This window comes from Nelumbo nucifera, chromosome 6 (assembly GCF_055504915.1).
Source record: "Nelumbo nucifera cultivar China Antique chromosome 6, China Antique-T2T, whole genome shotgun sequence".
Taxonomy (NCBI): domain Eukaryota; kingdom Viridiplantae; phylum Streptophyta; class Magnoliopsida; order Proteales; family Nelumbonaceae; genus Nelumbo; species Nelumbo nucifera.
The window spans coordinates 60,845,147-60,913,526 of NC_142654.1; the positions used below are offsets into that span (position 1 = coordinate 60,845,147).

The 68,380-nt window shown below is 37.4% G+C and overlaps 2 protein-coding genes and 1 long non-coding RNA gene across 4 annotated transcripts; 2 read left to right on the forward strand and 1 right to left on the reverse strand.

The window, feature by feature from the left end:
* Positions 1 to 1,819: 1,819 nt before the first annotated feature.
* Positions 1,820 to 19,852, forward strand: LOC104604379 (GDSL esterase/lipase). The gene is made up of 8 exons (XM_088890392.1): positions 1,820 to 1,902; positions 2,007 to 2,392; positions 2,434 to 2,617; positions 5,774 to 5,807; positions 5,890 to 5,908; positions 9,419 to 9,510; positions 18,193 to 18,657; positions 18,998 to 19,852. Exons 1-8 carry the CDS (start codon positions 1,820 to 1,822, stop codon positions 19,685 to 19,687), a joined length of 1,953 nt encoding a protein of 650 aa, XP_088746518.1. The 3' UTR covers positions 19,688 to 19,852.
* Positions 19,853 to 22,457: 2,605 nt separating this feature from the next.
* LOC104604267 (RNA-binding CRS1 / YhbY (CRM) domain-containing protein) lies at positions 22,458 to 28,725 on the reverse strand. The gene is made up of 5 exons (XM_010268541.3): positions 28,013 to 28,725; positions 26,986 to 27,113; positions 25,968 to 26,193; positions 25,751 to 25,878; positions 22,458 to 22,955 (listed from the first exon to the last, which is right to left on the reverse strand). Exons 1-5 carry the CDS (start codon positions 28,602 to 28,604, stop codon positions 22,737 to 22,739), a joined length of 1,293 nt encoding a protein of 430 aa, XP_010266843.1. The 5' UTR covers positions 28,605 to 28,725; the 3' UTR covers positions 22,458 to 22,736.
* Positions 28,726 to 28,772: 47 nt separating this feature from the next.
* On the forward strand, positions 28,773 to 35,008 carry LOC104604266 (uncharacterized). Of its 2 annotated transcripts, none has more exons than XR_016077749.1 (4): positions 28,773 to 29,819; positions 31,061 to 31,180; positions 33,792 to 33,902; positions 34,536 to 35,008. It is a non-coding gene; the product is annotated as an uncharacterized LOC104604266 (long non-coding RNA). The 2 variants fall into 2 exon arrangements; XR_016077748.1 differs by having other exon boundaries at positions 34,570 to 35,008.
* Positions 35,009 to 68,380: the final 33,372 nt, after the last annotated feature.

Consider the following 68,380-nt stretch of genomic DNA (forward strand, 5'->3'; position numbering starts at 1 on the left):
AGAAGAATTCATGGATTGACTCTTTGTAGTAGAAGAAGTCCTTGAATTCAAGGAAGTTCTAGAAAATAAAATTGTGTCCTTAATAACCACTCAATTTAGAGGACGAGCGGTAACATGGTGGCATCAGTTGAAGGTCATGTGGTAGAGAAGAGGCAAGGAAAAGATTAAAACATGGTAGAAACTCATGGCAAAGATGAGGTCAACATTTCTACATCATAATTATATTTGTTTACTTTATCAAGAATTGCAAAATCTAAAGCAAGGAACTGATACAGTAGATGAATATATAAAGAAGTTTCATTTGTTAGTGGCCTGGAATGAATTTGCTGAAACAGAAGACCAATTGGTGGCTAAGTATATAGGTGGGCTGAGACCAAATATTCGACATATATTAGACTTATTTGACTGCTATGATGTTTCTATGGCACATCAACATGCTCTAACCATAGAAAAACAAAGCAACCGACCTAACCAATTGGGCCAAACCCAAACTAATGTGGCCAGACCACCCCCACATAATAATCCTAACCCACGTCTAAATCAGTCATAACCTCATTGACTGAACCAAACCCAAGGGCATGGACCTAATCAAAACCAGGTGGGTCCACTTGGACTTAAGTGTTTTAAGTGTGGTGAACCAGGCCATAAATTTGTTGAATGTGTAAGGGGTGATAAAAGAAATGGGGTCATGTTTGTAGAGGATGAGAGTGAAACCCAATTAGAAGCATTTGACTATTCAGCCCCACCCATGTTTGACTCTTATAATGAAGAAATGGGAGAGGCCTTAGTGTTGTAGCGATCATTCCTAACTCCTAGGGATGAATCATTGGATTGGCTAAGAAATAATATTTTCCACACCACGTGTACTATGGGTGGAAAAGTTGCAAGCATTGTAATTGATAGCGGGAATTGTGAGAATGTTATAGTGGAAGTAGCCGTCCACAAGTTGAACCTAAAAACTCAACAACACTCTCACCCCTACAAGCTTGCATGGCTAAAAAGAAAGAATGATGTTTCAGTCACACAACGGTGTCTAGTGAGATTTTCTATTGGCAATAATTATAATGATCGTGTGTGGTGTGATGTATGCATGGTTGCCTGTCATTTGCTACTTGGTGCCTATGGCAATTTGATCGCTACATAGTCCATTATAGACGAAAGAATACATACTCTTTTGAGTTTAAAGGGAAAAAGCTGATCTTATGTCCATCACAAGAGACTAAACCGAAACCTGAGGAGGGTTCTAACCTTTTTGCTATGATTGAATTCACAAGTGCCTTAAAAGAGACCGGTGTTGTGTATGCTTTAATTGACAAGGGGCTTGAACTGAAAGTGTGGAGGCTCCAGAGAAGGTGAGGCCTTTGCTTGATGAATTTAATGATGTATTTCCCGAGGACTTACCGATAGGATTACTATCATTAAGGGATATCCAACATTACATAGATTTAACGTCGGGTGTTAGTCTCCCCAACAAAGCCCATTACAGAATGAGTCCCATTGAACATGAGAAATTGCAAAAGCAATTAGATGAACTGATTGCTAAAGGGTTCATACGAGATAGTATGAGTCCATCCATGGTTCTCGCTTTATTAGCACCCAAAAAGGATGGTACTTAGAGGATGTGCGTTGACATCCAGATAATTAATAAGATAACTATCAAATACCGATTTCTAATTCCATGCTTGGATGACATGTTGGATCAGCTTTCTGGGACCAAGGTGTTCACTAAGTTGGAATTGAAATAAAGCTATCACCAAATCAGAATTCGTCCTAGTGATGAGTGGAATATAGCATTCAAGACGTGGGATGGTTTGTATAAATGGCTAGTAATTCCATTCGGTTTGTCCAATGCACCAAGCACATGCATGAGGGTCATGAACCAGGTTCTCAAGCCTTTTATTGGTCAGTGTGTTGTGATATACTTTGATGCATAATATTCTCATATATAGTGTTGATATGAACTCTCATTTGTTGCATCTTTGAGATATACTTATGGCTTTGCGCAGGGAGCAACTTTATGCAACCATGAAAAAATGTATTATTGCCATAGACCGGGTCTTATTCCTTGGGTATGCCATCTCAAGGGAAGGAGTTTCTGTAGATACAAAAAAGGTTCATGCCATTGTTGAGTGGCCCATCCCCATAACACTTACTAAAGCATGGAGTTTTCATGGTCTTGCAAGCTTCTACCGACGAGTCATTAGCAACTTCAGCACTGTTATGGCACCATATACAGATTGTATGAAGGCTACAACCAATTTTATGTTCACCACTGAAGCAGAGAGAGCCTTCATTGAGATTAAGGCACGGTTGACAACTACACCTGTGGTAGCCCTTCCCAACTTCGAGCAACCCTTTGAGGTTGTGCTGTGGTACAAGCAATCCGGTGTTGGTGACTTTATCTCATTTATAAAGAGTTCATTCTATATTCAGATCATGAGGCACTTAAGCATATTGAGGCCCAACATAAGTTGAATGCAAGGCATGCTAAATGGGCCGCATACCTCCAAGAATATTCGTTTGTGCTGAAACACAAGTTAGGTGTGCACAATCAAGTAGCGGATGCGCTCAACCGAATGAGAGCCATGTTATCCACGTTCCGAGCACAGGTACCAGGGTTTTGATACTTTTTGTGAATTATTTTTCATTGACCCTTATTGCTCATGGCGACTGAAAATCATCAAAGAGCTTCACAATGAAGGACGTTTTGGGTAAGACAAAACAATTCATCTCATCTCAGCAAGTTACTTTTGGCCCAAGATGATAAGAGACATCACAAGGTTTGTGGAGCATTGTCACATATGCCAAGTTTCTAAGGGAATGGTAACCAATGCTGGATTATACATGCCCCTCCCAGTTCTTAAAGGACCTTGGGTAGATATGTCTATGGACTTCATTCTTGGGTTGCCATGTACCCAGTGACATGTAGATTTTATAATGGTGGTCATAGACCAATTTTCAAAAATGACTCACTTCGAGGCATGTAGGAAGATAGAAACAAAGATGATGTCACCGATCCAACTTAGTAATATTTATTGATATAGCATTGTCACAAGATTTCTATCTTAGTTCGTTATTACCAAATTAGCATTATTTCGAATTTATATTCAATTATGACTTTTCCTTTGAAGGATTTTAGTAGGATTCTATTTTAGAGTGTTTTCTTATATTAGGATCTTCTTTTTTTAAGGAGTTTTAGTAGAATTCTATTATGGAGTGTTTTTAGATTAGGAATAGGAGCCATAAGGGTGTATGCCTATATAAAGAGTAGCTAGAGGGAGACTATGACAGTTCTCTTGTTATCAATTTTCTCTTAATTATTTAGTGAAGATTTCTTCTTCATAAAATTCGACTTCTGCTCTTTTCTTTAAAGCTTTTCTCATGTGTTTCATTTCTAGGCTACACAAAAAATTAAACTTCTTATTCTTCCTTCTGTTTCCATTGAGGACAAAATGATATAAAGACTCACTTCTAATGGTGAATTCATGGTGATGCCTGCATATAATGAGTGTTTGGAAAATTAGGATAATCATGTTCTTAATGGCTTGCCTAGAAGTGTTTGGAAAATTTTGTGTCCTCTAAGCTAAAAAAGTCTTCCTTTTTTGTGCTAAGTTATAAACTTCTATAAAAAAATGCTTATTAATAAAGGTTGTGAAAGTGATGGTGTTTGTGCTATTTGTGGTGAAAAGGAAGACATGGATCACATTTTTCTAAATTGCTTTTCCGCTAAAAAAGTTTGGTTGACCATTGGCTCTAACCTTGGTAGACCTAGTAATGAGGATATTTCAATTCAGAATTAGTGGAATAGAATTTCAAATACTATCAAAGTGAATAGTGATTCATTTCTTAAAGAAAAATTAGTGATTATTTTATGGTTCATATGGAAAATTAGAAATGGAGAATTATTTTATAATTGTTTGTTCCCCCATCCCTCTTGAAAATGGCTCCTAATTTTTTCATGGACATGAAAACATGTTTGAGTAGGGAGCTTTTATCAAATAATGATAAGAGGTGGTTGCCTATTTTGTGGAAATGTTCTAAGGAGGGTGTAATCAAAATTAATTTTGTGGAAACCTGTTTTTGTTCCATTACATGCATTTTATAGGGATCATTTTGGCAAGGTCCTAGATTTAAAAGCCTATTATATTCTATTGACATCAAGGTTCAAAGTATTAATACGCCTGATACGCCGGTAGAAGCGTATCAGGTAGTATTGGTTGTTTCTTTAGTTTTTCTTTTCAAAACCAATTCAAAGGGGCTGGTTTAAGGTTCATCCACTCCCAAACTAGTCAAAACCCCAATACACCCTCTCTAGGGGCATATCGGGAAGCTTCCGATATGATATGTATCAACCGATATGGACCGATATGTGTCAATTTTTTGACTATTAATCTTGTTGAAGTCTGAGCTGCTTGGGAAGTCCACGATATTGCACTCAACTTTAGAGATTTTTCGATCTTTAATCAGGTGATTCCAAGATTGGCATCATTTGTCTTGGACAATAACGATCCCCTTATTTCATTGCCTTAGCAAGCTAATGGTTCATAATGTTAGGTATTGTCATGTCGTTCGAAAACTACTCAGAGGTGGATTTGTTGACTCATGTACCTTAATATCAATGACCTCTTAATTTATGTTAATGATTTGTCATGGTAACTGAATTTTATTTGCTTTTGTGGTGGTTGGGGAAGTGCTCTTGTGTAGCCCAAAAAATTCTCATGTTGGGTGTTTGGCCCTAATTGGACCTGCAACGCCGTACTCGAGGATCCTAGTCCACACACCAAGCCCAATGCAAGTTGGGGAAAGGGTGGGCTTATTTTTCCAAGCAGTGGTCCAGCTAGAAGCCTAGAAGCTCATCAAAAAGTTGGTCTGGGCCTCTAGGGATCATTCCATCATTATGTAAAATACTACCAGTATGAGAAGTAGGGGTGGATTTGAGTCGAGCCAAACTGAATATCTAGCTATTTAAGTTTGGCTCGCCAGTAAATCATCAGGCTCGAGCTCGAGTTTGATTTGAGCTAAAGACTTGAGCTCGAATTCAACTGTAGTCAAAAGTTCATAAGTTCGAAATTGGTTCGGCTTGAGCTCAAATGTGAGTCAAACATTTTATAAAAATAAAAAATATATATACATGTATAATTTATTTTTTATTTGACATATAAAAATAAGAATTATAAAATTAGTTCTTATATATATAATAAAAATATTATATATATAATATTTTTTATTATGTATAACATTTTTATATTTATTATATATATGCATGTATGTATGTATGTATGTATGTATGTATGTATGTATGTATGTATGTATGTATGTATGTATATAAACGTAAAAGCTCGATTAGATTTACAAGCTAAGCTTTATTAAGCTCGAGCTTGACTTGAAGCTTAATTTAAACCGAATTGAATTGAGCTTTTCATGAACCTAGATCGAATAATTCATGAAAAACTCGGCTCATAACCACCCGAAAAGTAATGTTACTTAGAAGGAGGCCTGCAGTCATCCAATTTATGATTGGAAAGAAAAGTCTTCCAAATATCACAGATTCAGGCCCTGTTTGGTTCGCAGTAATAGGGTCCGGAATCGGAATCCGATTGCCCGGAATGGCCGTTCCCGATCCAAACCCCAGGAATCGGAGTCCCATTCCCGCTTCTTAACAAAATGACATAAAAGCCCTCAAACCCTTCAGAGTTCACACTACCCGATTCCAACTTTCTAACCCTCTCTCCCTCATCTCTCGTCCCTCTCTCCTTGCAACTGAAGTTTGAAGAACGGATTTTGACAGAAGCTCCGGCGACGTCAAGGTAAGTCACCGTTGGTTTTGCTCTCTCTCCTATCCTTCTCTCTCACACTCTTTTTCATTCTTCTGCTGTCTTCCTATTGCAGACCAGACCAGACCATGGAGGTAAGTTTTCCTCAGTTTTCTTTCTGGCAAAGGTATCTCTTATTTTATTGCTTCTATAGATTCTTTTATCCTAAGTTGATGAAAAATCCCGTTGGTTGAAATTGAACCAACGTATGTATTAGATATTTTTTTGTTGGTTGTTGGACTTGAAATCTTCTCCATTTGTACTTTCCATCCGAAAGAGGAGTGTTATTAGTTCGAAGTTGAAGAAGCTCCACCATTGATGAGCAGTTTTTAGAGTTTCATGTGAAACAAAAGTCAGAAATCAAAAGCTGGTACAACTGGAAGGAAATTGATAGTTTGTTAGTTATTGGTGGAAATTTTTTTTTGAAAATTATTACTGGTGGAGACTGAATGTAAAGAGTTGATTGCGGTACTAGGTCCATTCCAATTGACATCAAAAGCTTGTATAAGTGACGCATTTGCTTTATATAATAAAAGATGAAGGGGCATAAATCTATCCAACCTAATATTTCCATCAGGAGTGAGAAACATATCCATTACTGTAAAGAATAAGATATGAGCCAGATATGCCCAAAATCCATCAGGAGAAAACTACAATAACAATACTATACCTCAAAAATTATACCATCTAAGGCCATAGCCTTGCTGGCTTCCTCAACTGACCTCATCTCTACAAAGGCAAACTTCTTTTCATGGATGACGTATACATTAACAACAGCATCCCCTGTAAAAAAATAAATAAATAAAACACACACACACACACACAAAAGGTTAGCAATTTGTTTATTATGAATAACAGGGCTAGCATTCACATTTTCAAATTTAAGAAATATGATTCTTAATTTGTAGGGGAAAGTAAGAGTACACATCCACAAACCTGGCCCAGCAGTATTCCCTCCAATTGCAGCCATAACCTGGCTGAAGAAGGTTGCTACAGACTGCAAAAGCAATTGAGAGATTAGCCACCTAATTTCAACTTACAAGTCGTGGCAATAATGGGAACGGTTAAAAATTTTCCAGTATAAAAGATTGTTAGATCTCTAGCAAGTAACATTAAATGTGTTGACAGAGATCACATGTTTCAAAATAAAGTTAAATGCCTAACAAGAAAAACCCACTCAAGCATACCATCAGAATCAGCAGGCAACATTCGATCACAATCCAAAATAATACTTATAACAATAAGAATTCCCCATTGAACAGTTCAGACGTTTTAAATCTTAGTGCTGAGACTGGTAAACTCAGGCTCCCAAAAATTCCCAGTGTTTTCTAAATGATTAGAATAAAACTAGTCAGTTCTTAAAACAAACCAAATTTCCACTTGAATTTTTCATTTTCCTTCATCAAAAACTTCAAAGTCAATTGGCAGTTTTGTTTTGTCCTCATGGATCTTCCATCTCTTTCAATGAAATAAAATTAACATCTTGCAGAAGATAAAAAGAACAAAGAGCAGATTACGAAGGCAACTATAAACTCAAGAATGATGCACAAAGCATATGGAAATAACTTGAAAAAATACAGGTTCTAAATGATTAGAAAACAAGATCTGATGCACTTTCAAGTAGTAGAAGCTGCATATCTTTTTAAATAACTTTTTTTGGAGGGTAATTCTCCCTCTTTTTTAATACACACATCCATATATATATATATGTATAGATAGATAGCTAGATAGAGAGATAGAGATAGAGATAGATAGATAGATAGATAGATAGATAGATAGAGAGAGAGAGAGAGAGAGAGAGAGAGCTGATTTGTCACCTAAAAAGATTGCAGTTTCTTCTTGGTTTCAGCTGTTCTTCACCCTTCCTCATTATTCGACCTCATTGTAAGCCATTGATACTGATATGCATCTTGGGGTAAAAGCAGTGCTGGGTCCAAAATCATCATTCCCTTTGTATTCCTCCATATCCTCATGGCAGATGATCAACAAGAAACATTCTCAGGGAGGTGAAGGTTGTAGAAACTCAGTTTGTTGCATCAGATGAATGTAGTAGGAGATTTTCTTGATATCCACCATCATGCTATCTCCTACAAAGTCATTCAACAGACAAAAGTCTGTTTCACCAATCCCCAACAAATCTGTATTGCCAAGAGGTTGAGGATAAAGGCCATTACCCAATGTTGGTCCTATACGAGGTCTTGACATGTTTAGGATATATCTCCAAATTTTGTTGTAGATGCATGCAGATGAAAAGCATCACTGAAGGGTATTTCTGTTGTTATATTCAAGCTTATCCCCAAAGAAACCATTCAATGTTGCAATGCCAAATCACAGTGATTCCACTTTTCCAGTGAAGATGCTGTCAGAAAAACAACAAAGAAAGACAAAAACTGATTAGCCGAAGTGTTAATGCAGCTCTGTTTCAGGATAGGCTTGGGTAACATTATAAAGAGGCGATATTTGAAGGTTTCTTTTTTTTTTTATCAGAAACATCCATAGACAATTTATTGAAATTTTAAGGATGATTCCCTGTGTTGTAGGTTGCATGCTAAACTCTCAAAATAATGGAAGTAAGATAAGAGACCAAAAAGGACTAGGAATATGAAGCAAGGTTTGTGACAATGGTTAATGCATACCAATTGTGGCTATAGAAATGAATTGCCTGGATCAGTGCAATACGGTATTGTGGAGTGCAGCATCTCCAAAGCTTTGCATAAGAGAAATTCTTTATTTTCATTTCTCATTTATTACAATTTATTATTGTGCATAAAGATGCAACCAAGCCATATAGTTAGTAATGCAGAAATATCAAACATGAAGGTAGCCAGAAGTTTTACATTAGATGATTACCTTATGTCCATGTGGATATATTTTACTCTATGGACCGACAGAGCTTCATTTTAAGTCAAGTAGATATGAATTATCTAAACTTGTCAACCTCCATGGACCCTATTCATGTGTTTACTGTTAATTTTTGAACTTCCATCTCATAGGAATCCAAACAGAAACCTGAAAGGCTGTTGTTATGGACCTTAAGAATCACAACAACCTAAAATTATATAACATATTTCAATAGAATTTTACTTCCCCCTTTCAGGTCACCTCCACTAGTTCAACCATAAGATAACACAAAAACAAAATAGAGTTCCATAAGAAGGTAGGATGTGGAAGATCAGAAATCAAGATGGGGAAAAAGCTTACCTGAACCTTTTGAGGTATTATCCTCCACTCTTCAAAAGTGATTGTGGCTTTTGAGACTAGTATATACCTTCTGAATTATAAAGATATTTGGGACCTGCAAAATTTCTGCAATTTTGTAATTCTGCATTTTTCTGATTTTCCTGCAAAATTTCTGCAAAATTTCTGATATTTCCATGCATTTTTTTTTTTTATTTTTATTAGGGGAAAAATTGGAAATCATGGATGATTCCCATTCCAGACTCTTAATGAACCAAACAGCATAAATTGGAATCTGATTCTGATTCTTGTTTGAACCAAACAAGTAGGGGGAATAGGCCTTTCCGATTCCAACTCCAACAGACCCTCAGTGTCATTGTTTTAGGGTTTCATCACCCTTCTCTTTCTAATGGAACACATAACTTCAGCTGTGGAAAAATTAAAAGGGTTTGCAAAATCGAGCGAAAAGTTCGCGAAGGACGTTATTCAAAGGCGGGATAACTCTGCTCGCCGGAATCCGGTATTACCTCATTTCAGTTTTATACTTTTATTCATTTATTCATTTTATATAAATATTTATATTTTCACAAAAAAGAATGGCGTTAGTGGAGTCTACAACAATTTTGTGTTAATGCAAGTTTGCGAAGAAAGACCTTAATCTGAGTTAACTTGGTCATAGATATTTTATTTACTTTTTGGGTAAAGAAATTGTTCATTAGTTAACTTTGAAAAAGAGTTGCTTCATTTGTAAAAAAAGGTAGTTTTTCAACAGTTAAGACTGTTCTTTACACTTTACATGATGAGTTGATAAAACAAGCTGAATTACAACCAACAATCAGAATGAATTTCTGAGGCTGTATGTCAATGGTAGACCGTAGACACATTTTAATTAAATACCAAAAAAATGGTAGGCACATTTTAATTTATTATTATTCATGAATAATTCATTTTCTAAATCCAATGTGGAATAGGTATTTGATGCGTGTAGCGTTGTATAATTCCCATTCCACATTGGATTTAGATACATAGAGTAAGCACATCTGTTTGTGTTGTCCCCAGGTATAGCGTTAGTTGCATACCTGTGAAGCATGGAGCAAGAGTTGAGTGCAGAATTCAGATCAGAAGTTCCTAGAGTTTACTTCTTTTAATTGTCCATTTTAAGGTGGTGTTGATACTTAGATGCTTATTTAAAAAGAGAAAGAAAAAGAAAGGAATAAAAAGAACAAAACAGGTAAGGAGGTAGGTCTTAGATTTAGGAAAGGAGCAATAATCTCCTGTGCCCCGACTGGAGCACTAAGAGGCAAATTTGTGAAATTCTTCTGTTATTGATAAAAAGAAGAACCAAATTTGTGCCCAAAGGCATATCATCTTTGTATAAGCTGGTCTGTCAGCATTTGCTCTTCTCGACTCTAACCAGCCATTCAGAGCTTGCTGTCCATAAAGAGATTTTGGCAAGAAATGTGACACATATACCAGAAAGTTGTTATTCGAGATTGTGAAATAAGACTGAGGTTATATAACTCAATCCACAACAGATACTGGAGCCTTCGGAGGTAAAATATGAATGCATATGTAATGCTATTTGATTTCTCTAATGGTTATAGTATCTACAGAGGTAAAGCATAAATGTATCTTTCTCCATCTGCTAGTTTTTTGAATCTTCTAAAGCATGTTTCTTTCCATTTCGTCTTTGATAAGTGAATAGAATTTTATTAATAATCAAAGATATAGAGAAGACAAAACAAATACAACCAGTACAAGCTTCCTGAAGAGAGACACTAGGTGTAGCCTCTCTCACTCAGGAAAGAACAAAGAACATAAACAATTACAACTGCGCCCAATACAATTGTTCCCTAGTAACCCACTAACCCCTTGCTTACCTAGAGAGTCAGCAAAGGTATTGCTGTCCTCACCCACTGGATTCTTAGAATCATGTTCCTTGTCATCCATTTAAATTTCATCTCATTGTTGTAGCCCCAAATTACATCTTCCGGTTCCTTTAACCATCCCACCACCATTTTGTCCCCTTCAAGTACCAATTTCTCCAGATTTAACTCACTTGCAATTTGTAACTTGTTGAACTGCAAGCAATGCAGCTCTAATAGAATCTCCCATCCCTATTGGACCTAAGAATAAGGCTATGGCATGTCCTAACTTATTTCTCAAGACTCCTCCCACTCCAGAAGGACCCGGATTGCCCTGACTACTTCCATCAAAATTTCAGCCTGACAAATTCTTCTGGAGGGGGAAATCAATGCATGTTTTTAACTCCACTGTACTCAAAATTTCATCTCATTCTTTCAGTTTTTCCATCAAATTTTCATCTCATTCTCTCAGCTTTTCCGGCCAAGTCTAATGTGGCTTGGGAGCTGATGTAATATTTGTGTGGTGTTCTAATAAAGCTCTACCTTACCTTTCAAACAAAAAAGCTTGTAGTTCTATATTTGGTTTTTATATAGTTTATGATATTTGTCAGCCTTAGAGCAGTTTTATACTTGCCCCCCCTTATTCTAAAACCTTTGGAATATTAGGGTTTCTCCAGTTTTTGACAAATTAATACAGCCTTAGAGCTGTATTAAACCTTACTGTATAGGGGTCTTACCTTTTTTTTTTGAGAAATTAATACAAGTTTATCTTACCTACTCTCTCTCAAGAAAAAAGGGTTACTCCAGTTTAATGGAAATTACCTGATTATTGTTGCTGATAAAAGAAAGTTTGAAAATTTGAAGGCAGAGTAGATAAAATCATTGATCCTATTATTATTAGATGCCTTTTACTTGTTTAGTGGTTATGCATGGATTATATGAACAGAAAGCTGCCTACCTTTCTGATAGAGATAGACCTTGTAGGACTGCAAAAGTACCCAACAGAAGTATAGCATGAGTATTTTTCTAATGTAATTGGGTGTGTATTTTATGGTTTTCTTAACCCAACTTGTTGGTAGCTGAACCTCTTTGTCACTGAAGTTAGTCTATTGAGGGATTGGCTGATTCTATAAAATGGAGGGAAAAGTAAGATATGAATAATAGAAAATTAGATGTTTATTAAATCTGTATTGCTGGAAATAAGAATATTTTAGTTATTGCAAGCTAATCTGGTTGACATCAAGGGCATGTAATGTTTCTGGATTAGAAATGTTTGTCTTGTATCGCTTGACTGTAATTTTATGTTGAGATATTTCATCATCATCATCCAAGCCTTATCCCAACTGTATGGGGTTGGCTACATGAATCCTATTTCGCCACTCCTTTCTGCTTAATGCCCATATCCATTGCTAAATTATTGGCTCTTTAATCATTTCTTACTACTTCAACTATACCCATGTCCTTTTTGGTCTACCTCTAGCACTTCTAGCACTTTCTACGTTGACATATTTGCTGGCCCCATAGATAGCAACAAGTTGTGTCATGAACAACCATTGAACTCTATATATATTGTAGTCGTATGAGACTACTGACAGGCCAAAGCTGTGGTGTATAATCAATAGGGAATTAAGAGGATGAGAGGAGAGAATAAGAGGAGAAAGAGAAAAGAAGAGAAGAAGATTTCGAAGGAAGGATTTCAGAAAAGAAGAGGATGCTTAATCTGCCGCCCCCTCTTTCTATTTATATTAATTTTGAAGTAAGGATAAGGCTGCTTACATGGAAAAATTAAAATCCTAATAAAAGACAATAATAAAGTCCTAATAAAAGACTAAAAGACTAAAGTCCTAATAAAAGACTAACAACTAATTGTGGACCGACACTTAAATAACTAGTAGTTGTATACAAGTACAATAGAAGGAGGTGGGGACCACATTAGTAGTTGTATACGAGTACAATAGAAAGAGGTGGGGACCACATCAATGGTTTCTACACTCCCCCTCAAGTTGGGAATAGATGTTTGTCATTCCCAATTTGCATAGATCTGCTTCTAACTTCTTTGAAACTGCCTTGGTGAGAAGATTAGCAAGCTGCATGTTGGAGCTGATATATGGAAGACAGACTTCTTGAGATGCAACCCTTTCCCTAATAAAATGTCGATCGACTTCAATGTGCTTGGTTCTGTCATGTTGTACCGGGTTATGAGCTATATTAATAGCAGTCTGATTATCACAGTTCAACATTAGAGGTTTCTCATAGGTAATACCCAATTCATCAAACAGTGATTTCAACCATAGTATTTCAGCCACACCATTTGCCATGGATCGATATTCAGCTTCAGCACTGGAACGAGAAACAACATTTTGTTTCTTACTCCTCCAAGAAACAAGGTTACCTCCTACAAAGGCACAATATCCAGAGGTAGACCTTCTATCATCAACACAACCGGCCCAATCTGCATCTGTGTAAATTTATATCTTCATGTGATTATTATCCTTAAATAGTACACCTCTGCCTGGACACCTCTTTAAATATGCCAATATCCTCTCAACAGCAAGTAGGTGGGTAGTTCTGGGAGAGTGCATATACTGACTAACAACACTGATTGCATAGTTGATGTCTGGTCGTGTAAGACAAAGATATAGTAGTTTACCAACTAATCTTTGGAACATAGCTTTATCTTCAAGAGGCTCTCCACCTTCTGCACTAATCTTGTGGTTTTGTTCAATAGGTGTATCAGATGGCTTAACACTTAACTTTCTTGTTTCTTCTAACAAATCAATGACATACTTCCTTTGAAAAACAAAGATTCCATGCTTGGACCGATCTACCTCAATATCCAAAAAATATTGTAGCTCTCCTAGGTCCTTTACCGCAAATTCTTGATGGAGAAGTTTCTTAAGAGACTCAATTTTGCTATTATCATTCCCTGTTACTACAATGTCATCCACATATACAGCAAGTAGAGTCAAGGAAGTATCCACTTTCTTAATAAACAAAGTGTGATTTGATTGAGCCTGCACATAGCCAAACTTTTCAAGGGCTTGTCTGAATCTATCAAACAAAGCTCTGGGGGACTGTTTTAGTCCATAAAAGCTTTATTCAACCGACAAACCTTCTTACCTGTCTCTGTACTATAAAAACCAGGAGGTAACTGCATGTACACTTCTTCTTATAAGTCTCCATTGAGGAAGGCATTTTTAACATCCATTTGGAACAAGGGCCAAGAGTAACTGGTTGCAAGAGATAATAACACTCTAATAGTGGTCATTTTTGCTACTGGTGCAAAAGTCTCCAAGTAATCTATATCATAAGAATGAGTAAATCCCTTTGAAACTAACCGGGCCTTATACCTCTCAATGGAACCATCAACATTATGTTTCACAGTAAACACCCATCTACATCCAACTGGTTTCTTCCATTTGGGTTGATCAACTAGCTCCCAGGTATTGTTTCTCAGAAGGGCATTCATTTCTACCTTCATTGCATCTTTCCACTCAGGAATGGTCAAGGCTTCCTGCACTGTTCTGGGAATGGGAATATCAACAATTGATGTAAGAAAGGACTTATAAGAGGGAGACAAGTGATCATAGGACAAGAATTGTGAGATACAATGGGCTGTGGATGAGGTGCAATGGCGTTTGCCTTTACGGACTGGCCTGGACTGCTGATGACCGAAATCAACCTGCCTCCATCGTTTGTGATAAACTCTCAAATCCCGACATTTTTGACAACCCTCCCCATTACACCCCTTTTCACTCAATGGAACAGGTAAAGGGATTTCTGATGTGTTAACCCCAACCGTACTATTCTCCCCTTGAGAAGAAACCCTAGAGTAATAAGGTACATCCTCAAAGAAAGTAACATCCATGGATACAAATCTCTTTCCTGAAGCAGGTTCGTAGCAACAATATCCCTTTTGAGTTTGTGCATAACCAAGGAAAATACATTTTGAGGCTTTAGGGTCAAATTTGGAATAGCGAGGGCCAAGAGTTTGCACGAAGCAAGTACAACCAATGGTTTTAAGAGGGACAGAAAACAACTCTTTATCAAGATATAAAAGAGTGAATGGGGTTTCATGTCAAGAACCCGTGAAGGAATTCGATTGATGAGATACACAGCTGCGAGAATGGCATCTCCCCAGAAATGTATAGGCACATTGGAGTTGAATATGATACTTCTAGCTATTTCCAATATGTGCCTATTCTCTCTCAGCCACCCCATTCTACTGAGGGGTATGAGGGTAGGTACTCTGATGGATAATCCCATGGTCAAGAAAATAAGAGGCTAGAGATGTTTTAAAGTATTCTCTCGCATTATCGGATCTGAAAAATTTTGATTTTTACCCCAAATTAGGTTAAAATCATCTGATGAAAGGTTTGGATTAGGGTAGGGACCTCATCTCGAGAACACATCAAGTAGACCCAAGAAAACCGGGTGTAGTCATCAACAAACAACAAGAAATATCTGTACCCCCCTTAGCAGTGATGTGATATGGTCCCCAAACATCGGTATGCACAATGTCAAAAGGAACACTACTTCTCTTATTACTTAATGAATAGGTTGTTCTACAATGCTTTGCAAGCTCACAATTTTCACACTTTAAATTGGACATCTGGATAGATTCAATTAAACTAGGAAACAAGCTTTTCAAAGACCTAAAGGATAAATGACTCAATCGGTTATGCCAAAGCGTGACTTGACCAATAGACTGAGAAACAAAAGACCCCCTAACTTCACTACCGTCCCACTGTGAACTTCCTCCAAGCAGATAGATTCCATTTGTCTCACGGTCAGTCCCAATCACCTTCCTTGTCTCCAAGTCTTGAAAAACACATCGATCAAGAAAATATGTTACTGAGCAATTCTGGTTTTTAGTTTTTAGTAATGCTGCTAACTGAAAGTAAATTGGTGCTAAGTTTAGGAACATGCAGAACAGAAGATAGGGAAATGACACTAGACAACTTGATGTCTCCCTTGCCAGAAATGGGAACAAGTGATCCATCGGCAATAAACACCTTGTCTTTACCAGAGGATAAGTGATAGGTAGTAAATAGTGAAGGCAAACCAGTCATATGATCAGATGCACCTGAGTCTATTACCCAACAATGTTCAGTGTTACCTGGAGCTGAAGCATGATAAGCTGAGGCCCGCGTACTTGAATGAGCAAATGCTGAGGTGGGAGGAGCTGATGTTGTGATTGGCTGAGATGATGATGCTGAATTACCAACCTCCTTTTCCAACTGAGTCAAGGCAGCTCGGACGGCAATGAGAGTGTCTAGTGGTGCTGCTCTTGTGCTTGGTGAGGTTGCACAATCAGTAGTAACAACTGTATTAGCATTCCCCTTATTGTTCCTGAGTTTTGCGGGAACTAGATGAGGATGTAGCTTCCAACAGGTTTCTTTGATATGCTTAGGTTTCTTGCAATGTTCACATATTAGGTCATTCTTGTCTTCCTTCTTCATATCTCTCTCATCCCCTCCAAACTTGGGTTTAGTTGCTACCAAGGCTGATTCAAGTGGCGAATGCTGTAACATAACTTTCCTTCTACTTTCTTCACTGTGCACTAGAGAGTAAGCTTGTGATAGAGTCACACTGTCTCTTGTTAGAAGCTATTGTCTAAGAATGTCATACTCAGAATTCAGACCAGCTAGAAACTCAAATACTCTATTGGTTTCAACCTGCTTTCTGTAGGTCTGTGCATCCTTCTGGCTTTTCCACTCAATTGTTTTTAAGTGATCAATCTCATGCCACAAGGATTTCAAGGTGGAAAAATAAACCGAGACTGGATTCTCTCCTTGCTTAAGGTTATTCACCTTACATTTTAGTTCATAGGCCTTAGCAACATTGAGGGGTTGGGAGTAGGTTTCTTTCATGATATCCCAATTTTCTTTAGCTGTTTTTGCCCATAAATAATTTCGGCTGATATGTGGTTGCATGGAGTTACACAGCCATGTCATAACCAAATAGTTCTCCTGAACCCATTTGGTATATATTTGGTCCTTCTTGGCTATTTCTTTGACATCTCCCAGTAAATAACTTAGCTTTCCTCTACCCCTAATAGCCATCATGGCTGATTGGGCCCACTCTAGGTAGTTTGGCCCTTCAAATTTTACAGTGGTAATCTGAAAACTGTTCTCAAGTATGCTACCAGCACCACCAGCCCCTAAATAGTGTTCCCCTTGGCTCTTAAACTCCATTCTTTGTCAAGAAAAGATTAACAAATGCCTTTTGTATCACTGAGACTGAGTAATTACACCCAGATTTTGCTATCAGCCGAACCTACTTTATCCTTCTAGGTTGGCAATCCACCCAAAAAGATAACCTTCCAAGTACAACTTAGAGTGCAGGGCTGAGAGTGCAAGGCTGAAACTAACTGCAGCCCTAGAATTGGCGACAGTCAAGAAACTAGAATCTTGAACCTAGAACCAGTCAAAGGTCAAGAAACAAGCCAAGAACACAACCAGTTCAGCTGCACCTCTTAAAGTAACCAAAAAACTATTCTTTTAATGTATCAAGAACAGTTCAGGAGGAAAAAACTTTCAGTCAAACCTTTGAAATAACCAGAAAAGGTAATCCTTTTAATAGAAAAGATTGACTTACTTCAGCAAAACTCTGGCCGCAACCTTCAAAGACAAGTCTAAACCCTAATCTTGAGGATTCTTCCTTTTGACTCTTCTTGATTGGTGGTTATCCTCTGATGCTTCACCAACAATCTCCAAGACTTAGCCGATGATCCCTTTTGCTAGAAATTTTCCAACCCCAGGAAATTCTTATGCAATCGGCCATGTCAGACTATCACAAGAGTTCCTAGGTTGGCTCTGATACCATGTAGTCGTATGAGACTACTGACAGCCCAAGCTGTGGTGTATAATCAACAGGGAATTAAGAGGATGAGAGGAGAGAATCAGAGGAGAAAGAGAAAAGAAGAGAAGAAGATTTTGAAGAAAGGATTTCAGAAAAGAAGAGGATGCTTAATCTGCCGCCCCCCTCTTTCTATTTATATTAATTCTGAAGTAAGGATAAGACTGCTTACATGGCAAAATTAAAATCCTAATAAAAGACAACAATTAAAGTCCTAATAAAAGACTAAAAGACTAAAGTCCTAATAAAAGACTAACAAGTAATTGTGGACTGACACTTAAATAACTAGTAGTTGTATACGAGTACAATAGAAGGAGGTGGGGACCACATAATAGTTGTATATGAGTACAATAGAAAGAGGTGGGGACCACATCAGTGGTTTCTACATATATATATATATATATATATTTGGCTTGTTTTTCTCACAACTTGTTGTAACCTTTGTAACTCTTTCCATTATATGTATTTCTTTTCAGATTGAGATCTTGAAACGGTTGCAACGAGAAGCATTTTCTGATTTGATGAAATTAAGGGAAAGACAGGACAAGGTTGAGCGCTTGCTATCCTTCTACAAACCTTCCAGGGGACCATTCCAGGAAGCTAGTACCCGTGTAAAAGTAGAGGTGAATACTGTTGGGGCATTGTTGCTTGTGGATAATACTGATGATCAGAGCTGTGATATGCTAAGCAGAGCAGGTGTTAGGACAGGGGTTAGTTCAAGGTTCATTTTTGAAACAACTGTCCGGGAGAAAGATTCTCTTCTGGCAGAGTTTGTGACTTGTCAGAACTGTCAGGACTATGTTAGTGATGTCACTGGGAGCCCGCTTTCATTGGAAAAGGTGGCGTATTTAGCAAATGTAAATGACTGGTTTTCTACAGTTGCAATCCCAATAGGAGCCCAATGCAAAGATGTTGGATTTGCTTCAAATTCTTTTAATCAGGTGACATTCTTCGTTGTGTTTTTGAAGACCTACATTTGTTTGACCATGTAATGGGGGAATGATGGAATACTGTAGTAGTTTTACAAGTATGACATAATGAAGTCATATGGTACATGTGGAGCCATAGATAATCCAACCAATTGGACACACACTAGAAGATCTCAGCTAAGACTGAACTCAATTGTGTAGTCCTATTAATCCAATGGCTAGACATGTCTTGCTATTTTTGTCAGTATTCTGTTCCTCGTCCTTCTGTTTTGCCAAATAGGCTGTGTAGTATTGATGCTAGCCTTATATTATCTTTGGTGTTTCATCAGGAGTTGCATTTTCCTTCCAACAGGGGCAGAATCTTACCAGTTTCTCTGTTGGGCCACCCCTCTTGAACCTATATCATGATGCTGCTGCTGCATTGATGGTGAAAAGGTCAAACGTTGCTGCTGCTTTGGCTCAGTTTGTTTCTGGGTTGGGAAAATCAGGTTCTGTTGGACAGGGATATTCCTTTAGCACTTTTGGGCAAGTTATCTGTCAACTTTCAGAAAGAACAAAGCTAACTCTTTTGGGTCTTCATAAAATGCCTAAGTCATCAAGTCAGCAGGTCAATTTAGGATCCCTTGCCATGCCAGTAGGTTTCTGGAAACGCCATAAGAACCCTGACACACCGACAGAAGTTCCTATTCCTATCACAAGTAATATAGAAGACAATGTACCAGCTAGATCTGTTGCTCTGATTCTTGAGTCAGATCTTGATGAGAGTACCAGATTCAGAGGCTGGATTGAGATGCAGAAATCGAGTCCTGGGCATTTAAAATGGGCTGTTTCACTCTCTGACACCCCAGAAGATGAGGTAGGATGGGGGTTAAGCTTGGGTGGGATACTCCAAGGCCCCTCAGATTGGGATCATTTCCAGATGGAAGCCTTCTTAAAATTTAACTCAAGAAAAAGATTCAGTTTGCAACCTGGCCTCGTATACGTGATGGATGGAACAACGCGAATACCTGTTTTTATGTTTCGGGCAAGCTGTTCTTTGTGATCATATTTGACACAGTGGCTATTAGGGACTACTGAAAGTATTTTAACAAAAAAAAAAAAAAAAGAAACTACTGGAAGTATGAAGAATTCCAGTTGGATGCAAGAGTAGTCTCTCTCTCTCCTTTTACTATTATCTCTATTATATTTCTAGATGAGTTCTATTTTACTTGAGGTGTTTCTAGTCATATGGTTTTGCAAAGCCACGAGAATCACTATCACGAAGACACCAACCATATATATGGATGCTACAGGCTGTTGGTGATGGCATTACTTTCATGCCTGTAAGTCTATATGGCTACCTTGCACTTTTTCATAAATGGAAATTTTTCGTAATAAGGTAAATTTATGAAATTTCTCTTAACCATCTGATAATTACTAATCTGTTTTTTCAATGTTTTAATCTCCCTTATTAGGTGGCATTATCATAAGTTATAACACCTTTTGTTAACAATTGTACCCTTTTTTTATATTTTTTTATTTTTCTGTAGATGACTCAAAATTTTAAGATTTTGGAATTTCTTGACATATTGAGAATAGGGAATCGACCTACTTGTTTTATCTTCGTCATGGATTCAAATTCAATATCATCTCCTTTGGTAATAAGGCTCTCTTCTTTGTAAGGTATAGATGAGTGAACATGTAATGGAAGTTTTGTCACCTGAAGAGAAAATAATCCCCACCAAAGTTAGAAAGTTACTTGGTTACCTGTTACAATTAGAATAAGTTAGAGGAGTTTAGGGGTTGATCAAAGAAAGAAGATAGGTTGAGACTTTTGAAGAAGTGAAATGGTTTAAGAGACCATAGTTTAACAATAAATATGGCAGTCATCAGTACGAAATGACAGGATAGGATTCAATATTCATGCATCTGACCCCATGTGGTTGGGAGAAAAATACCATTAACCAATTTTCAACTTTTCGACTTATGAAGGGTTGTTATTATCTTTTTCAACCCTTTCATCACAAGCCTCATATAAGTAATGGCACACTCGTTTAATAGTGGAGGTTATGGTAAATATTCAAGAGGACAAAGTGAAGTTCAAAAATTTATGAGATGATTGAGGAGAAGGTTAAATAAGTTTCCATTTTCTAACAAGGTAAATAATAAAAGGAAAGCAAAGGTGACTCTGCTTTTTCAATATTGATTGAGAGAATATGTAAAACTGTCCAACGAGAAAACGAAAGAGAAAGGGGAACTGGGTAATATAGAAAACAAAGAATAGACTTTTTAGCCGGGACATGGGTCCCTACATTGTCTCTATTCTTTTATTTTATTTATTTCAGTTTCTTCATGTTCTCCCCCTTCTATCTATGATCGTGCATAACTTTTAGGGTTCGACTATGATATGGAAAAGATATGATATCTGAAAAATTTCTGACCAGTCAATTGGTCAAAACTCTTCCTATACCATATCTTTTCTGCATCATAGATTTTTCCCTTTATTTTTTATAGTATAATAAAGTTTAATTTTTTTTTTATTAAGGGAGGCAGAGTGCCATCAGACTAGGGTTATAAATGGGACCGATCCGATTATAATGATTCTGGTTTTATGATTTTGTCCGTTAATAATTGAGTTGGTTTTGGTTTTTGCCTGTTTCAAATTGATTCAAATCCAAAATCGATTATTTTATTATATATAATATTTTCTTAGATTTTTAATATATTTTATGTTTGAAATAATAAATAAAATAGTATTAGTTAAAAATGTTTTTAATTTACTAATATATAAATTGTTTAGTATTTTCTATCATTTTATTAAAATTATATTAGCAAAATTTAATTTTTAAGTTATTATTTAAATAGACAAATATAGTTTTTAATATAATTGGATCATTCAGATCTTAACCGGGATGGTCTTGGGTGATTATTTGAAAAATAAGTGCTTATTCTAATAAGCTCTTATGAGTGTTTGATGAAAACACCAAGGTTCAAAATATGGGCATATCAGGTGAATTGATACAGCTTTTTAGTATTTTTTCTTCTTTTTGCAATTGGTTCAGGGGAGCCGGTTTAGATCTCCACACCCTGAACTGGTCAGACCCCCAATACACCCAATGTAGAGGCATATCGGAGGGGTCCCAGAATGATACATATCGGCCGATACGTGTTGATACTTTAAACCTTGGAAAATACACTTATATTAAACAAGGTAGCATAGGTATTTTCAAAATGATGCAGCGGGTAGGCCAAAAAGGAAATAAGCACTAAAAAATAAATCTAAAATTTGGACTATCCTCGCAAAAGCAAATAAGTGTTTATTGACGTGGTCCTGGTCCCAAAATAAGCACTTATTCAAATAAATACTTATTTTTAAGCATTCCCAAACTTGGCCTAAGTACCTGCATTCTATTTTTTATGCATCAAAGAGTTACGCTTGCCCCCAATCTGGATCCCCAATTTCGATGCATGCATCCAATCGTCAAGTTGATGCACTCGTACACATATCATCATTTTAAAATGTTGAAAGCTAGTCAATTATGATCATAAAACATGTTTGGCTTCAAGCCTTAAACCTTCTTTATTTACGCATTCTACAATTCACAATTCAGTTAATTAATGTTTCATTGAATTGCTATTATCCATTTGCCTTTGGCATGCCATTCCGAAGACATCCCGGGGGGGCATGCAAGCAGAGAGAATATATGATGGATATCTTTATTAGAATGCCAGAAAATTACTGCAAATTTAAGCTATAATTGAAATCAGGCAGCATGTCCACAAAAGGTTGAGGGAATGGATGCAGCTGGTGAAGATGAACAAGATAGACAAAGTGAAAGAAAATCACTGCTTTTATTGATATAATTTCAATAAACCATTACAATACTTACCAAAGTTACATTGTGCTATTTTATCAAAATTGGAAAATTTTCCTTGCAATGCCTTGCTATCGTTGTCCCTTGCTGCTTGCACGAGTGGCTCTATCAAATCTATAGGATATTCAATAGTTGTCTTCTCCTTTCTAGACAGCAACCTGTATATTTTCCCAGTATAAAAACAATATAACTGCCACAGCAGGTAGTGTTCATCAAATTGGTACTGGTTGTAAACCTTTAAAAAGGAGGCAACTCATCGTCGGAGTGGTACTTCTGTTGGCTGAAACGATTGCCAGAACTGATAAGCTGCTCTGCACCATCAGATCCACTGACTTGATAATCAAATATTTCACTATCATTAAGGAACCTTCCAGCCTCTGGAGGGCTGTAATCCTTCCCCCTCCAGACCACAATTTGCTCCTTCTCAAATGTCACAAGGACACAGGGAACCAAATCCTGTACCATTGGATAAACAAACAACAGACACCATGCTCAAGTTCTGTAGTTTGGGATATCTAAGATATATAGATAAGAACAGCTAAAGATAACAAGAAGTTCATCAAAGCCATGCCTCACAGAGCTTATGTAACTGGATATTTACTAACAGACTTTAATGTCACAGTTCATGTACAATTTGCCTAGCATCCATCATACTGCACAAGCTTGGCTCAACAAAACTTTTAGTATTTTTGTTTTGGGTGCAACTCAGGTTATCCCAAGTTAACATTTTACACTGCTTCAGGTTTGGGCTATGGGCTGGGCCTATTCAAAATTTGACAAAAGCACAACCCGAGCCCACCCTAGTTGCACCCTAATTTTTGTAGGGCTTTGTTTGTTTCCATGCAAAAGGGACTGAAACCTAATTATTGGCTGTAAAAGGGCCAAAAATATAACTAAGAGTTCACAGAAAAATAGTTTCACTCCTTTATGCTGGAACAAATGGAGTCTATGAGGTAATTGTGTCAGGGAAAGTCTGACTGCAATTATTCATCAAAAGAAACAAAGTCTGACTGCAATTGGGAGATGGCAAAGGGTGGCGCCATCCACTGAACAACCATGCCTTAAGCAGCAGGACTTTCATTCCGGTTGAAGTTTATGTTCTTCCTTGTGCAATATTTTTTATCAGATATAGGTCTGAATTCCTCCTCTGGCAGTCATATTTCAACCCTAACAAACATAATATAGGCGGACATACAAATGGTTGAACATAATCAGCTCCCAATTTCCTCCATCTAGAAAACAGGGCCAATCAAGCTCAACAAAACACATGTACAAGCTGAAACAATAATGTATTTGAGAAACTAAAATGGAGATTTCCATTATTAGTTGATATTTTGAAAACTGGACTAAACATTGAACTGGGAGGGTATCTATCGCCTCTAGGTTTTCCCAACAAACCACTTGGTTATCATTGAAACAGAATTGTATTTATCAAAAAGAAAAGAAAAAAAGAAACAGAATTGCATGGTTTCATGGTTCAACTGGCCAGTCTGGTCTGGTTTTCAAAACATTGCTAGAAAAGAGATGGATGAAGTCTCAATATTATGGCAGAAAGGGACTGTCCAAGAGCACCAAATTAGAAAATGCTCCGGTTTGCAGGCAAGCAGGGGAAAATAAAACAAAGAATTAGAGGGCTATTTTTGAGTTGTGACAGGTTTACTAGAAAAGGAATACTAGTTAATCCCAATCATTCAGATTACACAATCTAAGGGGTCCGGGGGGGATGAAAACCCTATATGCATAGGACAAACCCTACAACTCCCAAAGAAAATATTATTTTTTCCTCTCCATCTCTGACTCAATCCTTTTGGCCCGAGTCATTTTGATTGTTCTAGGGAACAACCTCAAAAGGAATTACAGAATTGTCCCATTTTGAGAAACTAAAATGGAGATTTCCATTATTAGTTGATATTTTGAAAACTGGACTAAACATTGAACTGGGAGGGGATCACCTCTAGGTTTTCCCAACAAACCACTTGGTTATCATTGAAACAGAATTGTATTTATCAAAAAAAAAAAAAGAAAAAAAGAAACAGAATTGCATGGTTTCATGGTTCAACTGACCAGTCTGGTCTGGTTTTTAAAACATTGCTAGAACAGAGATGGATGAAGTTTCAATATTATGGCAGAAAGGGACTGTCCAAGAGCACCAAATTAGAAAAATGCTCCGGTTTGCAGGCAAGCAGGGGAAAATAAAACAAAGAATTAGAGGGCTATTTTTGAGTTGTGACAGGTTTACTAGAAAAGGAATAATAGTTAATCCCAATCATTCAGATTACACAATCTAAGGGGTCCGGGGGGGATGGAAACCCTATATGCATAGGGCAAACCCTACAATTCCCAAAGAAAATATTATTTTTTCCTCTCCATCTCTGACTCAGTCCATTTGGCCTGAGTCATTTTGATTGTTCTAGGGAACAACCTCAAAAGGAATTACAGAATTGTCCCATTTTGATTGAAAACTAGAGGTAAGCTAAATAAATACCTAGGGTTCATAGAACTTTGTGGGCTTCGGAGGGAGGGTGAGGATAATTTGGGTGATCCCTATTATGGTCACCCAAACTACTATGGCCCTCTAAAATGGTTTACCCTGTCACTAAGGGATTAACAAATTTAAAAATAACTCTTAAAAAAACTCAAGTTGATCAATAACAAAAATAAAAATAAAAAAACCCCACTGGTTTATGAATTTGAAAAAAAAAACTTGTTCTATTCTCCCATGGTTTTTTTTCCCTTTTTTCACATCTGCATCATGAGTCGATGGTTGAAATAACAGACTCAAACCCACCACAAATTAATAACTATAACCCTTCTACCCCCACCCTAATTGCTTAACGTGTGCCTTCTCTTTACAAGGAACAATGATAATATGTATAGTTTTCTCCTAATCTTTTATCCCCTTAATACTTCTCTGCCTTCCCTATAGTCTTTTTCTAGTTCAACTTCTGGCCTGGCCAATCCTAAATGAAGTTAAACTCAAAAATACAGGTTTCGAAACCAACAAGCTGATGCTGGGAAAATTAGTGTCTTCTTTGCAATTTCTCCTTTGGACCCCTGATCAAATGCCGATTTACAGACTCCCAAGAACACCTACTCCATGGAAATAATTGTTCTGGTATTGCAAATGATAAACAATATGAAGCTATGGAAATGAGTATGAAACAGGAAAAAAGTTTTTCTACAATAATTATCCAATATTCAACACAAATGGACATCAAGACAAAGTAAACCTCATTAGTTGCAATTATTACCCTTAGTTTGCAGCCTATTTTCTTGTAGTCACTTTTCTCAAGGCCTTTGCAATCTAGGCGGACCAGCTCCTCGGTGAGAAAAGCATCTCGGACCATTGGTACAAGACTCCCATAATAACCGTTTTTTGCTGCATAAATTGTTGAGAGTCAGAAGCAAAATAGAAGAACAGTAAAAAAAAATAAAGATTGAAACTACTGGATTCTAAGAAGGCAATACCAAGCTTTGTCAAAGCAGGAACCGCTAGACCTCTCTTCCTCATTTCCTTTGTTTCCTCAATGGTCAGGCCATCAATTACTTTTTTGATCAACCTTGGATAAATAGGTTCATGGGGTTTCCACAGCATCAATGGAATCACAGGCCTTTTCTTAGGATTGTAATGCCTACCTCTGTACAACACAAGCAGACCACCATGTCTATGGATAATCTTACCAAAGGTTTTATCCTGAAACACAAACATGTGCTTTCATAGAAACGTTCTGAAAAAGATACAACAGAGAATTTTTGAACTGCAATATTGCTAAGAATATGATTTAAAGAGAAGGTCAAGAAAAGTTTACTTTTAACATCTCAATCCAAAAATATCGCACTAAGACATGATGGAAATCACCCATGAGAGACAGCATGTTGGCAACAGCCCATATAATGAAAGGAAAGTAATTTCCTTCGGACAACATTGCTAGATCTTAGATGTTAGGAAAAATTACCAAAGCATAATAGAGAATATGGTAATGAAAACTTCTGCAGTTTTGCATATCCAAAATGATGGCTAACAAGTCGGCAGAAACTAACCAATTCTTTTGATGAATTGGGTAAGAAACATGCTAAGCTTGAATGAAGGGGTAAAAAATCCTAATGACTAATGTAAAAAATGTAGATCAGCTTTACACATGGCTGTCTATGATCAAGAAAAAAATAAAATGTCTTGAATGTGCTATCTATCCTACTTGCTCCACAAAGAGAACAGACATTGATATGGGCTGATCCCTCAAAATAAGAGGGTCTACAATAACTTTGATTTTCACCACTTTATACTCAGCTTCACAATGGATTCAAAAGGAACAAAAATTATGGTTAACCAAATTAGCATTTAGCACTGGGTTTTCCCAGATCATAATAGAACGCAATAGAATGTATTAAGAGACTGTGATGGGAAGAAAATGACAGCGCTCCACAACACTTTACAAGAAAGAAATAACAACAAGAGAAAACCACTTTATAATGGATAGGTGAATACCTCAAGCTGGGTGCACACATTCTTCATGTCAATAGTTGGTACACCTAGACACTTTATCCTGACAGCTTCAGCATGCTTCCAGTGGTTATGAATGTCATTCAGCATGTTGTGAGTTAGACCATCTCTCCCTATAAGAAATTTCATTAATGCTGCAGAGTGAATAAAAGCAAAAAGCAAGGAAATAACTCTAGTTTACAGATTTTATTTGATTGGTCTTGTGTTGTTTACTTGAACTTCTTTTCTCTTGTCTTTTTTTCCCTTTGTGTGTGTGTTCACGCGTGTGTGTGTGTGTTTGGGGGGAAGGAGGATCAAAAACAGTATGAAGCTACAAGTCCAACAGTGCATTCTTTTTGGGACTATTCTACAATTCTGCCAGAGGAACAAGTGAATGTCAGCATGGTGTTTAGAATTGTGGTGTTGCAAGCCTCAGTGTTTGCACTTGATTCGTTGCATTGGATTTTGGGAGATTGAGATGTTTTGGCACACAAGACAAAGCATAATATTTTATTGCAGTTTTAAACACATAGGCACCACATAGGATACCCAAAGTGGAAACAACCTCGTTGGAGGAAACAGATTTTTGAAGTTTCCTCCAACACATCCATGCATATAACTCTATGCAAATAGTACAAACATTTGTACTCGGTTGCCAAGTGGTACAAACATTTGTACTCGGTTGCCAAAACAGAGTTTTGGAAAGTAAAGGTCAAAAGGACTTCATGGCACCTAGCTGGAATTCAAACAGGAATGCAACACAGCCCATACAACGGTTCCAGACACTACTCAGATGGTAGAATAAAAATGGAGAGTCAAGTTCATGAAATATTGGACCAAATTTGACTAAAAGAAAAATCTTTAGTATGTTATTATTCAAATAAGAAAAAAACAAAAGAGAAAGAAAAATCTTTCATATGACCCAAGTCCATGTACCGAATCGAGCATTAACAAAACTTAAGAACCGATACACAGAAACAAAAAATAACAATACAATGGGGAAAAAGTATAAATAAATAAAGAGTAAGCATACCCAAATTAATTTGTCGCTTTGTTTTATTCCTCTGACATTTCTCCACCAGGATCTTCCTCTCAGCAGGTGTGAGTGGTTCTCCGAGAATCGCCTCTCTCCATCTGCGTCTCTTCTCCTCCAACTTGGGGTCCTCATTCCCGTCCAGCGACTTTACAGTCGGATCAACAGCCGGAGCACATACCCCAGTCCACGCACGATCAAGACGACCGGGACCAAATGGAGAGTACTTGGGCTCACGAAGTCCGATGGGCCTGGCCGCAGGATTGCTCTCGGTGTAACTGAACCTGAAATCGAAGGGAAGGTCCGAACGCAAGGGCTTCAAGCCCGTCCGGTCGAGCGAAGACGGAGGTCGATACAAGGGTTTCTGCTTCTTCTTTTTGTTGTTGTTGAGTTCGCTTTGAGAATCAAAAGAAGGGTTACGATTAGGGTTAGGGTTTTGGTGAGGGTCTCTTTTGGTAAGGGAAAGAGGGGGATTGAATGAGTAGTCGTGGAGCTTAGATGAAGGAGGGATTGATGAAGAGAAGAGACGAGTTGAGGTGAGGGTGAAGAAGGAGAGCTTCTGTTTTTGGCGGGAGATTTGATGGAAGAACATGAGAAGGGGAAACGGCTTCGCTCTGTTTCAAATTTTCCTCGCTCCGTTGAAGGAGCGGCGGGGCGGAGATGTATAAGCGCAGAAACAACACAAGTAAACGACCGTTTTTTTTTTTTTTTTGAGATCAAAATTCGAAACGTGACAGGGAAAAGAAAGACCCAAATACCTCTCTAACCGGTTTCCGAAGTCGAAGTGGGACCCCACCCCATCTGGCTCCGGTGATGGTGGGATCTTATATATATATTAAAGCGAAAGGAGCGGGCGGTCTCCCCTTTCGCTAAATGGAATCTTACTGTAGTTCGTTTACTACTCTATCCCATTCTTCTCTGACCACTTCTCTCTATGGAAAGACCAGTGAGAGAGCTGATATTTTTTATTCTTCTCTCTCCCATGAGCTGCGAAACAAACCCAGAACCCAAAACCGCTTCCCCCTCCTCTGCTCTGTTCCAGCAAGTGTGTTTTATCGAGACCGGGGTTTTAGGTTGGGTTCTGTTTTTTGGTTTGGGTTTATCAGACGACGGAGGAGGAGGGAGGGTCTTCTTATTATCACTGTTCTGGTCGCTGTTGTTATATAGTTTTAGGTTGGGTTCTATTTTTTGGTTTGGGTTTATCAGACGACGGAGGAGGAGTGGTTCTATTTAGTTTTATGTTACACAGCTGTATGAGTCGGGAGGCGGCGAAATCGTCAAAATCAATCAGTTTGGCGAAATTAATACTTGGCTTGGCAATGAAAGAGAAAGGAAAAGATCTGAAGGTGGCTTTTTTTGTTGAAACCTTGTTTCTTGTTTGCTACAAGTATGTGTGTTTTTTAGGTACTACGTTTACCCGCCTCGTATATCTATTGCTGGTTTTATTTTTGGTGATTTTGAAAGGTCGGAGTGGTCGGTAGGTACATACTAGTGGTTCTTTCTTTGCATTTTTTTCCTGTCTGTGATTGTTTATTTTTGATGTCGTGAGTTGTAGAGATATAGTTCTCTTCAATCTGCTGCTCTCTTTAATGCCGTGAGTTTAGATTTATTTTTGGACAGGGTTAGATCTCTCTCCCATACGCCTGAAACGTCACAAACTTATAGAGACTTCATAGCTTCAGATTTGGCTCATTTACGGAGAATGTCGCAAATCAATCTAAGACTGTAAGGATGCTAAATCGGAGAGGCCGAGGAAGGGATGGCGGCTTCGGAATGGAGAATACGCAAAGCTCTGCGATCGATGCGCGTAAGCAATTTTACTTCATCTCTATTTTTCTGTATTCGTTTCGATTTCGGCTGTTAATTTGTTGCAATGTTAATTTGGAGTTTGGTGGATCAGGTTGCCTAGGATTTTTATGTGTTTTTGAAGCTTTGATGAATTTCTATGTGCTGATTCAGTGGATACTTCCGCTGTTTTGGGATTATGTTTAAGCTGACTACAATTGTTTGAAGTGAAAATTCGAATTCCTTTTGAGCTCTGTTCGTGAAGGGACGACTTTACTTTTTTTTACTGGAGATGGAAGTTCTTTTGGGTTTGAATGTTCGGATTTGCGTTAATTAGTGGTCGTAGTTGGTTTTAGTCCCTTCCGAGTGCATTACTTTTTGCTAGAAAAAATTGCTTTTTTGGGGTTTATGTTTGTAAAATGGAGCCTTTTCCCTTCATCTTCAAGTTCTGACCTCCTTAGTAAATTACTTTTGTACTCTGTCACATTCTATAGGTGTATTTTAGAAGGTACCTGTTATTGGTCCGAAAGTGTGCTTAGTTCTATTGTAATTTGTGAATTATGTTTTGTTCTCCATTGCCACCATTGTTTTCTTATGTTTCAATTATTGGCTCCCATGCATTATTTGTTCTGGCACTCAAGTTTAACTGATATTTATATAACTTCTACTATTATCTGGAATGGTCATGGACATTACATAAATCTGTCTCTTCTAATTTTTTTCCCATTGACCTGGCCTTTGCATTTCGCTTCATCATTTGCAGGGTTTTCCTTGAGGCTCAGAATTTTGGTGTTCGATTTGTTTGTACGGTTAAAATGACTCTGTCTTTCATTATGGAGAAAACGCAAACATTACTTGACCATTCCTTCTTTTAAACTTTCTGACCTGCAATAAGCAGTAGGCGTACCCTTTAAGCCTATTAATTTACTACTTCCTCACCCCAACTATCAAATTTTGTTCTTTATGTAATCTTTCCGCACAAAAGAGGCAAATAGTCCTGCCTAATGTAATTCATAATTAAACTCAGGATCAGTTTATGCCCTGCATCCTTTGATTCAGTGTTTCGGTTGCATAAGGATTTGTGTTGGGAGAGGGTTTGTATGAATTAGAGCCTATTGATTTCAGTTTGGATTAGGATCTTAATTACTGCTGGTGTTGTTGTTAGTAATTTTAATGATGGTGGTAGATATTAGGGTGCGATGAAAATCAAAATTCCCTATCCAGATCCAGTAATTGATTGTATTCTGCCTTTGTTGGTTGCAGAACCCATTCCAGTTCTAGGTGCTTTCTAGTGATTATTGTAAGGGTGTCTTCACCACTGATTCATCAAGATGATCAGGAGAGGGGTAGCACTATTTCCAAGGAAAAATACCAGCTCAGTTGGTGAGCTATTCTCTCTCAACTTCTTACTTTTTTTATTCACTTATTTAGGTTTTCGTTTCAGATTTGGTTTGTCTTCATTTTTCTAAGGTTTATTTTCCATTGATAATGGCAAGAGAATGTGATTTGTATCAGGTTTTATAGTTTAGAATTTATAGAATAGGTAAGTGTTTTTTTTTTTTTTTTGAGTAAATGATACTCTAGAGTTTGGTTGGTGTCCATGGATGCCTCTTGATTTTACCTTCTTCCTTGACTTAAGTTGTTTTATAGATTTCTTGTGATTTGGGTTCTTCATTCTTCTTTTTATTTATTTTGTTTAACATGTATCCTGATTTTTAGTTTTCTTAGATAGAGGTACACATTTTTTCCGTTTTCTTTTTTCTACTTAATTTTGTTGAGACAACTTTTTTGTACAATTAATTAGTTCCTTGTGAGATTGTTCTAGGGTTTATTGAAATTGAAATCCTGTTATAGATTATATAGATGGTTGAGTATAATCATATTATGAATATATGTTATTCTAAAGATTAAATAAATCACATAATTATTTTTATTCACCTCCAGTATATAAGTAATTATACAATAAATGTAAGATCATACAATCAGGCTTGACTTTAAGTTAATTAACCCACAAAGGTCTTTAATGTGAAAATTTAAAAAAAAAATGTCATATTGGCATCCTCCCAAGGTGTGAAGGATGTGTCTCAATTAGTTAATTAACCCACAACCTTTCTCTACTGCACAAGGTTTAAAAAACCGACCCAGAAACGGAACCGTACTAGCTACTGGTTTCCAGGTTAACGGTTCAACCGTCCGGGTCGAACGGTTTGGCCGGTTTGCATATTAGAGCAAATGTTTATATGAGATTTGCCCTAATATGCAAAGCTCATGTAAGAAAGAAGAGATGTCGGCTAAGAAAAGCCAGGTTCGACTGAGAAAGAAAAAAATAAAGAAGAAGGAAAGAGAAGAGGGAAGAAGGAAGAGGAGGAAGAGGATTCGATGCTCACCGGCGATGATAGTGGTGATGGCGATGGTGAGGCGGCAGCAACAGATGCAGATCTGAGATCTGAGTTCTTGGATCTCAGATCTGAGATCTGAGTTCTCGGATCTTAGATCTCATATCTGAGTTCTCGAATCTCAGATCTCAGATCGCAGATCTGAGTTCGTGTCTCAGACTGGATTTCAGATCTAGGAATGGCAACGGGGCGGGGCGGGGATGGGGAGCCATCCCCGCAGGGATCCCCATTCCCCATGATTTTTTATAATATTAACCATTTTGTTTTTATTTTTTATTTTATTTAAAAAAATAAAAATAAAATAATTAAAATTTGCAATCCTATTAGAAAAGATTCAAATATATTCAACCGAATTTTTAAAGATATTAATATATAGATGTATGTGTACATATATACATATATAACGTATGCATACATATATAACATATATATTAGTAGGGATCCCACGGGGTGGGGATTGGGATCCCCGTGGGGCGGGGAGTGCTCTCCCCGTCCCCACTAACGGGGATGAAAATTTCCCCATCCCCATCCCCGCCCCATTCGGGGCGGATCCCCACGGGGATCGGGGAAATGGGGAAAATTGTCATCCCTACTCAGATCTGAGTTCTCTCTGCATCTTTATATTGCAAACTGCTGGCCAGGTCAAACGAGTAGACGGTTTGACCGCCGAGTTAGCGGTTTTCTGACGAAGTCAACGGTTTTGACCCAAGAACGGGTTAGGGGTGAAACGGAACCGGTTGCTTGGATGGTTTCCGGGCCGAATGGTCCAATCGTCCGGGTCAACGACGATTCAAAAACATTGCTACTGCAAGTTCCATCTGTCCCAACAGAATCTTTTCAAACCAAACTACACGCAAAAAGATTGAGACCCACCACAACCACCTTAACTTATCCTACCAGACTACTATTCAACTAATTGCTTCATTGAAATGTGGTAGGTCTGATAAGGCTACTGAACTATGGACATCTGAAGGAGCTCCATAGAACTATTAAGCCATATGAGCGAGCTATAGTTTCAGCTGGCCCTACTGTTACCTCTTTAGGAAGCTATCAATAGGTCAGTGCTCTTCATGTTTTGGGAATATGTCTCTGCCTCAGCTGTCATTTGACATCTTGGTTCTTGGTTATGTTTTACCCAAAAAAGTGCATTAATGAAATTATCCAAAAATTTTTGCAGTAGTTCTATCATCATATAGTCTTTTTCTTTCTTTTTTCTTGTTGGTAAGCATAACCTCATCTGTAATTACAAAACACAAAATCATTATGATTTGTTCCTTTCTTGCCTTTCACACACACTTGAACTTATAATTGGATCAGTACATGAAAGCGTGTACAATATATTAGTATTGCGGCCAGTCTATTTATCTGGTAATTTAATCGAGTTCATCCTTCAGAAAATAAGCTAAGAAATTTCCATTTTGTTCCTTAAACAAGAAGTAAGGTTTGGATTAACCATCTTTATATCATGTATGCTTATGGGTGCCTGGTAAAAATTTTGTTAGAGGAGGCAATAAAAGTTTTGTATTGATTTTATTAAAAGAACACTTCTTTATATATAACCTATTTTTTCTTTATTCTATATTGTTTCTATTATGAAGAATCAAGAAATGGGACTGTCAATGTAATTGCTATCAACTCACTGGAGGAGACACAACATTGAGAGAATTGAGGAAGATCTTAGCTTCAGCATGTGCAAAAAATTTGTGGAGGTAAAATCTGAATCTTTTGTCTATATTATGAGTTACTTTTATCACTATGATTAAAAGGATTGTCTTAGATAATCTGCAAATATGCAGAGGAAGTTGTAGCATTACCCCAGATAAAAGAAATTAATACTAAACTGTCCTTAAAACATGTAGAAAACATAGAACTAATGTTCTTCTCTCACAATGATAATTCATCTCTATATTGGGATTCTGGATTGTTCATATTCGGAGGCTTCAAGGGATTGCAATTAAACATTTTATTTTCATTGATAAAAAAATGAACATTTTATTTTCAAAATTATTAAGAAGACAACTATATATTCTAACAAATTTTCTCAGAAAGTCATTAGGAGTTTACGACCTTGAACAGGATATGCCAAGCCATAAAATCTTTTATCTTAATATTCAAACGAATAGCCATGTCTACTGATGGCAATTGGCCAATAAGGTTTTCATTCTTATGGGTTGTATTTGCTTGCATTGATAACTCTAATGTGTGGCTCATATTTGGTTATCTGCTTGGGCTTGGTTCATGCTTCTATTGATATCTCTAATGAAGTATATATAACTGATGGATATATACATCATTGAACAACTTGTATGCCTTGGTGATTAATTTTGCATCTTATATTTCAGAATTTATTATCTTGATTTTGAAACCAATATACAGATGATGAAAGGGAACATTTGGGTAGTTCCAAACAATAAGGATTTTGCACGAAGCATGAGACTTATCCTTAAGTTTCAACTCCAACCATCTATAGGAGGAGGCATCTTTGAACCAAGTGGATCATCAGAGCACCTACCTTCAGAATTCAGAGGCCTTCAAGTTATATTAGCTGATTATGATGACTTCAATAGGGCTGTGACACGAAAGCTCCTTGAGAAGCTCGGTCGTCAATTTACTATTGTTTCCTCTGGGTTTGAATGCCTTGGTGCTCTTGGGCCCTCTGGAACTTCATTTCACATCATTCTTTTGGACCTCAATGTGCCCGAGATGGATGGCTTTGAAGTTGCAACTAGAGTCCCAAAGTTCCAAAGCCGGAGCTGGCTATTGATTATATAGGTCACATATGAAAAAACTCTAATATACAGGTTTCATATAACAATCTTCCATATGCTCCTCTACAGAAATCATGTTTATGGGAAAATTCCATTTTTATTTTTTAAATGTCCGCTTTTATTTACAAAAAATAATTTTATATTAGATTTTAGTTTTAGTTTATTTTTGTTCTACTTTTACAGTTTAAACTTTTAATAGTTTTACTAGTATTAATCAATAATAATTATTTAAAAACTTACATTCAGTTAAATTAATTAATTAATTACTTCCGTTTCATTACATTAAGTGATATTTATTAACTCTATAAATAATCTTTCTCAATACATGATTTTAATCGTAATCTTGGTAATTGCCCGTGCTTAGCACGGGCGCCCCTCGCTAGTTTGTTATTACACTATTTTAGGGATGCAATTTGGGCGGGTTAGATCTGGTTGAGGTTCAACCCAGGTCCAACCTTAACCTAATACAATTCAAACTGGGCTTTTGTTTGGGTAGGTTGAGCTAGGTTTAGTTGGGTTTGGGTGATTAGTTGGGTTTAAGAATTTATAAATATCTTTTGCATGGACATCTTTTGTTGGGTTTTATGACTCAATTTAGGAGTAAAATTAATTGAAAACACATGCATATTTTATACATGGATTTGATTATTATATCGAAAATACATGATATCAGAAAAAACTTACAACCAATGAATTGGTATCAATGGATCGGACCATGATCCGATTCAATCCAATATTGATATAAGAAGATTCCATCCGATATATGTTATATATTTATAGATATAAATATAAATATATATAATGCATATATATTATTTATATATTTATAAATATATTATTTATATTGTATTTTTATAAATTTGTTATATTATTTATTTTTATAAAAAACATGTATATATGATGAAAATAATTAAAAAAGATGTGTATTTTTTTTGCTTTTTATTTATTTAAATTGGTATATTTTATTTTCTTTAAATAATTTATTATTTTTTAAAGAAAACACGTCGGACTGGATCAAATCCAAAGAGCTGACTTATTGATAGGATTTGAATTCAAATTGAGGCCTATCAGATTCGATCGGATCCAACATAAATAGTGTTAGATCGGACTTAGATATACCTTAATTCAAATTCAATCCAATCTTTTGCATCGCTAGTAACTAATCAAGTGGTCTTTTCATTATAATGTATTTTCCAGCAACATAGAATTTTCCTTTATACATATGTGTATATATAGTTAAAAAAAATAAAAAGATATTTTTATATAAACAAAATACATGCATTTATGCATTTTAATGGGTTGTTTCGGGATGGATCAGGTCTCATTGAGTCGAACTTGGGCTACTAAGACCTCAATTGTATGAAAGTGTAGAATATTGCCGGTTATTGGGCATGGGTGATGATGGTGTGTGATATGTAATTCTTTGCTGGAGGACAATTCAAACATCGGTTAATGAGGTCAGAAAACCGAGTTGCAAGAAAAATAGTGTCAAAGTACTCGGGGTGCTTTGCCTGAGGTGGGCACTCCAATGCTTAAGTCAACGATGAGAGTGAAAAGAGAGCAAAGAGCTTATAATGCAAGAGTGAATTTAGTACACAGTCATGCATGTCTTCTCTAGGTGAATGAGGTGTCTTTATATAGGCATTAGTCTCATGTAGTGCGTCTGAGATCTCTAAGGTATAGTGGCTTATCGGCCTGCCATCATCAGAGATGGTTCTAACGGATGGCGATAAAGCTTATTCAATTATTTCCAAAGCAGGCGGCACAAAACTCAGCTCTATCAGTCAATCAATATGGCCTTCGAGGAATCTTTAGAGGAATCAAAGACAATAAACCACACGTAGCAGGAGTCGATCACTACATCACATAGGTCGCCACCTCGAACCTCGGTCAAGTCAATGAGTACTTGGCAATAAGTCAACCCTCCTGCCAAGGTCTCCTAGCCGAAGTGATGCTAGGTTCTCGCAATAGTCTCTCGAGGCATTCAAGATGTGTCCGAAGTGGAGCCAAGGTCGTTCCGATTGACCTAATTAAGATCAGTCACTACCCATGTAGCGCTGAAATGTTATACAACGGTTTGGGAGTGCCGCATGGTGAAAGTTGTTGAGGGCGAAATTACCCCTCATCAAATGCATATATAGACATACTTCTTTATTCCCTCATTGATATGACAATATATTCATGATGATTCTCAACTTGAACCACCAAATATCTCCGAGTGGCATGTATTATAGAAACAGAAATAAACTAAACCTCGGAAAGAGTGACAAAAGGACATACTTCTACATAAAGAGAATTCATTTTGAAGCCCAGTCAGCCATCTCCCAGCAGAGAATTCTCTTTCTTTTTAAAATTTTATTCGTTTAGGCAGTCTTCGGCACTGTGTTCATCTCGTAGATGAGACTGTTCATAGGATGAATACCTGTTTGATTGGGACACCCCAATATAGCGTGGACAAGTCCTGTTCACATTCCAATATATTGTCAATGGGAAAAACTTGTAGATACGTCCCGTCCAAAGTTTATTTTTGATCCCATGCTTTAAGGAGCAGGGATCAGAGGCTGTGTGATTTAAGACAGACTGCAGATACCTAGAAATATACCTTCAGTTTTATCTCTGAAATTCCTGTAGTTGCATTTCGGCTGTATGATCTAAAATATTAATTATTTTACTTATTTTTTAATTTTTATAAAGTTTTAATGTTTTTATCAACAAAATAATATTTTTAAATATTTAAAAAATATTTTTTAATTTTTAATTATTTTACTATTGTTTTATAAAAAATTAATATTTATTGCAAGGTTTTTAAAATTGGCCCGGAGAACGAACTGGTCAAGGGTCCGGTTCCCGAGTCGAACAGTCCAACCATTCGAACTGAACCCAATCGTTCGAACCAAACGGTCGACCTATTCAGACAAAAAAATAAAAAAATAAAAAAAAATGGTCAAAACCATTGAACGGTTCAACCACTTGGGTCAGCGGTCTGCTAACCAAATCAATGTTTTTTTTTTTGCAAATTTTTGGTTTTGGAGAAAAATGGAACTGGTCACCTGATCGATTCCCAGTTTTTTCGGTTCGATTGTCCAGTCCGGTCCGATTTCAAAAACTATGATTTATTGGTTAATATTAATTCATTGATGCATTTTTTAAAATATTTATCATATAAAATGCAAAAATTAGATATTTATGATTAACTGTGTATATCATTCATAAAATGTATATGAAATACATGGAATAAAAAAAGTGTGGTGTGGACTGGTCCACACCACACAACAGAATACCACTATGAGTGTGGACTGGTCTAGTCCACAGAATTTGTCCACAGTTCAAAACAGTTGTGGACTGTAGTGCGGTGTGGATTGGTCCTTGCCACAAGGTGTGGTGTGGAACAATCCACACTCACCAATTTCTCATCCACACTACAGAACACCCCCTTAATTTCCCAATTCCCAATTCACCCAACATCCATTTTGTTTCCTAGTGCTTATCCCTCTAATAACCTCTTTTGTTAAGTGTCCGTTTGGTTTATGGTCAGAATCAGAATGGGAATGGAAATTGAAATCAGTAGGAATGGGATTTCATTCCTAAGAGAGGGGAAAGGAATGGTCATTTCAACAAGAATGGGAATGGGATTCTGATTCCATCCAACTAAACAATTAGAATTGGAATAGCCCATTCCAATTTTGATTCCAAACCCCTATTCCCACAAATCAAAGGGGCCTAAGTTTCTTTCATGGTTTGATAGTCCCCAAGAAATTAGGGATAGAGGACCATGTTTTGGAGCGATTATGTTTTATGGCATACTTGGTGACAATGTTTTCAACTTGCCATTGACCCGATCGATCGAACCGTTAGAATCATCACCTAGCTAGGATTTCGGGTCTGGTTTAGTCAAGACCCGTTAGACGGTCAAAAACAGTTGACTTGGTCAAGAACTGTTTGACCTGGCCGGTTGAACCGTTGACCCATTCGACCTAGTGATTGGGTTCGCGGGTTGCACACTCAATACATGCAAAACTATCGGAGGCCATAACTTTGCACTCCGATGTCTAATTAGGGTGATTTTTTTTGGTAACTTTTCGAGATCTATGCATCCCAAGGAGCCATAGTCGCATTTCCCCACTATTTTTGTGAAAAATTCCTTTTTTGGCCTCAAATTGCAATTTTTAATATTTTTTATAAATAAAAAAAATAAAAAAATATAAATTAAATATAAAATAATACATATAAAATTATCTAAAACATATTTATACACATATGTATACATACACACACACACACACACACATATATATATATATATATATGTATATGTATGTATGTATGTACACATACATGTGATGATGTGGCACAATTTGAACCATTCAACCTGGCCAGTCGAACCAGTGACCCGTAACCTGGAGGCAAAAACGATTTGGCCTCCAGGTACACACACACACACACATATATATATATATATGTATGTATGTATGTATGTACACATACATGTGATGATGTGGCACAATTTGAACCATTCAACCTGGCCAGTCGAACCAGTGACCCATAACCTGGAGGCAAAAACGATTTGGCCTCCAGGTTGGTTTTTAAAGCATTGCTTGGCGAGCCCATAGGCAGCCCTAATACAAGAATGAGATGTATGGAACAACATATGGATTCAAAGGTGGAAACAACCCCCATTCAGTCCAAAATGATAGTGTGGGTTCTCCATGGTTTTTATAGTTTCCAAGTGAACCACTTAAACACATTTTTAAACAACTAGTAATTAAGCACATGCATTGCACGTGAAATTTTTTTTCATATTAATTACTTGAATTTTAGATATATCATAATTAAGATAAAAATTGAAAATTAACAAAAGTAACAATATGATTAAAAATAAACTCAAATGCTTATAATAAATGTGCACGTGCATTGCATGTAGAAATTTTAAATTACAATAACAATTATTATTATTATTAAATTTTGTATTCCATTAATTTTTGCCATAAATAAAAATAAATTTTATTTTAATAATTATTTTTATTTATTATGATGAATATATAACATCATAAATGTTCCCAAATGCAATAGAATTTTGTACTTTTTCATTGTTTGTGTTCTATCTTTTTCAAATATTTATTATTCAATTATGACACCATGAGTTTCTTTGAAAAGTTGGAACATTGACCCACCATCTAGATAAGAAAATAGCTTTAGTTTTGGCTTTGTTTTAAATTATATATCATCTACATTATATAAATAATTTTTACTTATTATACTTAATTTTTGTTTGACATAATTAATATATAATTTTTTATATATTCTTTTGATTACTTGTACTTTTTTATTTTTTAAAGATTTATTATTTAACTATCATATCATCGGTTAATCCATTTAACCCACAACCCAAAAAGGAAAATAATTTGATTTCTAGTGTGACACTAAATTTTATATTACATTTCCATCATTGATAATGAATGTATAGTATTAGAGATGTACTCAATATTTATTTTTATGAATATGTAGCATTAGATATGTGTCCAATCTTTTTTCTATTTTTTGTTATTATTTATATTTTCTATTTATAAAAATTTTATTATTTGATTATGACATCATTTCATTTATAGGTTGATTTTAACTTTAGCATTCCATTTTCATCATTAATAAAATTACTTTACATTTCATATGTATTTTTATTTAGTATAATGAATATGCAATATTAGAGATATGTCCAATTCTTTTTATTTTTTGTATTATGTATTTTATATATTTTAATTTTTTATTATTAAATATGGCATTATTTATTAACCCATTTGACCCAAAACGGTTGAATTGCTTACCCACCACTGGGAGGGAAGAAAATAGTTTTATTTTCAATTTTTTTTCAAAATATTTATTTTTATAATATTAAAATTAGTTTTGTGGATTTAATGAGAGAATATACCTTAATATGAGATTTAATGAGAGAGAATAGGAAACTAGTTTTATTTCTAATTGGTTTTAAATTTTACATTGCATTTTCATCATTAATAAAAATATTTCTTATTTATCATACTTATTATTGTTTAATGTCGAATATATGATGTTAAAAATGTTCCCATTTTTTTTATTTCTATATTCTTTGCATTTTATCTATTTTTAAATTTTATTATTTAATTGTGACAATATGGATTGGCCTATTTGACCTGAAATGGTTTAATTTTTTACCACTGTTTAGTTGAAAACACTATTTTTTTAGGTAGGCTTTAAAAGTATAATTTTATGTTATTGGAATTATTAATTTATTATGTATGGATTTAATTAATAGAATTTAATGATGAGAAGAAATAAAGATGCCTTAAATATATGATTCAATGAAGTTGAATGCAAATTAATACCTTAAGTGTCTCTTATAATTGTCTCTTTTCTACTCATTTAATATTAATAATTGATTACCCTTTTGCCCTCATTTTTTATCAATAAATTTAAATACAAAAGGGAAAATTTTGTCCTCAAAAAATTACAGAAATATTAGTAAGACTATTTGTGCTTTTTAAAGTAGTATAGATTTTTATACATGTTTGGATTATTATACATCTAGGGTTGAAAAGGGTCTACAAGAAACTTTGATGTAAGACTTTAAAAAGCGAGGCTTAACTAAGGGTAATAGCTAAAAAGGGTAAAAGCATGGTTTTAAAAAATGACCTGGAAACAGAATCATTCTGACCACTGGTTTCCAGGTTGATGGTTTAACCATTACGTTCGAACGGACGGCTCGTTCTAATAAAATAATAAAAAATAAAAAAATAGTTAACAATAAAAAACGGCCAAAAGCCGTTGAATGGGTTGACGGGTCAACGGTTCAACCCACGGATCAATGAGTTGTTGACTGATTCAACATCTTTTGAGTAGGAACCGGGTTTGGGGTAAAATGAAACCAGTTGCCTGGACAATTTCGGGCCGAATGGTCCGACCATCCGGGTCAACGGCGGTTCGAAAACCATGGATAAAAGACTTAAAACTTCCCATCACTTTTCACTTAAATACTTGGAAGTTAAATCTCCCCTGTTTCTACAAAATGGACAAAGATCTCCGGTCATATCATTAGACAAAAACCTCCCTTCTATATGAATGGGTAATTTTTTTTTAAATCCAATTTTGCCCTTTTCATTGGTAACAACTATGAGCTTAAAAGCTTTGACCCTTCCATCGTCCTGTCGAATCACTCAGCTCACAGAGTCAAAAAAAAGTCGATGTCCATGTTTTTTTTTTCTCTCTTGCATTAAGGGGAGGATTTTATTAAAAAAAAAAACCACATAAATGCTTTGCCAAACAATGGACAATAGCATTTTCATTTCTCTTGCATAATATGTGGACTAAGCCAGGATGAAACCTCCACACGGACCACAACAGCATTAATGTTCCTGATGACAGTTTGGTTATGGCTGAGAAGGTAAAGACGAGCATCCTTTTAGGTCCATTATATTCCGTAACAGAATTTTAATGGCAAACACCTCATATTCCACATCACCAAAGAGATTGCTCGTTGCATTGATAATTCACTACCAAAGAGAAGTTGCAGATCTCAAAATCTCATCAAGAGAAATTGCGACACTTTGAAAAATTAGACTTTATAAAAAAACATATCATTTATTTAAATTATTTAGTATATTTGTATTTATTTCTGTACAAAAACATTTTTATTTATTTACTATTGTTAACACTAGTGCTGTTGGTGGTAAGGGCATGTTAGACTTTTTGACATAAGGGTTATAAGGGAGGTCTTAGTCCATTTTAAAAAGAGAGGGAAAGTCTCATTATTTAGGAGAAAAATTAAGAGAAATAAGACAAAAGGCCTAAACTTTAGGTACCTTCAACTTTCAAAATATATATTATATTAAGTCCAACCATTAGCTTTGTCAATTAATGAAACAAGAAACCATTCCATCGGTCTTCTTCCTCCGATAAAACCAAAGCAGTAGTGAGTAGAGTCCCATCCCACCATCAATTCGATCTCTTTCTCTCATGTCATCCCCTCTTTCTTTTTTTCTTTCTTTCTTTCTTTCTTTGCAACCGAGAGATCTTGACTTCTTATTGGAGAGGGCACATCAATGCCCATAATACAATAGTATGGTTGCCAGAGAGCTGAAAGGGATTTTGCCTCTTCACTTGGTATCCACGAAAGGGTACCTCTAAGCTAGTGTTTGGCATCATTGCTACAATTGGAAAAGGGTGCTGCTGATGTGTGGTTGGAAGCATGGTGCATTTTTTTGTTTGGAGTCGTTGCTGTCAAGTAGGACGTTTTCTGGAGCAACAACAATTTTTTCTGTTTGATACCAATGCTCCGGGGAACGTTTTCTGCACTTCTACCCATTATCCAGTGCCACATCACTGCCCTGTTGGCAACGACGAACTGCAGCTCTAAGAAACGCCAAATTTGGCATTGCTCCAAGTCATGCCTTCCCAATTTCCAAAGCATGGCTTGAAGTACCGTTTTCTATAGAAAAAGAGTTTCAAACAGATGATTGTTTTCTGGAGCACCGTTTTTTTCTACATGACGCTGATGTGGAGCAATTGCTCCAGGAAACGGCAACGATGCCAACGATGCTAAATAGTTAAAAATCTCATATCCATCTTTCAAAACCTCTCCTCATCCCTAGTCACTACATCATTGAAGTTGGAACTAAGCAATATTTTCTGTAACAGATGGTCCAATTAAATCCTCCATTATATTGCAATAGTATGGTTGCTTGGGTCCGGTCAAGTCGTTGCCATAAGCGTCAAACAAATCAAACCGGTCAGTGGCCCCATTAAGTTCACTTCCATTAACACCACCAATGAGTCAACTTGCAGAGTTTCAGCTTCAAGGGAATTTTGGTGTCCCAAATGAGATAGATATTTCAATCTCCCTAGATTTAAAACAGTAAATTTGGAAATTATCTTCAATTTATAGCTGACCGTTGAACTTGTTTGTTGGTTGAATCTAAATGGATTTCACCTTTATATTGCAAATGAACCCCATTTACAGAGCTAGTTAAACTCTAATATACAAATTGTGTTAGTTTGGTTTTCAGAGGCACTTTTAACTGCCTCGACTTTTAGCATTAATGCAATAGAGGTAGTCGTGCGTGTCTCTAAAAGTCTAATTTAGACTAATGCTTAACCAAGCGCCTATAAAACATTTAGCGACAGGGCTTTTAAAGGTACTTATTTGGCTACTTCTTATAACATTTAGAGGCATTTTTTAAACTTTTAGAAACAATTATGGCCACCTCTATAGATGATTTTTCCAGTAGTGAGTTCAACTACATCCACACGGTGATGTCAATCGGTTTAAGAAATGCATTTAATTCTTGATGATTTCTTGGAACTAAAAAATACCTTGCAATATGGAGTTGATGATGATGGAAGGCTCGGATCGTGACACCCGTCAGTTCAGGATACAAGACCCTGGACCATTCAACAGACTGAAGGAGCACCAATATAGTGGGTTTGCAGGAAAGGAAAGATATATTTCACTTGTGCAAATTCCCCAATTCTTCATTCCTATTTATAGCTGAATGAGGAATTTGTACGTTGGGAACATCCTTGAATATAGATAACCACTTTTGCTTCTAAACTTGTCATTTATCCTCACTTTTAGTTGGACTTGGCCCAACAAATGTGTACATGTGGAAGTGTGTAAAAGACTTGTTTGGAAAAACATTTTATTTATATGAAAATAAAATATAATATAATAAAAAGGAAGTGATATTGTATATCACATTGTACACAAAGTGTAAGCAATTAGTGCATTGGTGTGTAGCTATATCTAATGGCCACAGTTTGTCCAACACACAAAGGCTAGATCAACGAGGGTCATAGGCCACTCAGTCCAACAGGGACTAGCATTCAAGTTTGATTACTACAAGTTCAGACCATATTTTCGCTAAAGCTTAGTTTGGAATGAATACAAATGCAAGTATGTACAATACAAACACATGCAAAATAATACAAAAATACATAGTTTTGCACTCTACATATTTACATTTGTACTCTTTCCAAACTAAGCCTAAAGATTAATTGCTAATGTGATAAAATTTCAGTATGTAATTATAATGGGCTATATTGGCTACTTAGAATCTTTCTTACAAGGGAATCGTTTCTCTTTCATATATAGTTGATTTTGATAGTGCGTATGTGCAATGACCGGTTCAACAGTGATATATTGGATACAACTGTGATATGTTCTTTAATTTATGGGGAGATATTCACAATGCAAGGCTGTAAAGACTGTTTGAACAGAAGATGCACTGGTTGAAGCCGAACTCGATATATTGGTGAGGAGAAATACATACTCTCAACTCTATTTCAAGTGTAGCTTGGTAGGGTGTCAGTTGCTAGTTTGCTTGAAAGTTCCAAGGTAGAAGAAACTGAATAGTGAAAAAGTAGAATTTAAACATGGGCATTTTTACAATTTTATCTTCATCATGCATCAGTTAGAGTTGAACTTGAATGTATATTTCCCAAAGTTCAAGGTATTAAAATGTTCATACTCAAGGTATTAAAATGTTGCACATGAGAGTCCAAGTCCTGCCACTACTCCAAAGTATAGGTGCCTATATGTAATTTATCCAAAAAAAAATAATTAAAGTTTGTAAATGATAAAAGTAACGTATAATAGACTAAGTTAGAATTATGAAAGGCACAGATATTTTTAAAATAGAAATTTATAGTTTTGACTTTAAAGTTTTAAATAAAATAATAATTAACCATTTAACAATTATGAACATTTCACATTTTCATGTGTCAAAATTCAATGTTCTGGAATTATTCAAATGACCAATTAAAAAGAAAAAAAAAAAAAAAACATACGAAGAATTAGGGGTGATCATCAAAATCTGGTTAGTTGAACTGATAAGCTTGTTTTCGGTTCGGTGTTTTAGAAAAACCCAAGGTATCAATTCGATTTTAATTAACCAATATGAAAAACTGATGGTGAACTGAATCGACCGATGCATATATATATATACATTGATATATTATATAATATTTATAATATAATATATTATATATACTTCTAGCATTTATATTATATAATTATATATTTATTTATAACATATATTATAAATTCAAAAAACTAAAAGAATTGAAGAACTAAACAGGTCAAAAACCGAACTGATTAATTGGTTAATCAATTGATTTTGGTTGAGTTTTCCAAAAATTGGTGCTGTCAATTTGGTTCAAAAAAAGTCTCATGGTTTGGTTAATCAAACCGTGAACACCCCTAAAAAGAATCATTCATATAATGGATGTTAGATTTATGGCATCTACTTGTTATGAAGAAAAGAAACAACTTAGTTGATTTTGGTTGAGTTTTTAAAAAATTGGTGGTGTTAATTTGGTTCAAAAAAAAGTCCCATGGTTCGGTTACTCAAACCATGAGCACCCCTAAAAGTAATCATTCATATAATGGATGTTAGATTCATGGTCATGTAGTTGTTATGAAGAAAAGAAACAACTTAATTGATTAGATCTATGCAAAAAAAAAATAATAAAAAGAAAATAAATCCATTAGGAAAAGAAATAAGAAAAATAACAAGCTTGAGACATTAAATTTAGAAGAATAATAAAAAAAAACACTTGATTTATTTAAGAGAAACTAGTAACTTGATTGGCCTTATTCCACATATATAATCATAATTCTTAAGGCCTTTTCAAAAAAAAGAAAAAAAAATCATACTTATTAAGGCTTAAGTATAATCTGTATCTCTTATTGGAAGGCATAGGTCTCATGCCTCAAGACTTGAACATTTTACAACAATGCTTTGACGTGAATCTTGCTTTCGTGGTGTGAACAGTAACCACACACTGGTGTTTCGTGCACATGCGCCCTACTTGGTCATTTAGCCAAATTCGCATATTTACGTTCATAAAAAATCCCCTTCTTAGCAACATATACAAGACATGAAAATAAAGTTCTACTTTTTTGAAAGAATCTTTTCTGGTTTAAAAAGCAACTTGGTTGTAAATCTATTTTTCTTTTCTTTCAAAAAAAAAACGCAACTTTTTTCTCCTAAACATGGCTGTAAATGTATTATTGTGGCTAGAGGTGTAAATCAGGTTGTCCCGGCATAGCCTGTATGCAGCTTGGGTAAAGTGCGGGCTAGATTGGGTTGTGCTTCCCTCCCCTAGGATACTCGGGGGGTTGGTCCAATATGACCCACGACCTGAGCCCGTGCGAGGCCATGCTAGGTTGGGCTATGCCATGGGCCTAGGCTGGGTGGGTTGCTAGCCGTGTAGTGGTCCTGGCCCATGTCAAGTTGGGCTATGGGTCGATCCTTGGACCTAGCTGAACCGGGCCAAACTATTTTTTTTACATTTTGATTTTTTTTCTGCTAAAATACTTCATTTTCTTTAATTCAATAATTCCTTTGAGTTTTGGAAATAAATTGAAAAAATAAAATATTTAACAAAGAAATTAAAAAAATACTTAAATACTTAACAAAATACAAAATGGACAACAAATTAGAAAAAAATAGGAATTTTATTTCTTGAATTTGAACAATATAGTGGTTAATGGACAATGGATGAATGAAATATAGAAAACGGAATAAAATATAAAAAATATAATACAATTATAAAAAATAAAATATAAAAATATAATACAATTATAAATTGAAAATAAAAAATTACATTGTTGAAAAACAAAGAGCTAATATAAATAAAATTGAAAAAAAATTACAATAATTTAAAAAATTGAGAAAAATACAATAATTGAAATAATGAAATATTGAGTATACAAAAGAATAAAAAACGTTGACTTCATCATTCTTCTTCAAGTTCCACCTCCACCTGCATCTTCATCTAATCATCTTCTTGATTGTCATCATCTGCTTCAGGTGAAACATCAGGTGTAATGTCATGCCCTCCTTTGTCTTATAATCTATCTTCAGCATCCAACCAATCCTTAAGGCAGATGCACATCTCCAAACTTTCATCATTTATACAGTTTCTCTTGTTGTTCAGCACCCCAGTACCTGTACTAAAATAAGAATCTGATGGAACTGTAGACACCAGAGGAGTTAATAGATCATGTGCCATGGCGACAAAGACTAGATAGTTTTTTTCATGTCCTTTCCACTAAGCTAAAATATCAAAATTATCCTATTCCTCGTTGTCGTAGGAATCAATTAAAGTAGAAACAGTTGCTTGTAAATAAAAATTAAATTCAGTAAATAAATTTGCTGATGAACTGGTAGTAGATTTCTGCCTCTTATGTAGTAGAGACCGAATTGTCTCCACCACTAGAAATGGAACTAGTTGCTTCGGAAGTAGAACTTGCACCTGTACAACATTTCTTATCTCTACCCACTTAGGATTCATATAAACTATACATTTCAAATAATAAATTATTAACTTCTATTTTATTTCCAACTTCAATATTCATATTTTCACAATATGATTCAAGTAAAATTTCTAAACCATCTTTCCTAATCCTAGGATCTAATATTACAGCTAAGCAATGAAGGAGAGAAGTTTTCTCCCAATATTTTTTAAATTTATGTTCCATTATTTTAATAATACTTTGAAATTGTGGATTTTTCCTATATTTTGCAAAACATTCACTAATTATAAATAATTGATTAACTAAAAGGCAACTAATTGAGTAATAAACACCAAAAAATTCGTTAGTTACATCATAAAAATTTGTAAAAAACTTTTTATACAAATTGTCATTTCTCAATTTTACTCAAGTATAGGATCATCTGGCACTTTTGCATTATAAAAATCACTAAGAATTTGTTTGTATGCAATACAACTTTCTAACATAGAATAGGTGAAATTCCATATATGTTGTACATCTAATACAAAATGTTTATATTTTAAACCATAATTTTGACATAAATATTTAACTTCTTGTTTTCTTGTTCTAGAACTTTCAATATATATTATACAATTTCTAATTTTAGAAATATGATGAGAAATAATATTTAAAACATTTTGAATACACAAATCTAAAATGTGACATGCACATTTAATGTGAAATAATTTACCATCTAAAAATGGTTTTAATTGAGATTTTAAAATATTTATTGTTGAACCATTATTGTTAGCATTATAAAAACTAATAGAAAAAAAAAATTATTTTCAATTCCATAAATATGTAAAGTATTTAAAATACTTGCAGCAATAATTGAGCCAATATTGGGCCATTCAAGCCTAGTAAAACCTAAAATTCTTTTACAAGCCATTTTTCATCAATAAAATGATCGGTAACACAAAAATAATTTATGTTAAATCTAGATGTCCAAATATTAGAAATAATTGCAATTTTAGAATTAAGATTTGATAATATAGAAATTAAATTTTGTTTATATGAATAAAAAAATCTGAAAGCATCTGTTCTAATAGTATTTCTAGAAACTTTTTCAAATTGTGGATTTATAGATCTACGTAAAAATTTTTCAAGTTTAGTACCTCCAGCTAATAAAAATGGATGTTCAACATGCACAATGTATTTTGCTAATTTTTGTCTCATTTTTTCTTGGGAATATTTAAAAGTACCAAAAATCTCACTTCCTATTTGTGCTTGTGATGTTTCTTTCCCTTTTTTTTCTTTCATCAAATGGCATTTCAAATGTCTGCCCAAGTGGCTAGTACCACCACTACTAATATAGCTAAAGCCACTCCTACATTTTCGACAAACAAATCTCTTTCCCTTCCCCTCAACCTCCTCTATTTTATTGTCCAAACCGAGCTAATCAGCCTAGTGTTCTCCTTTTAGTAATATCAGCAACAACATCCATATCGGCGCTAACACTATCGTATTGTGACTGAACATCGATATCGTCGGCATTGACTACATTGGGGAATTAGTGTCGAAAGCGAGAGGAGGAGCCAACCATTTTTTAATTATAAAAAAATAAAAAATAATTTAATTGCATTTACTCGTATTGTTGGTTCCGAATTTCAACTTGATTTCAACAATTGAAGCCTCCAAGTCTTGCGAATTGCTAACTTAATTGAGATATCCGAGCAAGCCTTCTTCTTGTTGAAACTTGAATCAAGTTGAGAATTGGAGAGTAAAGAGAGCGTGAGAGTATGATGTATGAGACTAAGAGAGTATGAGAATTTGTGTGATGAGAATGGTGGAGGATAAGGCTATTTGTAGGAATTGAAATAATTTAATTCCCCCAAATATCCTAAAAACTAACTATTTTTTAGTTGTTGGGAGGGGTCTTTTGGTTATTATAAAGTCATTTATCACTTTACCTAAATATCCCTAAACTAACTATATATTAGGGGCATTATTGTCATTTTATCTCCCCCAAAGCCAAAAATACATAAATACCCCCTATATAGCTATTTATAGCTGCTGGGGGTATTTTTGTAAACCCCCCAAAAAAGTTGAAACTAGCCATTGGGGGTATTTTTGTAAAACCCCAAGCCCGGCACAACCCATTGGCCCATACAATTGTGCCAAGCCGGCTCAAAATTGTGTTGGGCAATGCTAGGAGCCCGACCTGATTTGCACCTCTAATTGTGGCCCACCAAGATGTCACTTCATCTTGGTTGTATTTTAGTGCAACGGTAAAACAATGCTGTAGAGCGAAACATTAAAAAAACATGAAAATTTAATTCCTTGTTGGAAAAAATGCATGCACTAATTAATTAATTAATAATTATAAAAAATTGGATCACTTTTCCATCATTATTGGAAATTTGAGAATTGGGATTAACACTAGTGACATCCACCATGTATTGGGAATATCTCCCCATAAATAATAATATAAAGTATGGGATATATTCCTGATGTGCAGCTGGGACATGCTGTGAGGTCAGTGTGAGGAACTTTCTATGAGGAACAAATCCAGTCTTGAAATTGGAATTCATTATAAGACTTGAGAGAACTCATTAAAATCTTAGTAGACAATCATGAATTGCTGAAAAAGAAAGCATGTAAAAAAATATTCAAACTACAAAGAAATCATTTGAAAACATGTAGTCAGCATTCTAACAGGCTTAATTATTATCTATACTATATTATATAGAATATAGGATATAGACCATGCCAGCAGCCCTCTCCTTCTCCCATTCCACCTTCTCTCATATCTCCTTAATTCTCTCTCCTTTCTCCCTTATTCCTTCATAGCTCTCTCATTAATTCTCTCCCCTTCTTCCTTTCGCCATACTCAACCTTCTCATCAAGACATGTGATAAGGCAAATCTCTCATTAAACCAACCTTAGTATTATAGATGGAAACGCAACTACTAGTAGCATATCTCTCACACTTTTTATGGAAATGCAACTAGCAATTAGCAATGTATTATAGATAGATGGGAAAATTATAATTAGAGCCGGTTGTACATTAGGTTGCAGGTTGGTCCAAAAACCAATAAATCTCTAACAACTAGCTCTACGTTTTAAATAATAAAATCCCTTGCCATGTCATTAGAGGCTTAAGTGGTTGTTGCCAACATGGGACTCTTAATCCATGTTGGACACAACAAAAAGCGTATACCAAAATTGCCCTTTAATGTTGGGTGGTTTGAAAATAAAAGGGTTTTCGATCTCTCTCCATTCAACGACTGTGTGATTTGAAAATAAATAAAGATGGTTTTTGGTTTTTGTATTTACGTTCTCTCTATCAACATCTCCCATTGTCTTTCTCTCTATCTATTGTTCTTCCTCAATCTCTCTTATTCTCTTTTTCAGTCGATCTCTCATTCTCCATCAATTTTTATTGTTCTCCCTAAGTTTTTCTCCTGCTCCCTCTTTTATTTTTATTTTTAAAATTTTTACACACTTATACAATGTTAATCATGTTGTATAAAAGAACATGAGACCAACTTGGTATGGTTTTAAAATCATTAAACCAATTTGATAAGAATTCACAAGAATCTCTTGGCTATGAATACACCAACTTGATAGAAATTTATAACTTGATTGTACAAGTGGCTGGTCCCTTTAGTTCTTTTATACAACTTGATTAATACCATATAAGTTTGTAAGAAAAAGTAAAAAAAAAAACGAAATGGGAGAGGGAGCGGGAGAAAGACTAAGGGAGAATGAGATATCGGGTGAGAGAGAAAATGAGGGAGAAGAATGAGAGAGATTGAAGGAGAACGAAAAATTGACATATACACGAACAAACACATAGAAAATGAGAGAAACATAGGTTTTGATTTGGTTGTAGACTGAAGTTGAGAAAGTGAGAGAGGTAGAGGGAGCGGGAGAGAAATAGAAAACCTATTTTTTGTATAAGCCTTTTGATGTGTCCAACATGGATCAAGAGTCCCACGTTGGCAACAACCACATAAGCCTTTGATGACATGGTGGGGGTTTTTATAATTTGAAATATAGAAATGGTTGTTAGAGTTTTATTGGTTCTAAACCAATCTACGACCTAATTTTAAATGTACAATTGGTTTTGACTATAATTTTCCATAAATAGAAACTTTCCAAAATATTTTACTCCTCTCTCATTTCTTTGCTATTTTTCATGTTCTTTTTTTACTTCTCAGTTCTCAGATGCTTCTTCTGAGACTTACTTCTTCCCTTCCCAACAAGCAGCTGCCCCTCTTTAGACATACACCCTAAAAATGCCTCTATTTTTGGAGGTACATCTAATTTGAAGATATACTACCTCCACTATCCAGTTTACTTCCACACAGGTAACAATGGGGTTTTTGTCCCAACTACTAAAAGTTTTTTTCTATCCTTATAATGACATTTTTATTGTTGGTCTGCAAAAACATAGAACCGGTAACCAGTTACTCTCCTCACTACATAGCTTATATAAAGGTATGTGTTGCTACCAAGGATGGGCTGAGGGCAACAAGGTAAATCTGCATCATGTGGTCGAGGCCGATGTGTCCAATCTGAGAATAAGAGAGCAAGTTAGAGGCCTCGGGTGTTACCCTAGGGGCGGAAACTCCGACGATCAAATTAGTCAAACATATATGAGGGGTTGGAAGAGGTTCGAGGTGAGAGCTCAGATGAGGTCACTTGAGAGCAAGAGAGCTGAAGAGCAGGAGTGAGCAAGATGGTTTACCTGGAGAGGGGGCACCCCTATTTATACTTGACCTTGCCTTGAGAGTGGTTTGAGGTGGTTGGCAATGGGCAGTCAAGATTGCGTCTGGCCAATGCCACGTGGTGCCATCCTAGGCCTTCCCACTTGCGCCTATATCAGTATGTAATCAATGTGTTCTATTTTTTATCCGTGTCATCTATTCTATTTCTATGCACTTAGAGTGCTGGTTTCTAGCAACATTTCCAAGGTAGAAAATGTTTGTTTTTCTTTATTTTTCCATCCCATTTGTTCTATGTATTTAGAGTGCCAATTTCTAATGACATTATGGAGTACCAAAGTTTCAGGGTGTGTATCAATGTTTTCAAAACCGGACCGGATCGGATGGTTGGACCAGAAAAACTGGAAATCGGTCAAATCTGTTTTAGTCCAGAACCACTTTTTGGCCAAAAATAGTTGATTTGATCAGCGAACTGCTGACCCGGGTGGTCAAACTGTCGACCCAAACAATGGTTTTGACCATTTTTTACTTTTTTATCAAAACAGGCCGGTCAACCTGGGGACCGGACCCATAATGGTTCCCTGTCTCGTTCGGTTTTAAAAACCTTGGTGTGTATAACATAGTAACATATTATAAAATTTTTCTTACTGTTTGGCTTAGAACGCCAATGCTACCCGAGTAGCATAGGTCTATGCTTCAGGCCGTATATAACATAGTTTAAGGTCTCTCTCATTGTTCACTCCGGCAACACTGGTTTCTAGCTACGTTGTCGAAGTACAAAAAGTTTCTATTGTATTGAGTACCTCAACCCACAATTGTAACATCACCGGTGGTGAACAAAATTTGGTGTTTGTACTTTTTGTAAATGCAATCCCCATTTGCGAAAATCTATAATGCGGGAAAGACCTGATATGAAATGAGTTTTAACCAATCAAAACCCATCCATAAGTTTTAATAAATAACACTTGATTGGCTACCACAGTTTATGATTTCAGTTGAGTTGATTGGTACAATGTTTTCAGATATCATATCTTTTCCATATCATAGTCGAACCCTTTCCAATTATACAAGTGAAGACGATGATATAAACCGGGTCATATGCAACCCGGTTAAATGGATAATTTATTAAAATATCATTAATTAGTTATGTTTAGATACTTAAGTATTACAAAAGTAAGTTAACATATATTACATAATTGGATTAATTTAATTAACGTTAATTTGTAATAAAGGGAATTGGTCATTAATGTATAATTAAATTGAAATATAGGGTAAATCTTTAATTTAGGTATTATTAATTTGTTTAAATTTAAGTTAAATGATATTTCTTTAAGTTACTAACTTTAATTTTAATATTAATAATTTGATTATGCTATATGTAATTTAATAGATAATATTAATTTTAAATAATAGTGTCTTCAACTAGTCGTTGACCAGACCATTTGAACCATCATCTCGCTATGATTCTAGATGACGGTTTTAATAAAACCTGGAATTCTGAAATCTGTAAAAAACTGTTGACCGGATAAAAAACTGTTAGACCCTGTTGAAACATTGGATTGAGGTGATTTATTTTATTTTGGATAAAAAATAAAAAACTAGGTCACAGGTTGTACATTAAACATGTACGTAATTTTCAAAGACCACAATTTTACGCTTCAATGTCTAATTGAGGTGATTTATTTTATTTTGGATAATTTTTAGAGATTTATGTATGGTGCATTGTTCCATTATTTTCACGGAAAAAAAATTCTTTCTTTGATCTCAAATAGCATTATTTTTTAATTTTTTTACAAACAAAAGTTCAAAAACTGAATTGAAAAATATAAATTAAACATAAATAATGTACATATTACATGTAGATTATAATTATAAATTATTTTTGAAAAAATATGTTTTTAAACACACACATAAAATCATGATGTGGCACGGCCTGACCTGTTCGACTCAGACAATCAAATCAGTGACCCATGTCCCAAGAGGCAAAAACAGTTTGACTTTTGGGCCAGTTGGGCACGGTAGCCCGACGGGCCAGGCCGGCCTGGTCTGATCTAAGTCGGGCTTGGACAGGATTTCAGGCCTGCGGGCTAGGGGTCGGGATATATTTTTTCTTTATTTTTCTTCTCTTTTTTCAAGTAATAATGAGATCTTTCATTATTTTTTTTTAGGTTTTGAGGTCTTTTAATATAAATAAAATAGTTTTTAATAGAATTAAAAAGGAAAAAAATTCTTTTCCAAATTTTTTCGTTAGGCTCGGGCTTGGGCCCAGGCTTCGAGCTTTATATGAGGGTCGGGCTCAGTCTCGGACCTGAGCATTTTTTGTTAATGTAGAGGCAAAACCCAACCCAAACCCGACCCGTGAATAGGTCTAATGTATGTATGCATATAAATTTTTGTTTTCAATTTTATTATACTATTTTATTCCAATTTTATTGTAATTTTTTTAATTCATATATAAACAATTTGTTTTAACTTTCTTGATATGTTTTTCAATTTTTCTAAAAAAATTATGTTGCCCATGGCCCAACCCGGCTTGGTAAAACATGGGCTTGTCTAGGCTAGTGTTGCAAGCCGTGTGGGATTCCCTTTAGAAGGGTTTTGGGCCAAGCAATCACAGCCTGCCTAGACCTACATGCTAGCCTGGCCTGGCCCACATTACTTCTCTATCAAGTAGGGTTGGCAATGAGGCGGGTTCAGGGAGGGTTTTGTAAATTTTAGCCCCTATCTTTTTCCCTAAACCTCCTAACTTGTTCTCTCACCAAAACTAGGGATGGAAATTTCTCCCATAAAATTGGGGCCTCACCCTGAACTGGGTGGGTTTTCCCCGACCCTAAACAGGGTTAGGAAAAATAATTTTCCTCGAATCGGGGAAAGTGTAATTAAAAGAATACCATTAAGTACATTCAATTACCTCTTATTAAGTCTCACGTATAAGTCATTAAATAAATCATATTCTCTCTCATTGAATCCAACATTTATACTTTTGTTTATCACCATCATTAAATTCCACTAATAAATCCATACACAATAATTATTAATAAAATAAAATTTTATATTTTTTAAATAAACATAGAAATAAAATTTTATTTTTCATCTAGGTGGTAGGTAAGTACTTCAACCATTTGGGTCAAATGGATAATTTCATGATGTCATAAATAAATAATATAAATTTAGAAATATAAAGAATACTTTTGTTTATCATCATTAAATTTCACTAATAAATCCACACACAATAATTATTAATAGAATGAAATTTTATATTTTTAAAATAAACCTAGAAATTAAATAATATTTTCCATCTAGGTCGTGGGTAAGTATTTCAACTATTTGGGTAAAATGGATAATTTCATGATATCATAAGTAAATAATACAAATTTAGAAATATAAGAAATACCAAAAATATAGAAAAAAATTTTGAAAAAAAATTGGACACATTTCTATTATTATATATTTGTCATATTAATATAATCACTATGATAAAATAAACATAATTTTATTAATGATTGACATCAAATATACAACTTAAAACCGATGAGAAATTAAACTATCTTCCTATCTAGGGGGTGTGTTAGTGGTTCAACCTTTCAGGTCAAATAGGTTAACCCATGATGTATAATTAAAAATAAAAATTTTAAATAGAATAGTACAAAAAATATGAAACAATTTTGGGCACATCTATAATATTATATACTAAAAATATAAACAAAAATAAGTGATGCGGCACGATCCGAGCACTCCTAGCTGGCTGTTGACTGGCTCCTTGTTGGCAATGAACGGCACCTAAGAAGAGGAAGATGAAGGATTCCCGGGGGATTTGCCCGGCGGGAATACTCCGAAGCTTAAGTTGGAATGCTGGGGAGGAAGAAAAGAGTGTAGGTCGCGCTGGATCACTGTCTCGAGATTAGCTCGTGAGCAAGTAAGAGTGCAAGTTTAGATCTAATTCGAGAGAGAGTCCTTCTCTCCGCTTAAAGGGCTTTTATAGGGGCGTTCTTGTTAAATCAGGCGTAACCGCCACTGGGCTCCTGTCGTAGCCGTTACCTGCCAGGGCTGCGCAGGTGATCGTTACAATGTACTACCCGCTTGGCTGAGTGACACGTCTTCGAAGGGATAGGCACGCCACCATCTGTCGAGAGACATGGGGCAGACTGTTAAACAAGTAGGGACTGCGCCGCTAGTTTAGAGACGTGGCGCAGTCTGACGAGTACGGTCGTTAGGTAGAAGCTTCCTGAGGGCGTAGTATTGCTTAGCCGCGAGCTACTTTGTAGTAAGCTCTTAGGAGTACTTCGGGGTGACCCTTATCAAGGTTGGTCTTCGGGGCAGTTCTTCTGCCCAGGTGTTGGAGCGAGTTGGTTTCCTTAGCTCGCGAGCTGAAATAATCTTGGAGTATTCCCTTCCTAGTAGCTCGGGGGACTTGGAGCATGCGTTGTAGCGAGCTATGACGTAGCGAACTGTTCTACAGACTCGTTACTTGGTCGCGGTCAAGCCATGCTCCTGAGTTGTTGCTCATGTTGAGTCAGGTTCACGTATCATCATCTCAGTAGGTCGGGTCAAATCATCCTCCATCAATTACCCCCCACTCCTCGAGCTAAGAGTGTTTCCTTAGCGTGAGGAGTTCATGAAGTGTGACGGATTGGTTTGACCGAAATTCAAACTTGATTGACTGCTCATATTAAATGCCTACGCGGGAATCAAGGGATTTTCTGACTTTTCGAATACCGAAAACATGCTGAAGCGGCTCTTAACTCCGGATGTCGTGCAGCCATCATTACCCCAATCATGGGATACGTGCAACCATTCACATTTTGGTTTTAGAAGGCATGCGGTCAGCTTGACTACGAACCGTCAGATCTACCTCGATCTGGGCCGTTGGTTCGGGGGCACAACGGCTATAAATAGGAGGACCTCCTGGGCCTCATTTCCTTTCATGTCATCTTGCTGCCTTCGGATTCTGAGGTCGCGCATCCATCTAGTCTACCCAAGTTCCTCAGCTTACTTCGTTTTGTCTTTTCCGGTGAGTCCCAATCACTGTCGATCATGTCTGGGTACCCATACCATACCTACCACTGGGGCGGTAACCAGGACGACGATGCTCCATCGAGCTCGGGGGGAGCTTGGGAGCAGGTCCCAGAGGCTCGGGAGACCTCCGGTGATGTAGCATCTACTTCCCGGGGGAGGGAGCCTGACACTTTTGGCCCTTCCTCCATGACGGCGGAGAGACTCAGGTCTCTAATCCGCTATTTTCACCTCCCTGGGGACCTGGTCTACTGCCTCCCCACTGGCAACTTCCCTTGGGAGCATGGTCCCAACAATATAGTTATCTTCCAGGAACAACTTGAGGCTGGCCTGCGTCTCCCTCTGCACCCCTTAATAGTGAAAGTGCTAAACCATTTTAATGTCACCATCGATCAGCTTCATCCCAACGCTATTCGAAACATGGTTGGGACTATATCTTTTGTCTTATGAGTATTGTCTTCCCTTGAACCTTGACATTTTTACCTCTATTCTTTGTATAAAAAATGCCACTCCCGGGGTTCCACCGGAGAGGCATTTTTACTACCTCTCTCCTCGCCACGGCTATAAGCTCTTGTACGAGCTACCAAATAAGATTCCCGCCTAGAAGTGGGATTATTTTGTGGTTCGCAACCCCAAGGGGTGGCCCTTCCCAACTTCTTGGAGGGGTGCCATCCAGGACCCCGGGGCCGAGTTGGACCCCGAAACTCGGAAAACGATGTTGTCCTAGGCATTAGTAGGCTTCCTTTGTTCGGACTACTTGACCGAGGAGAAGCTCGTGTAGGCCTACCTGAGTCCGGGTAGGTTGTCTTTTTAGGTCGCGTAGTATCTTGTAGTAATATTGTGTATATACATATACTCTGTTCTTTACTGAACTGATATCTTGTGGTTTCTTTTTTGGTAGCCATCATGTCTGGTGTTGACTTGCGCTGCCTCCTTTCGAGCAACCAGAAGTGCAAAGTGAAGAGGCCGCGCCCTGACCGGACCCCCACCTCTAGGGGCACCGAGTTCGGGTCTGCTGAGATAGGCTTCACCTCTCCGCCGCTCGAAGTTCCGCCACCTACATTTGAAGGAGGTGCTGGCGGGGCCAGCCTCGAGGAGGGCAAGCTTCCACAACAAGGGGTGGTCCCTCCTGGTCCTTCTTAGTCGTTTCCCTACCCGCGGTTCCCAGTGGGGAACTAGGAGGGTGTGAACAATTTCATTGTGGCTCGATGGAGGAGCTGAAGTGAGATCTGCAACGAGGAGGTCGCCAAGTGGGGGGCGATGGAGCCTGGGGATCTTGCCGCGCTCGCCGCCTCTCACTGTATGGTGGTAAGTGGTCCTTCTCTTCTTCTCGTCTTTCGCTTCCTTTTGCTGTCTTCTGACTCCAGTCTCTTGTTGGTAGGTGAACACCGCCATCCACACCATGGCCCTCCAGATGCACATCCACTCCGATGACGCTTGTAACTAGAAGGTCATCGTTCAGAAGCTCCAGGGTGAGCTCGACCGAACTCGGGGCGAGCTCCTTCACATTCGCAAGGGGAGCGAGTTCCAGTAGCTGCTCGTCCAAGACCAGGAGGCGCAGATTGCCAAGCTTTCTGAAGAGAGCGTGCGCTACAGGGAGGAGTCGTCGATGGTGGCAGCGGAGAGGGAGCTCCTTCGCCAACATGTTTGGGACTTGGAGTCCACTCTTCTAGACCGAACTTGGAACTTTGACAACATGGTGGTGGCCGAACGAGAGAGAGCGGTCTGGGACTTCAGGGACTCCCAGGAGTATCACGACCTCTAGGTAGAGTATGGCTCGAGCTCGTACCGCTCCGGATTCAAGCTCTGCTGTTGGTTGGTCCGAAAGAAATTTTCCGCGCTCAACCTTGACGGTCACCATGAAGGGCCTGTCTCCCGAGATGGCGGACCAGGCGGAGGAGGAAGAGCTTCACTCCCTGGAGGACGAAGATGAGGTGGAGGAGGTGGACCCTTAAGACTGGCGGCATTGGTTTTCTGCTCTGATTTCTGGTGGCTCCCGGGTGCCATAAACCCGGTCTTGAAAAGATCTTGTTGGGCGGTTGTGCCCTTTTTACCTTCTACTAAACTTTCTCGAGCTGTTTTGCTCGCTTTTTTTTTTAAAATGGTAATGAAATTCCTTCCTTTTTCTTCTAAGTGTGGTGTGTTCCCTTTATTTTTGCTAAAGTGATTTCGTCACTTGAGCTTTCAGAGCAACATGCCCGAGCTATCCTTTAACGTTTGAGGCATCTCTATGTTGTACCATGAAGTGATTATCATGTGTGCCCGAACTATGTGTTCGTTAGTTATTCCTTAGTTCAACCAACGTACTGAGACGAGCTATGCTTCGTGGGTTTAGACCCGAGCTGCTTACGCCTCTGATACTTCATACTTTGCCTTCACCGCTGAAGTGGCTAAGTCCTTCTTGATGCTGAGGTCTCAATTAGCTCGGTATTTTAGCCCTTAGGCTGAGGGGGTGACTTATAGCCTGCCCTTGAAGTTTTCCCATGCCATGGAGGCGACTAGGTCTTGTTGCGCCAAGGTCGTGTTAACTCGGCATTTTGGCCCTTAGGCTCTGGGAGTGACTCATGGTCCACTCAGTAGTTATAGGTAATATTGCCTTAAGTTGACAATATTCCATGCCTGAGGTACTTGTTTCCCTTCAAGGGTTTCGGGCTCGTATGTTCCTTCCTTGAGAACTCGTTTCACCCAGTAAGGTCCTTCCCAATTCAGTCTGAGCTTACCAACACCGAGCTCAGGTACCATAACTTTTCGAAGGACCAGGTCGCCAACGCAGAGGTTCTGCTTCTTGACCCTAGCATTATAGTACCGAGCTACTCTTTGTTGGTAAGTTGTGGTCCTGATATATGCAAGGTCCCTCACTTCGTCGAGTAGGTCGAGGTTGGTACGTAGCTCGTCTTCATTTGCCTTGTCGTCATATGCTTCCAGTCGTAGCGAGGGAACCTCAATCTCAACTGGGATGACTGCTTCGGTGCCATAGGTGAGGTTGAAGGAGGTTTCTCCTGTGGCGGTATTCTCTGTGGTTCGGTAAGACCATAAAACGCTGGGTAGCTCGTCTTCCCACAGTCATTTTGCTCGGTCTAAGCGTGCTTTGAGTCCATGAAGAATAGCTCTGTTCGTAACCTCTGCTTGACCGTTTGCTTGAGGATGTGTGACTGAAGTGAAGTTTTGTCGGATCCCCATGTCTTGGCACCAGTTCAGGAACTTGATGTCCTAGAACTGTTTACCATTATCAGAAATCAATACCCGAGGTAACCCGAAGTGGCACACTATGTTCTTCCAAAATAAGTTTTGAACGTTTCGAGTTGTGATTGTTACAAGGGGTTCAACTTCTACCCACTTGGTGAAATAATCCACTGTGACCACTAGGAACTTCCTTTGGCCTGTTGCAGGTGGAAACGGTCCAAGTATATTGATGCCCCATTGCGCAAAAGGCCACGGGCTAGTGAGATACTTGAGATCGGCAGCGTGCTGATGGTGGATATTGGCATGCATCTGGCACTTGTCACACTCTCTAACGAGCTTGATGGCATCTGCTTTCATTGTTGGCCAGTAGTATCCCTGTCGTAGTGCTTTTTGGGCGAGGGCCCTACCCCCTAAGTGTCCGCCACATAGACCCTCATGAGTGTTGCGGAGTACGAGCTCGGCTTTGGTAGGTCGCAAGCAGCGTAGGTAGGGGAGCGTGTAGGATCTTCGATACAACCGTTCATCTATTATGACATATTTGGCCGCCTGACGCTCTATCCTTCTGGCGGCGTTGCGATTTGCAGGGAGGGTCCCATGTAGCAGGAAGCTCGCAAGCGGGTCAATCCAGTTCGGCTATGCTTGAACGACAAGAGCGACCTCCTCTGCCCCCCCGAGAATGCTAGGCCGAGGCAAGTTCTCTATCTACACGGTTCTCATGGTGTTTTCACTGGTGCTAGCTAACCAGGACAGGTTGTCGGCCTCAGCGTTCTCCGACCTTGGGATTTGCCTAATGAAATATGACTGGAAGTTGAGCAGGGCCTCCTGTACTTTGGCTAAATAGGCAATCATAGTCAGTTCGCGAGCTTCATATTCTCTTGTGACCTGATTGACCACAACCTTGGGATGCCGCACTGGTTGCAACCTTATGATGCTTGGACTCAATCGGCCTGGGAGCTTCGGGCTCGCCCGAACTGGGGGCCTCGTGCTCAATCGGCTTGGGGACTTCGGAGTTAAAAGTGCATTCTACAACGAAATCTGCTAAGGCTTGGGCTTTAATAGCAGTCCGTGGCTTATATTGGAGATCGTTCTCGCTGAGCTCAACGGACCACTTCGTCAGTCGACCGGAGACCTCGGGCTTGAGTAAGACTTGCCTCGGAGGTTTGTCGGTGAGGACGATAACAATGTGAGCTTGGAAGTATGGGTGGAGCTTTCGGGCTGTGATAACCAGTGCGTAGACCAGTTTTTCTATCTCCGGGTATCTTGTCTCTGCTCCCTGCAACACTTTACTAACATAGTAGATAGCTCGCTGGACCCGATCTACTTCTTTTATTACTACCGAACTGACCACTTCGTCACTTGCCGAGAGGTACAACTCTAAAGCATCGCCCTCTTCGGCCCGGTTAAGACCAATTTACTAGCGAGGTACTTTTTGAGCTCGTCAAACACGAGCTGAGTCTTGGGTCCATTCGAACCCTTTGCTTTTAATTGCTTTAAAGAAAGGTAGGCAACGATCTACTGACTTGGACATGAAGCGGCTCAGGGCGGCTATTCGGCCATTCAGCCTCTGAACCTCCTTCATTTTCCAGGGTGGTTGCATGTCTAAGATGGCCTTTATTTTGTCCAGATTGGCCTCAATGCCACGTCAGTTCACAATGTACCCCAGGAATTTACCCGAGGTGACCCCAAAGGCACACTTATTTGGGTTCAACTTCATATTGAATTTACGCATAATTTCAAAAACTAAGTTCAAGTCTTGTATTAAGTCGCAAGAAAGTTGGGTTTTGATGACCAAGTCGTCTACATAACATTCCACATTTTGGCTAATCAATGGCTCAAACAGATTATTTACAAGTCTTTGGAAGGTTGCCCAAGCATTTTTTAATCCGAAGGGCATGACCTTGTAACAGTACAGGCCGAGCTCGGTTATGAAGGCAGTTTTCTCTTCATCGGCTAGGTCCATCCTGATCTAATTGTAGCCTGAGTAGGCGTCTAGAAAGCTCAGCAACTCATGACTCGAGGTCGCGTCCACTAGGCGGTCAATATTGGGGAGTGGGAAGCAGTCCTTTGGGCATGCATTAATATTAATTGATTAGACCACAATATTAAAAACCAATATTTAAACAATATATTGGAATTAAATTTCCTCTTGGAAAATAAGTAATTTTTATTATCTCAAAAATTAAATAATAAAAAATAAAATATACATTTTTTTTATAAATTTTATAAAAAAAAATTGAACATGCATTAATATTATATATTCTTCATATTAAACAAAAATATGGTTGAAAAATAAGAATTATTATTAGTAAAGATAGAAATGACTAAAATACAAAGAAAAAAAATGAATTAATGTCTTAATCATATTCCATTTTCCTAGTTAAATAGGTTAATGGTTCAACTTGTAAGATCATTTGATTGCTAACTATTATTGATGGAGGTAGATTTGGCCCGACCCTTTGGCTGTGCGACACGTGGAAGCAATCAGGTATGACCTGGCAGGAGCGTCAGCTCGGCACAGCGATAGGCATATCCCAAAAAGATGCCTGAGCTCCCCAAGGAGAGGCCCCGAGCTCCCCGAAAGGAACCCACGCTTCCCAGGAGGTGGAACCCAAGCTCTCCCTAGAAGTCCCGAGCCTTGCAAGGAACCCCGCAAAGGACGAAGCACGGACTAACCCACCTCGGGTTAGCCCGGGCCACACCCCAACACCTCGGGATAGTCCGACACCTCAGCTCCAAGTCGCGTGACTGAATAACCATACCTGACAAGGAAGCCCGTACTCTGAGGCGGCACGCCTGACTGATCAACGATTTGACAAAATGACAACTGTACTCCAACGGCCACTTACTACCGCCATCTCAGTTGTTGCAGAGACAACCCTGACAGAGAAGACAGTGGCGGTTATGCCTGCCCCCCACAGAGGCGGTTATACCTGATCTGGCAGAGGCTTGGGAGTGAGTGCACCAGGGTAGTTATAAAAGGCCCTCTTCCCCCAGAGTAAAGGTATGTGATATTTTGTGCCCTCTGGTCTTAGAATCCTTTATTTGCCTTGCCTTCTCAAGAGTACTAACTTGGGCATCGGAGCATTCTAGCCGGGTTCCTCCCCCGGAATCTCTTGTTTCCTCCCTGTTTCAGGCATCTCCTGCTCCCTCAGAGGCAAGATTACTGACAGGTAAGACCGACCAGATCGTACATCATCAATTATCATCATCATTACCATGATTTGATATTATCACGTACAATACACTTGCAGTTTTGCTAGTATAAAAAAACGCCTTGAAGTGGGACGAATACTGAATAACCGAATACCCACCCCTAACTATATTAGTTGGGCCACTGTCAAAATTAAAAGGAAAAGCCATTGAAGACAAGGAAGACCATTACATCTTAATTAAGCAAGTTCAGATGATTGTTGGTGTTAGTTGCATCGTGTGTATAAACTGTATACTTGGAGGATGGAGACATCCTCTTTGTTTTACATACCACACATGGCAGATGACACACCTATCCTCCTTAACACTCTCTTGTCCGGGCGTGTCCGGTGTCCCCTTACACCTTTCTTTTCCTAACCACCAGGGATTCAGGGAAGGATCCCCGACATCTTGTGAATGGTGAGGCCTATTATACTTAATTGGTCCCCACACCCCACTCCACAACACTCACCCTGACTGCTTATACTAGCTGGCGCCTGGCGGGTCCACTCCACTCTCTTACACTTGAAAACTACCAAAACATGTCAAATTCCACCTCTATTTTTTTTTTCTTTTGTCTTTTTGTCTTTTTGCTTTGCCAAATTAGTTTCTTATTTTACCCTGGCCTATTATTTATGTAAACAATCGGTGGATCATGGATGTGCTGGTTGTTACTTTCCAAGTTTACTGGACCGGGTTTGGGTTGGATTTACAAATTGGATGGATCAGTAAGACATGTTGAATTAGATCAGGTCAGACTTAATGGTCCAAAGTATTTGTAATGGATTTTATATTGGACTGAGCCTGATTAAACCAATACTCAATCCACTGACATAAAATAAAATACGAGTGTCAATGGATCAGGTTTACGTTGAATCGGATTAATCCAGAATAATCCAAAGTATTCATCGGATAAAATTGGATTTGGTCCATATGTAATGCACTCATATTAGACCGGATTGGACCAATACTTAGTCCATTGGCAGCCTTATTTCCAAATTAAGGCAAATTATTCTCTTATTATACAATATGCCTTGCAATTATACCAATATCTGGTCCATTTATCTCTTTCATTAGCAAGCCACGTAAAAAAGGGTAAAAAGGAAAAAGATAGGGTTTTTGCTAGTTTAGGATTTTTGCGAGACAGAGTGGCACATCGCAGGCCCACCTCACAACTAGACGCAAAAGAGACGTAGAACTACCAGTCTGGGTCAATGTGGGTTAGGTCGAAGGTATCCAATGGATCACCATTTAGGTTTAGCCGTCCAAGGTTTTAAGTTACTTAAGGCTCAGTTTGGGAAGAGTGCACATAGTGTAACCCAAACTGAGCCTAAAATAATAAAAAAGCGTATAAATGCATTTGTTCTTATTATGTTAAAACTAAACTAATCAACACATTACTGTCATTATCCTTAATATTATCTAATAAAGAATGAATGTGATAACAAAATCGCCTCTTTAATTATTTATTATGATGAATTAATGATGATTTATTCCATTCATTCCTTAGGTTAGTGTCAGTGGCTGTTAGGTGCTGCTGACCAAATAAATCTCTGACGTATCCGCCACTCCCGATTTCCAAAGTCAGCTCTTCTCACGACTCACGAGATTCCGATTTTCGCTATAAATTTCGGGAATTGTGGACAGATTACCACTGAGGCGCTAAGTTGATGAATCTCTGTCTCAGGCTCTCAGCCCAACAGTCCTCAGCCCGTCCGATGAATTTGATTCACTTTTGTCTTTTGATGAAACATCACAGATCATACCACGATAGCAAATGTGGACTTGTGAAAGGGCGGGACCCAACACGTGCCGCATTGGCTCTTTATGCTCGGAACCGGAAGAGTTCGCGTTCTGCCGTTCTCAAATCCTTTTTATTTCCAAATTACCCCTAACGTTTTCTCCCATTCCAACTTAGTGGACCCTGCGTCAACAGTCAACATTGTCCGATTTGAAATTTTTTCTCGTCACGACGGTATGAAGATTAAAGAAATCTCAATCCAACGGCTTACATTACGGGTCTACATGCTTTTGCGATATCGTTGTTGGCAAAGGGGCTGTCGGCCGAGTGCTTGCTTAGCCTTTGATGGCAGTTGAGGCTTGTTAGTTGCGGCGGGGAACAGAAACATTGGCGAAGAGTTATTAGTTACGTTTGGTGCATCTTTTTGCGCGGTCCGTCGGTTATTTATAAGTTCCGAGAAGTCTAATGGGTGATTTTTGGGAAACTTTATATAGAGTTTTAGGCTCTGTTTGATTTATGGTAAGATTTGAATGGGATGGGTTGGTTTTATATATGGGAAAATAAAAGGAAAAGCACTGTCACAACCTGGAAGAAGGTGAGGGGGAAGACGGGAAGAATGGGAAGAACAGGAAGAAGAAGAAGGTGAGGGAGAAGAGAGAAGAGGAAAATGGAGGGAGAGACAGAACAAGGAAGGTAGCAGATCTCCTCTTTTGTTCGATGGTAGCAGATCGTTGCTGCCTGGCTCTCTTGCCACTGTCGCCTCCTCTACCACCGCCTCTTCTATTCAATGGTAGCAGATCGCCACTGCATAGTTCTCTTGCCACCGCTGCCTCTTCTGTTCAATGGTAGTAGATCGCTGCTACATAGCTCTCTTGCCACCACCGCCTCTTCTGTTCAATGGTAGCAGATCGTCGCTGCCTGGTTCTCTTGCCATCGCCGCCTCCTCTGTTCGAACGGGGAAGGCAATGAATAGTGGTTCCTTGCCAGTATCTGGTGAAGAAAATAGTGGAGAATAGATCGGGTTGCACTGTTCGTCGCCATTCATCGTCATCATTGCTCGTCGTCATTCGTCATCGTTGGAAGGCAATGTGAACAGTGGTTTCTCGAGTTTTTCCACTAGGGTCGCACTGTTTTGGTGCGACCCCGATTCCACGATTTTGAGATCTCGCATCCCACCTTTTTCTCATCCCATCCCTCTATTTCTCTCAAAACAAATAAGAGAAAAATGAATATTTTTTGAATATTCCCTTTTTCTCATCCCATCCCACAAACCAAATGGAGCTTAAGTGTTTTTTTTTCTTTATTCGTCTTTGTACGGAAAAACGCATGGAAAGACACACGTTAATCAAACGGGCTTCAGGCTACTCAGATCTTAATGCAAAAGTTTAATGTGTCTTTTGACTATCATTCTGTCAACGACAAGATTTTTCCAAAAAAACTTGCCAAACAGCCCCTTAAAGAGTTAAGATGGGTTATGAGTTACAATTTACAACTTGATCAAGTTGGTGGAACGCACTACAACAAATACTATAGGATACCATGTGTAGGGCTATAGCCTGTACTTGTAGGAGGTGTTACCTTGTTAGGATCGCTTGTGCAACCATAACTAGGAGTGACCACGGTTTGGTGGGGTATTTTTTCAAACTGAACCGACCTGATCAGTTTTTAAATATCCAAACGGAAACCGAACCAATGCAATCCGTTCATCGGTTAATTGCGGTTCAGTTTTTCGATTTTTTATGGACTTAAAATATAAAAAAACCCTAAAATTGTCGGTGGTTGTTGTTGGTGCCAAACTAGTTGGTGTCGATGGTTGTTGGCGGAGCCGTAGAAAGGAGAGGTGTGTGTGTATGTGTGTGTGTGTGTGTGTGAGAGAGAGAGAGAGAGAGAGAGAGAAGGATCTCATATGCTTCAAAACCACCGCCCACTAGCAACTAACAAATGCTTTAGATGCTTCAAAACCACCACCCACTAGTGAGGCGGCGACTGGCGTTGCCGCTTGGTGCTGGTGGTTGGCGCGGGCCACGCGACAGTCTGAGAAGAGAACAAAGAAACTAGAGAGATTGAGAAGATAAGGGAGAGACTAGAGAGACTGAGAAGAGAAGGGAGAGACTAGAGAGACAAAAGAAAAGATAGAGAGTGAGAGAAGATGAGAAGAGAAAAAGGCTTGAGTGCCTGAGTGGTTTCGAGTTTCGAAGAGAGTCTGGTGGCAGACTTGCAAAGTTTCGAAGAGAGTGACAGGCAGTTACAGTTTGGCAGACTGTTGAAAGTTTCAATTGGTTCAAAGAGAGGCGGAAATTGAAAGCCTCTTCTCAGTCTG

Coding starts and splice junctions, on each gene's coding strand:
- LOC104604379 (XM_088890392.1), top strand. CDS start 1,820: ATGGCTAGTAATTCCATTCGGTTTGTCCAATGCACCAAGCACATGCAT. Junction 1,903..2,006: donor GGTTCTCAAGCCTTTTATTG/GTCAGTGTGTTG, acceptor GGCTTTGCGCAG/GGAGCAACTTTATGCAACCA. Junction 2,393..2,433: donor GTACAAGCAATCCGGTGTTG/GTGACTTTATCT, acceptor TTCTATATTCAG/ATCATGAGGCACTTAAGCAT.
- LOC104604267 (XM_010268541.3), bottom strand. CDS start 28,604: ATGTTCTTCCATCAAATCTCCCGCCAAAAACAGAAGCTCTCCTTCTTC. Junction 27,114..28,012: donor AAAGCGACAAATTAATTTGG/GTATGCTTACTC, acceptor AATTTCTTATAG/GGAGAGATGGTCTAACTCAC. Junction 25,879..25,967: donor TCCTGCTTTGACAAAGCTTG/GTATTGCCTTCT, acceptor CAATTTATGCAG/CAAAAAACGGTTATTATGGG.